Source organism: Haliotis cracherodii, unplaced genomic scaffold (genome assembly GCF_022045235.1).
Source record: "Haliotis cracherodii isolate W230 unplaced genomic scaffold, xgHalCrac1.p SCAF_1, whole genome shotgun sequence".
NCBI lineage: Eukaryota > Metazoa > Mollusca > Gastropoda > Lepetellida > Haliotidae > Haliotis > Haliotis cracherodii.
In genome coordinates, this window is record NW_027266264.1 from 33,761,553 (window position 1) to 33,833,641 (window position 72,089).

General features: G+C 40.9%; 4 protein-coding genes across 7 annotated transcripts in view; 2 read left to right on the forward strand and 2 right to left on the reverse strand.

The window, feature by feature from the left end:
• Nucleotides 1-2,779: 2,779 nt before the first annotated feature.
• Nucleotides 2,780-15,995, forward strand: LOC139476433 (YTH domain-containing family protein 1-like). Of its 2 annotated transcripts, none has more exons than XM_071259407.1 (6): nucleotides 2,780-3,004; nucleotides 3,172-3,196; nucleotides 4,329-4,402; nucleotides 5,592-6,971; nucleotides 14,041-14,083; nucleotides 14,313-15,995. In XM_071259407.1, exons 1-5 carry the CDS (start codon nucleotides 2,984-2,986, stop codon nucleotides 14,041-14,043), a joined length of 1,503 nt encoding a protein of 500 aa, XP_071115508.1. In that variant the 5' UTR covers nucleotides 2,780-2,983; the 3' UTR covers nucleotides 14,044-14,083; nucleotides 14,313-15,995. The 2 variants fall into 2 exon arrangements, with proteins under 2 accessions (XP_071115508.1, XP_071115507.1); XM_071259406.1 differs by having other exon boundaries at nucleotides 2,781-3,004; nucleotides 5,589-6,971.
• Nucleotides 15,996-19,887: 3,892 nt separating this feature from the next.
• Nucleotides 19,888-43,029, forward strand: LOC139463735 (epidermal retinol dehydrogenase 2-like). Of its 2 annotated transcripts, none has more exons than XM_071244990.1 (7): nucleotides 19,888-19,968; nucleotides 31,838-32,153; nucleotides 33,481-33,665; nucleotides 34,247-34,378; nucleotides 36,152-36,396; nucleotides 37,560-37,685; nucleotides 40,503-43,029. In XM_071244990.1, exons 2-7 carry the CDS (start codon nucleotides 31,994-31,996, stop codon nucleotides 40,594-40,596), a joined length of 942 nt encoding a protein of 313 aa, XP_071101091.1. In that variant the 5' UTR covers nucleotides 19,888-19,968; nucleotides 31,838-31,993; the 3' UTR covers nucleotides 40,597-43,029. The 2 variants fall into 2 exon arrangements, with proteins under 2 accessions (XP_071101091.1, XP_071101100.1); XM_071244999.1 differs by lacking the exon at nucleotides 19,888-19,968 and adding an exon at nucleotides 31,614-31,703.
• Nucleotides 43,030-56,755: 13,726 nt separating this feature from the next.
• On the reverse strand, nucleotides 56,756-68,629 carry LOC139476460 (epidermal retinol dehydrogenase 2-like). The gene is made up of 6 exons (XM_071259408.1): nucleotides 68,441-68,629; nucleotides 67,309-67,493; nucleotides 64,730-64,861; nucleotides 64,153-64,397; nucleotides 61,973-62,098; nucleotides 56,756-61,445 (listed from the first exon to the last, which is right to left on the reverse strand). The coding sequence occupies exons 1-6, from the start codon at nucleotides 68,577-68,579 to the stop codon at nucleotides 61,352-61,354; spliced, it is 921 nt and encodes a 306-aa protein (XP_071115509.1). The 5' UTR covers nucleotides 68,580-68,629; the 3' UTR covers nucleotides 56,756-61,351.
• Nucleotides 68,630-71,974: 3,345 nt separating this feature from the next.
• Nucleotides 71,975-72,089, reverse strand: part of LOC139476476 (uncharacterized) — a 19,287-nt gene continuing 19,172 nt past the window's right edge. For both annotated transcript variants that reach the window (XM_071259409.1, XM_071259410.1), the window contains exon 6: nucleotides 71,975-72,089. This exon is cut by the window's right edge and continues 7,235 nt beyond it. The gene's annotated coding sequence lies outside the window, so the exon portion shown is untranslated.

Consider the following 72,089-nt stretch of genomic DNA (forward strand, 5'->3'; position numbering starts at 1 on the left):
CACACAATGGGACAGGTTTTCTCAGAAGCCACTGACCGCCACCATGGTTTAGTGGTAGAGCGTTCACCCGAAGTGCGGAAGATCCTTGTTTTGATCCCCGGCCGCGTCAAAAAAAAGGTTAAAAGATAGTACTTGTTGATAGATACTCTGTCTAGCGCTCGGCATAAAGGGGCTAAAACTAGGACTGGTCGGCTCGGAGTCAGTATACTGTGTCTGAGTGGGGTATTCATGTTAAAGTGTGGTTCAGTATCTCAGTGGGCTATAAAATTGGCATTAATCCGGACTAGTACAAGTAGCCCCACACCCAGACACGCGTGCATGCACGTCGCGATATAAGTGCAATAATCTTGGACGCGACCTTAAGCCCCATTTCACCTCACCTCAGAAGCCACAGTGGATATAGAAAGATGAAAATAAATTCATTTCTCCTCCATAAAACTTTGCAAATGGGAGAGCCTATCGTTTTAACAGAAATTTAAAATTATATATTTACAATAGCAAGCTTGCAGCATGGTGGGGTAGAAGATTCTGAAGTCTTTGTTCCATGTCAAAGCTAGCTGTTGAAAGGATAAAAAAGGAAATTGAAACTTAGTAAGTGATGACATTAGCATATAACAAATATTGTTTTCGCACGGAATTGCAGAGTCTCTAATGAAATAAATACTGCAATGTATCAACTTGTATTACTCAATCGAAAATGGGGATGCTGAATATCCTTACATTTACCTTTTTTTGTGTCCTCAATAAAAATATAATAACGAAACAACAAAAATACAAACTGCACAAAATATATATATGACGCTGCAAATACCGACTTCCCCAGGAGGTAGAAACGAACTTGCGTTCTAACTGTGCCTTACCCATCTTGAAAATTATACTTGCAAATGAGTTGTCTTTAGTATGTATAGACCTGTTCGTTCTTTATCCAGGACAAAATAAAATCTAAAATGAATGAGCACTTTTCATATCAATGAGGGAACACTAGCAAACATTATTTTCAAACATATTCCATGGGTGAGTTCACAATTTTTGACCACCCAGTGTAAACCTCCCGTATAACAAAAAAACCAAACAGCATTGCACATCAAGGACATTTTACCGAATACCCAAAGGACTACTTCGTGGGAAGGCTCCAATATCATTGGTGTGATACCCAGGCAAATTATTCATCAATGCCCAGATTCTACTGAATTATCATGTACATGTTATGCACGTATACCGGCGTTCTCTTTCATGTTCCCGGCGCATAGACAGTCAATTGAAGCGTTAAATATAGTACAGTTGTGTCAGAACAAACTTGACAGATGTCTGACGTCGGAACCATTTATTGTTTAAGACGCGCTTCTCTTTGATGTCTAAACGGTAGCCGTCAACAATACGCCGATAACTCGCAGGATTAACAAAGTTAATTACACAGACTTCGATCCGACGTTGATCGAAGAATAGCTTGACAACTCCGACGCTAAGGACTTGCCACATAAGTGCTAATTAACCTGTAGAGAGACTTGAGTGACAGATGAAATAACCGACTGTTTGGGTGCATTGACTGCGCTTCCCCACGTGTATTCAGAAATTACGCCATCAATTAGTAGGATTGTATTCAGCATGAGCTCGCGCATAGACTGATACCCCGCCCTTGTTTATTGGTTTCGTTGGTTTTGGAAAGACGATCGAAGGATTGATAAGACACTTACAGCATTCCGTGAGATCACTTTTCACCTTCGTTCGACAGCCTGGGCTACCTGGAGTTCATGAGAAGCTCGCACCTGTTGATTGAATTACCTTCGATCACGGAGAGCCGTTGCCACTGGCCTATATTATCGCTCGTATGGCTGCTGTTTTGTCCAGTTTTGTTGATATTTGGAACGACAAGAGGTGGGATGACGTGTGTCGGGTAAGTATCCTTGTGCTCTAGCGTAATCTATACAGAGAGTACTGATCATTAAACCAAATTTCGTACACATAGTCACTTCTTTGAAAATAAGACATGTTTCCCATCATCTCGATGTCTTATTCAGATATCATTCTTTGGATTCATTTGAGGCCACGTCCACCGAAATACGTGTTTATATGAGGACGAAATTTAATATTACGAACTTCTTTATTATGAGGAACACAAAGTTTCGGAGCATATGCTTACTCCTTCATCAAGTGTCATTCGGCTGAGTAAGCATGTACTCCGAAACGTTGTGCTCCTCATAATAAAGAAGTTGACATCCATAAATTCTCTTCCTTATGTGTATCATTTCTAAACGCCTTTCAAACACGAACTATCCATATATTGAGACTTGGTCACAGTGTAATATCTAATCTATCTATCTAATATCAGTTAGTGATTTTGTACTCACCGATTAATATATATTTTAGTAAAAAGACAATTATAATATTAGTTAGCATATAAGTTTATTGAAGTGATATTAATATAACATGTATGTTTTTATACTATTTTGAGAAGAAATATATAAATGTACTAAACAGAGAAAAATAAGAAATGTTTATATAGCTGGCCTATAAGACAGGTGCTAGTATAGGTAAATTACGAGTCATCTGTCTTTATTTTTGTGGTGTGGGGAATAAAATATATAACAAACACACTTTTTGCAAGGTTTTGAAGTTAACATTTAATGTTACTACAATAATAGATCTTGTATTACTGGATATTATTCTCACAAAATGTTGTTGATGTTGAAATTCCCGGGTTGGGCACCTGGGGCGTTCACCTGCCGTCGATACAGGATATAGGTGAAATATGACGTCACTTTGTCACGTGAGTCCACGCGGGATCGAGGCACATGCGCAGCCGCCGCCATTGTTCTTGGATCAGTGGAAGGGGATATTAGTGTCATTTTTCTGGACATTTTTTCGTTGGAAAGGACCTATTTTAAACCAAAAAGTGTGCCGATTGCTTCTTTAACAACATTTTGTGTGATCAGACTGTGAAAAGACATTTGTTATCCCTTCAAGGACTCAAAATCTTAGTGTGATGTCTGCAAGTGTAGATCAGGTATGGAGTTCCCGTCCATGCGATCGGCCATCTTACACCAAGTGCTAAGAATGTCGGTCGCGCTTGTTCGATAGTGGTAGTTTTCTGTCGCAATATGGTTTGTATAGTGTTTGAATAAACTAATGACATGTTTTTGTTTAATTTCATATCCACCGATTCCCGTATAGAGGACAAAAGGACAGCCAAATCAAGGTATATATTGGTTACTATCCCGAGTCCTAATCAAAGGGGCAGAATTTAGGCGACGTGACACGCCATCTCTTCCGATTATATATAGGCCACGTTTGATAACACCAGAGTCCATTTTCTCCATATGGAAGACTCGACAGTTAGCTTATATATATGATGTGTGGGTCCAGTTAAGCAGTTGCTTTGACATTTATTTGATATATAAGGAGTCTCGTTCGATTTGAACTGGACTATGCGGAAGGTTTTACAGAAACCACTTTACCGCCATTATTTGGAGTTGGGCGAGGCATGTTCGGTTTGCAGGTCTCCGATATTATATGTGACGCAATTCTGTGCAAAGAAAAGTGTCCGATGAACATGTGTACTGTTTGTGATAGAGCAGTTCGTTTTGAAATGAGATTATATCAGTTAGTTTGAAGGTCGAGTTGAAGAAATAACTACACGAACTCGGTATACTTCCTGGATTGAGACATGCCCCAGGAGTTTTCTTGCTGTAACAATTTTCTTGCTGGTTGCCACGATTGTTTATAATTTTAGTCTCAAAATCGTAGATATAATTAAGGAAATGAGATTGTTTTGATAGTTATAATACGCCTGTCATGCTAGGTTAACGTTGCTTATGTAACACCTCCAAGTACACATCAAGGGTGTGATTGTAATTTGGGAAAAACCTGGTACATGCTGAATAATCACTTATGTATGTTGAAAGTTAAGATTCTCATTCATGTAGGCCTGCGCACTGAATGAAGATTTGATGTGAAATTGTTTGAAAGTGTATGTAAGTTGTAACCATGGTTATTCAAGTCAGGTTGGGGTAACCACAGGTCAGCGTATGCATTTGCTACAATACAAAGTAATGTCCCCAATATAGTATTATTGATAACACGATCAGCTTATAATGTAAATGAACATTATGATATTTTGCATAGTACTTATTTATCGAAACAATGGTTAAATCAATGTGACATGTCATGGGATTTATGGGCTGTAAAGATGTGCACAACCCTCACATCACTCTTTAAGAGCATCTTTTATATTTCTCTTTTGAAGTCATTTGCAACCTATCTAGAATACAACACAGTAAAATTTACAAATGTGTAATGATAATGCCACAAACAACTTGTTTTGTTTCAAGTGTCCAATGGTCCCAATAAAGATTCCGGCGTGAAAGACGAAGAGTTCGACCAATACCTTCAACCACCCCACCAGGTACGTCCCAGTGATTAGTGAAGGAATTTCATTGGTGACCAATAGGTCATATTTGGTTTGTCACAGTTGATGGATCATTACTTTAACTGGTCACATTTTGGTCTTTCACTATAACTAGATGACCTTTTTTTTCATGCCATGAAATACTGTCCTTTTCAAAACTTGATTGTATAATTCATTAATCAGTATTTATAGATTCAGTTAAGTGTTTTTGTAATTTTTCAGTCATCAATATTATAAGTTTTTAGTTTCTAGATTTGTCAGCACCATACCCATGCCTGTGGGTTTCACCGGAGTGGTAAGACCTGCATCACTTTGGGCTTTCCTCCCACATTAAGCTGAGACGCCACTATGTAACTGGAATACTGTTGAAATCGGCGTTAAGCCCAACTCACCCACCCTTTAAGTGTTTAACAGGTTATAGCTAAAACGAACCCACACCATACTCGTACTTTTGCAAGGCGAAAACAGCACCTCATATTTTTTCACTTAAGTTTTGAACAAGCAAGAAATGAAATTAAAATTACATGTTCACATACAAACACATCTTATTGTGAAATGTTAATCACCATAAAACAAAAAAATAGCCTATGTGACAATTGTTCGGTGTTTAACGCTGCCTTCAGCAATATTCCAGCTATATGACGGCGGTCTGTAAATAGAATCTGGGCCAGACAATCCAGTGATTGATATCATGTGCATCGTAGTCTGTTGAGATGCGATGGCATGCATCAACCAAGTCGGCAAGTCTAACCACCCGATCCTGTTAGTCGCCTCTTGCGACAATCATAGTCACCTTTCATGGCAAGCATGGGTTGCTGAAGACCCATTCTACCACGGATCTTCATGGGTACTATGTGACAATGATACATAACAATGATGTTAGTTCCATGTTGAAATAAAACACAAATACAATCAAAGTTACCAATAAATAAAGCATAAATACTACCACATAAAATGTGTTTTCTTAATTGTTAAATATAAGGTGCAGTTATTCCTTGTCCTCCACTATCTGTTTATACGAAAATGGTGAAGTTTTGCAGAGGTGCAATTTTGCAACAGCCATTAAGTATGACAAGTTCAATGAATTGATATATTTGAGGGCTTAAAGCATCCCAGTGTACTTACATTGTTTTTCGTGGAAAGTGTCCTGAAGACTTGTTGAGTTTCAATGTTTTTGTTTCAGCAGGCTGGCTACAGTACCGCACCAATGTCAAGCCCTGGAGTTTCCGACCCCTTCCTGCCCAGTTACTACACTCCGTCGATGTCGTTTCCGTACATGGACCAAGGACTTGGTGCTGGACCCTGGTCAAATGGCGGGGATCCACCCATGTTTTCAATGACCAGTTATGACTACAATGGAATTTTCAATAGTTTTGGTTACCCACCTTTTGGGTGGGATTACTCACCGGACTATTGGGGAAATGCAGGCCAGGGACAGAAAAATAACCGACAATACACTGAGGAATATTACAGGCCTGATCAAATGATGCCAGCTGAGGCTTATACTGGTATGAATGGTGAACTTGATCGTGATGGCGTTAATAGTGTGGAACAGGGATTGAAAGGAATGAACTTGGGAGATGGAAAGAAAATGGAGAGTGTTGGAAATGATATGGGAGTTGAACAGAATGGTAATGTGGGTGGTCCTCAGGGGCCTCCCATGGTGACTGGGGGTGGGTCCCAAGCTCCAAAGAAAGCATCTTGGGCTGCCATTGCAAGTCAGCCAGCACGTCCTCAGCCTCAGATGAAACCTAGGACAATTCCAAGAGCGCCTGTGAATCCCAACAAGCATAACATGGACATAGGCACTTGGGACAATCGAGGAAACTCTGGTAATCGCCAGCAACAACAGCCAAGACAGGGATTTAGTGCTCCTCGACGACAAATGACACCTTACAATTCTGGGAACTCAACTTCTAACAACCAAAACAACTCTGGTGGCAATGCAGGAGGCAGTTCGTCAACCTCTGCATCTGCATCTGCTTCGGCAAGTGCTGCTGCTGCAGTATCGCACCCTGTGTTGGACAGGCTGAAATCGGTCAATCAGTATAATCCCAAAGAGTATAATTTGAACCCCAAAGGAGCCCGCTTCTTTGTTATCAAGAGCTATTCGGAGGATGATATTCACCGATCGATTAAGTACAGCATCTGGTGTAGTACAGAACATGGAAACAAACGACTAGATGCTGCCATCCGTGAGCGAGAAGGAAAGGGGCCTGTCTATCTTCTGTATAGCGTGAACGGTAGTGGCCATTTCTGTGGATTGGCTCAAATGATGTCGCCTGTGGATTATTTGAAAAATTGTGGCGTATGGGCTCAGGATAAGTGGAAGGGTTCCTTTGAAGTGAAGTGGATCTATGTCAAGGATGTCCCCAACAGCCAGCTGCGACACATACGCCTGGAGAACAATGAGAATAAACCCGTGACAAACTCTCGGGACACTCAGGAGGTTCCACCAGAGAAAGGCAAACAAGTGTTGAAAATCTTCCACAATTATAAGCACACAACGTCTATCTTTGATGACTTTATTCACTATGAGAAGCGCCAAGAAGAAGATGTCAAGAAGGTATGTATTGGGGTTTGATAGGTTTGGTACAGGTAAGTATGAAGCACAGACAATAAAAAAAGTTGCAACAACTTCCATGAGCCATAACACACTGGCAAATCCGACATTGATTACTGATAGCGTCAAATTCAAATAGAGACAGTAATGCTTAAAACTCTGCAAGCACTGAACATCATTTGTGATGACTTTTTGATACACACAGAAGTAGATTTAACGACAAATTTGTATGTAGCCAGCAGGGCTTCCTTGTATAAGTTACTGGCCTTTCTCCAGACAGGTCTATAACTAAATGGTGGTAGCTGCAAAATAGGAGTACCTGAGGTCACGTTGCCAGCGAGCAGGTTCCTGAAAAGTTTAGAACTCTTTCTCTGCACTCAGATTAATTTTAGCTTCCATTTGCCTCATTTCATGGTGATATATGAGCAAATAAAGAAGTTGCGGTACACATTACAAAAGGACGTCCAGTTGTCATTCTACTTTTTAATTTTGACCAGCCAGACAGGCCTTCTAATTTGTTTCAGCAAACCCTTTGTGATTTAAAGTGACCACAGGCCAATGGTCCAGCACTTAAATCGACTCATGTGCATATGGGGACTAGGTGTGACTGTAAGGGATATTATCACAATTGCAGTAGTATTAAAGCCAACTGGATAATTATATTAATCATTGTAATAGAAATTAATAAAGTATTGCTGACATCTCATTTTTATCTCCCTACTACACAACTGAAACCAAGGGAAAGTAACTCTAGTCTTAGTTGTCATATTTCTTGTGGACCAACAACAAAGACAGGTTTGAAATTAACATAAAACATGTATGATTTATAACTAATTGCAACTATTGAAACTATCAAATGTGCATACTATCAACGAGACACGTGAAGATCTTCGATAGAATAAGTTCTTCAGCAACCCATTCTTGCCATAAAAGCCAACTATGTTTGTCGTAAGAGGCAAGTTACGAGATCGGTAGGTCAAGCTCGCTGACATGTGATGCATGTCGTCGTATTCCAATTGCATGGATTGATGCTCATGTCAATCACTGGATTGTCTGGTCCAGACTAGATTATTTACAGACTGCAATCATAAAGTTGGAATATTGCTGTGTGCTGAAACAAAACAAACTGTCAACGATATTGGCATTTTAAGATATACTACTCAAAAGAAGTTAAGGATCACCCTATTTCATTTTGGTAATGTTAATCTGTCATGGCATGAGAGATTAACTAATGTAATATGAAAGAATCAGGTGATCCTTAACTTCTTTTGAGTAGCATACATTAATTTTGTACTTACTATTGGGCAAACAATTTTGATAGTTGTACAACCATTACACTCCTAATGGGGACACACGCACTCAGCATTTGCAACATTGATGATCCAGCTATTCTATTAGTATTACATGTATACCTGGGAACCGATCGCTGCGATAGCTTTGTTTAGGAAGTGAAAACAACTATCTCAGTACTAATTTGGCACAGTTTCTCTGATCATGAGCTTTGATTGGACGTTTATTTTTTCAATCGAATTGGGCTCAAACAAAAGCTATGGTAGTAGGTTTGTCGATGGTTATTTATCATAATAGAATGGAGATATACACTGATGAAAACAGCTTATGACAGATTTATCCTTCTTAACATTATTTATCATTAGGCAGACCCATGTAGTCAATCACTGGATTGTCTCTTCCGGGCTTGATATAATTTACAGACATTACACGCATACAACATGCCCTCTCATTTGTCTCTGCACAGAGATAAGTAGCCTGTATTGTCTCAGGAATGATATCTCTGCTTTCGCATTATGACATAGTAGATTTTTAATAGTTATTTAATCTCATTTGAATCCGCTCTTTTACTCTGGTATGATACCTCATGTTGATCTGAGGACATCCCCATAAAAGGTCACTTCAGGTGAAGCGATCGAAATGAAAGATGTGTGGGTTCTTGAGTCAGTTGTGTTTCAGCTTTCTAAAAGTTTCAGGTGATATTGCTGGAACATTGCTTAAAGTGGCGTAAAACCATACTCACTCGTCAACAAGAGTGACTGTCAGGTGATAAAAAATGGCATCTTTCTGTCTTCAAAGACATTTAAGACGGAACACTTATATTGGGAAATGTATTAATGCAATTGGCTCTTAAGGATGTTTGCTGGTCTTCAGGTTTTTTTGTGGGGACATGTATTTATAAGTGGTCACCAGCACAACTTGTGAAAGAGTCAACTGTCTAACAGAAAACATGGTTGCTGAGCAACATCACAGGTTCTCACTCACGCATTGTTGACACGTCTAGTTATTTTTGGATGAAAAAACATTGATGTTAATGTCACATCTTGAAACAAATGCAGTTGCCTGAAAACTGAAGTATTTGAAAAGTCAGACAGATGTTAGTAGTTATTAATTTTTGTATATCTTCATATTGGAGATTGGTAGATCCCCACCATGATATTGCTGGAATATTGCTTAAAGTGGCGTAAAACCATACTCACTCGTCAACAAGAGTGACTGTCACTAGTGTCAGGTGATAAGAAATGGCATCTTTCTGTCTCCAAAAGACATTCAAGACGGAACACTTATTTTGGGAAATGTATTAATGAAATTGGCTCCTAAGGATGTTTGCTGGTCTTAAGGTGTTTTTATGAGGACATGTATTTATATGTGGTCACCAGCACAACTTGTGAAACAGATATTATTAGTTATTTATTTTTATATATCTTCATATTGGGGATTGGTAGTTCCCCACCGTGATAAGTCTGCAAATAATTGGTCACAATTTGATGTGCTGAGATGTAATAAATCTATAATCATGGGTTTGAATGCCCCTGATTATGATCCTTGGATCATCAGCACCATAACAATTTGCGATGATTGTCCAGGACCTGCTTCCCTATTAATTTTTATCCTACATTAGGCTGATGGTGTAACTATAATATTGTTCAAAGTGACATTAAGCTCATCCCAACTCACTCAGGCCATCAGGAAACTTAGACTGATAACCTGACCAGCTAGCCAAAAATAGCTTTCTTGAATTTGATCAATAATGGAATTTTGACCAGACCGGACAAGCTAACACTAAGTTTACAAGGCTAACACATTATTTGCAAACTGGCTTCAGGCAAATTGTTTACAGTACAATGTTTCTGAAATTCTCCCATGACGACTCCTCACCCATCAATATGTATTCTTATGGTTTGCATTGTAAATACGAGCAATGGTACAGATGCCTACACAGATAAAATTCTCATTATTTCAAACTTTCATTATAATGACAGCTGTCAACATGTTTAGTCCACTTGTCCTTATGATACAACATACAGCAAAACCCTTAAAAATGGCAAATGTCTACTAGTCTTTTATCATGTTAATGCTACCTCAACTATTGGACAGTTTGGCAAGGACTGTAGGACTCATGCCAATTTCTGTTGCTGAGTTGTCACCTTGCTTTTATAGCAACAAAAAGTAGTATGGAGGTTTTGATCAATATCAAACACAAATAACCATGTAAAAATGTTTAAGTTCCTATAGAACTTTCCCTGCTGTTTTTTTTAGATAATATGTTATGCATGCCAAGAAACCACTTGGGTTGAGTTAACTGCTTCCATATCAAGACAAAAATCAATGAATATTATGACACAATCAATATGAGGTAAATGGGTGCTTTCTCTGACTGGATACATCTATTGAGTATTGTTTCGCTGAACTAGAGTTTCCACTTGTTTGAGGCCATCTTCCCACGTCAGTCAAGTTGCTTTGACGGGACAAACGTTTTGACAACAGCAGTATATAAAACATGCTCACAAACATCATTGATAGGTCAGGGAGGGCAGTACTGTTAGTGTTGGGGCTGTTATTTCATGAGTGAGTACCATTCTTGCTTCATGAATTGACCATCTGGAGTAACCCTGAAATGTAGTTTATGTTGGTATGCCTTGCTCTATGGGTCAGAAATATAGTTTGTGAATCCAAAAGAATAACCAGTAGAGATTATCCGCCAAAACAAATTCCATTTGACGTAAAGAGCCAAAAAGCTGTTAAATTTATATGAATGGACAACTGAATCAAATGTAGCAAAGAATCCCTTTTATGGTTTATTGATATGACCATGATGACAGAAATAATGAACACATAAAAGAATGGGCACTGAAAAAGTGCTGTTACCAAGGGATGATTGCTTCTGTACAATTATGAAGCATATTTACCTTTCATATTTTCCCATACTTTCAACAACACAATGTTAATATAACTACAGACAGACAAAATAAGAAAAAGCCCATGTCTTTGCTTACTATGTTAACTGCTGTAAGTTGGTATTAATGATCATAATGGTAAAATCTCCTTAGATCCACATCACAGCTTTTATCTCTACAAATAATTGACCAATTTCAAAAGAAAAAATATGATTCTGTACAGTGTAAATGCAAAGTGCATTCAGTGTAGCTTATGAATGAATGTCTTGTAACAGTGTTTTGCTAAATTAGGCTATATATATTTTTGACCGACAAAAAGAACTTTCCTGAAATAAGAAAAAAGACCAATGACCAAATATTTTTAGGGCCTACCTGGGTTTTACTTTGACTTGACCTTGAAATAGGCACTAGTCCTGTAGTCCTTGCTAAACTGCCCAATGGTTAAGGTATCATAACGACTAGTAGAAAATTCATTTTTTAAGGGTTTTGCTTTGTTATCATTATAAGGACTAGTGGCCTAAAAATGTTAGTTTCTACTGCTGAGTCCAGGGGATCCTCAAAAATTAAATTTAAGGGTCCTTGCAGTCAATTTTAGGGGTTCTGTGAAGTAATGAAATGGCATAGTTAACTGCATACAGTTTGATAATTACTTAAGATCCTGGATTGAATCAGTGATCATGTGGACAGTAGTAATGTCTGATGGATGACATAACAGACACCCATAATTCATCTTGCTGTGTTTTAAAAACAATAAATATCATAGTACGTCCTAAAGGATGCAGCATATTTATTCTCTGCGTCCATTCAGCACATTTGTCCGTACTAGACACACATTTGTGAGTCGTGTAAAACAATTGTGGTAAAAAGTGAAATTAAAAAAACATGTTTTATCACTGTTATTTTTGGTAAGAAATTGTGAATAGTACATATGTGTATAAAAATCTTTATTCTAACAAAATTGTAGTTCTGTGAGGTGTGACCTAAGTGTTTGTTCTTTATTCACTAGTTGCAGTACTAATCTCAAAAGTTGCGTTGAATTATTTGGGGGGTCCCTAGACACTATAGCAGCATTTCAAACATTAAAATTATGTTGTTTGTTTAAAAATCACACTGAGAACACACGGTGTGTGGGTGTGCTTAATACTGTTTATTGAAACATGGCGCTTAATATGGTGAATACAGAAATATGTATTTTATATTCATGGATTTACAATCCTTGGATGATATGCTATTCATCTCTGGTGGTACCTATACACTAACACACATTAATTAGCCAGCTGATTAATGTTACCACAAATGTCTCCAGGGGTTGTACACCTTGCCACTAGTCTTGTGTAATGGAGGCAGCAAGGCAGGCAGCAGGTGCTTCGTATGGCTATCCCTATATCATTGTGTTTGTGTTATGTGATCAATATTTGTGAGCTTGGTGCTGGGCTGCTTGCTGAGATCATGAGTCATGCTGGGCCTGGAAATACATATCTGAGATAACAATGCTAGGTATCTATGAATTCTTTGCAATAGTGAATAGGAAAGGGAAGTAAGTGAATGAAGTGAATTCTTTTTTGTTTTAGAATAGTGTACTTTTGGAGAAGAAATATATCACTAATATCCTTTATTAATTATTCATGGTTAACATATGGCTTATGACAAGGAGTCATTGACTTTCATGCTTAATTTGAATACTGTTGAGGCTTCTTTTTTGTGTGCAGTTTATGTGTTGACCAAAAGGACTTCTGTCAAATTACTAAATAACATTTTTGTCAACTCTGATTGATGTTGATATTGTTTTGATATTGCCTCTGTAGACATTGAAGAGCAATGACCATTCTATTTTATGGATCACTTCACAAATAATTTATTAACAAAGGGGGCCCATGAAGATCCAGGTTATAAAAGGTATTCAGCTTGTCGTAAGAGACTGGCGTTCTTGTCAAAGAGACAACAAATAGGATTGGGTGGTCAGGCTCGCTGACTTATTTGATGCATGTCATCATATCCCAATTGCGTGGATTCAATCATTAGATTGTCCACTCCAGACTTGCTTATTGCCATCATATAACTGGAATATTGCTGAGTGTGGTGTTACCTTAAGCAACAAACAAATAAATATTAAAAAAAGGACATAGTATATTCAAATACCTAGATGTCATACAGAAAAAAGTGCCTCAATGCTTAACATAAATTAATCCTGGTACTTTTGATCAGGTTGTGCCTCATGGTTTTTGTCAATGTTAACAAATATGCATGTCCACTTGACATGTTCCAGTGAACATTCATCAAAGAATTTAATTTTTTAAATTTAGTCTTCAGCTGATAATAGTTACTGTTAAATTGTTTTCAAAATAATGATCGATCTCAATCAAAAAGGAACGTTAAATATGAACTTTTGATGATTTACCCATTTCTGTTTCATCAGCCTTACCCATTTGTGCCATCATCATATTGTGCAAATATTGTAATTGACAACAGTAATTCAGACATAGCAGGTTCAACACCAATCACTTCACAGTGGAAATCTGCTGTTTTCATTTTATGTTGTCAACATTATGGTTTTATTTTAGGCATGCTTCAGGTACATGGTAGATACTGTTTCCAGATAAACAATAGCCACCACCATATTTAGCAATATCCACTGTCACCAGGTGTTAAGAGGTTTTTATTTTTCCCGCAAAATTACATCATACGACTATACACATTATGATTTGTGTTACATGTTTGCCTGCCATTAACTGGGGTTGTTGAAAATATCATGCTAGATATGTCAAATCTATGGATACTTTATGTGCCTTTATTCCTTTGTTTGTCTTGTTTCATTTCTACATTGGCCTGGTAATTTTGTATATGGCATTTACTGTTTGAGACTTACACCTGTTTTCTGTTTGCAGTAAATGGCGGCGTGCTGTGTCGTTCTTGGCAAATTATGTAAAGGTTGGTTTAATTTTAATTCTTTTAACATAACAAGTGTGTTTATATTAACACTTATGTTAGAAAACGTAAGCTTATTTCTTTTTCTGGGTCAGATAGATTAAATCATTTCTAATGCTGTGAGGAATTGTATTTATAGATCATATTAGATGATACAACCTTTTGTTAAAAGAGGCTAATTGATCATATATTGCATCATTTGTAGTTTGCAAATATTTCTTTTCTTTTTCAGGAAGTAAAGTAACTCCCAATGAGGATTTTAATGCCAAGCAACGAGAACTGATGATTTTGCCATTGTGACACAATTTATCTATTTCTGGTTATGGAATGGACATTTTTCAAGGATTTAGACAACCTAGTAAGACATCGTCTTAGAAGACATAAAATTCACCTAATACTTTACCAATCAATTTTATTGTGGATGTGTACCACAGATAATCCATGATGGAAACTGACGTCAACAGACCAATGTAGCTTGTTGTACTGATGCCTAGATGGGTAATCTCCCTTGGTAAAGGGAGGCAACCCGTCTAAGACTTGTCTTCAGATGCTCTCTACCTGATCGAAGGTTTTAACACTCAGCTGCCACTCTGGGTCAAGACTCAAAGCCTCATGGTTTTACATTAGGCTACACAAGTGGACAAGATTGTGCCGTGATAATTCTTTTAAATGTGAAAAACTTGAAAAACTCATGAAAGACTTCAAATCGTGATAAAAACACTTTTCCAGTGATACAAACTCAGAACTTCAGTGAAAAACTAAGTTGTTTTTAAAACATTCGTGTACTGATTGCAGCAAAACAAGTTTGGAGCAGATGATTTTGTGGCCAATATGGCATCGTGTCTCTTCAAGCATGGAGCAAGCGAGCGCCACTGTTGTTGCTACTGGACTTGCAGCTTGTGCCCGTGGGATTGGTAGCATTTTGTTTCAGTTATCCCAATAAAGTGTATACTAAGCATGTGTATGTAGAGCTTCGTTGATTCTTTACACAGTATTTCCTCTCATTTAGTGCTCTATATAAGTTGCTCACCTTTTTGTCAGGTTCAACTAAAACCTGTGACTTGATGCTCAACACTGAAATAGCAGGGGCACTTTTGAGATGGATGTATAGAAATATTTTCTGATGAATATGAACATTTTCGATGTTGCAAGACTAATTTGTCGCTCATTGTGAAACACTGGATCCAGTTTTAAGTATTGTTTTTATTATGAATATTTTATGTACCCTTATGTTGTTTAGCATATTGCCAGAGGAAGAATTGTTATATCTTGCGACTTATTATTGTAATCTGGGATGCATTTTGAAATATTTGTAATAAACAGCACGAGAGACATCACAAAGAATACCCCTAATTCCTGAGAGGTTAAAGTGGGAGATGCTTTTGAGAAAGGAAAAAGATTTATCCTTAATTACATAAAGTAAAACACAAAGCATTGATCCAGTATCCTGTCCAGCACAAGATCATGCACTTGTTATATAACATGAATTGATTTTGGAACCAGAAATTTATTCATGTAATTGTACCTTACAATACACTTGGCATCCCTAGATTTCAGTTGTTTGACAAATTGGTGATACTTAGCTGGAGCACAACAGATAATGATTGCTCTGATTCGAGGTGTCATTTCTATTTTGTTACTGGAAGTGATCATGAATCTGAGGAAACTATTGTCTAAATGAGAGGAAATAGTCATTCAATCGTATCATTATTTTCAAATTCACTTAATCTGAAAGGATAGGATTCTATTTGATTTTGCTGATCTAGTAGTAGTGCTGACAGTTCTCATCAAGTTTTGATTTTTCCTTCATTCGTATCCAGGCTCAAAGATTTCCATATTACAACTATACAATGTTTGAATGTTTATCATAGTTGTCAAGAAGATATGTAATGGAATAAAATGTTGACAAGATAAAGTGTGCATATGAGATTATCAATTATTTCAAGCTAGGGTAAATAAAATGTTAAGTTTGCTGAAAGAATGTTACATTATTCAGCTGATATTAAATTTGTGTATTGTAATTGTTTTCTCATCAGTCAAAAGTGGACTTAGTTAAACATTTTTTGTTGATGAATTGTCTCAATGGCTTTCAGGGCTCCACAATGAACTCACAACACACATGGTATATAATTTTAACATAGGGCCTCGAAAATGATAAGTACATGTTGTGGGATTTATCTTCACATTCAAAATTTAAGAAATATTCTTTCAATGTAGTGTCTGCAATGTTTGATTAAACATGAGGCAATTTCAGTTATTAAGAAATTTTCAAATTATGCTTTCTGGATTAGGACTTTAATGTGTTTCATTACATGAACCAGTTCATTTCGGAGTACCAAGAATTTATTGTGAATTTGTTAAATTGTCATGTCAATCATGAAAGAGACAAGTGTTTAGCTGTATAGAATAGATAAGAAAAGGTGTTAGTTTTGTCGTTTTATGGTATATGCTGATTCATTGACTTGTCACAGAGAAAGTGATTCATGCTTGCTGTTGAATGGAAAGTTATCTCTTCCTCATCTGAGATGCGACACAACAGGATGTGAAGTCATTACTGCTGTGATGATTTATCTTGGGTGAACTTGGTCAATCACAAGCAACAATGAGTAGTATTGGAACACCAACAAATATACATGCATTAAATAGTTAAAATAACAATTTAAATAACCAATGTTCCAAATATGTAGAGCCAAATACCTCAAGTATTTGAATGCCCTCATGTAAACATACACTACAACAAATAAGGTTTGGAAATAACATTATTCTAACACTATCAGATATACATATATTTAATGAAAATTACCAATGTTGGTGTTGTGGTATTTGAATACAGTCAGGTCAAATTGAAACATTTGTGGAAAATAACCACTGGTATTTCTATTTGAATACAATTGTGGAAATATCTGTTCATATAGTATTTCAACATCACATGTACATTTTATAAAAATAACAAAAACATTGTGGAAATAACCATTTCAAAATACTTATATGATATGTGACTGCTATCTGATCGACATGCATTCTAGGTTTTGAAAATTTTCGACAGTATTCAAACACCAGCAGATAAACGTGTTTAATGAAAATATTTGTTAAGACTTTAATGCTACGCTTTGTGAATACAATCAGAAATACACATTAAACGAAAACGAAGTTATTTCAAATACACGCACTTAATAAAAATATTATTTGTTGAAATAATCTAGTGTAATCGAATATTACAGGGGCACGGGTGGCCCAGTCGTCTGAGGCGCCGCGATTCGCTGTGCAGAGTTGCGTCCCTTGGGCACAACAGATTGAGGGTTCGAATCCCGGTTTGCCCCGATTATGTTTCTAGGTTTGTCAGCACCATACCCGTGCTCGTGGGTTTCACCGAAGTGGTAAACGTCCGAGACCTGCATCACTTCGGGCTTTCCTACCGACATTATGCTGACACGCCAGGATATAACTGGAATACTGTTGAAAACGGTGTTATACCCAACTCACTCACTCTAACATTACACCAAAACTTATGGAAATGGCCGATTTCAAATATTCAATTTAAGCATTCGATCAAGATACCAGTAAATTACGTGAACATATACACGCATTTATAATAATAAACATTGTTGCAAATAGCCATTGTTTAAAATACCTGAAGGACTCTTTGCATGTTATTAAATTTATATAACGTTTGTAGAAGTTATCAGTTTCAAATATCTTTAGTATGTATCATCAGTCTCACTTCAGGAAGGTGCAACAACAATGAGGTATTGCATTTATGATCTCATCTGTTTTAAGGGTCGGACGACCTTGTGTAGAGTTGTGTGTTGGGCGTGCCAGAAACATTTGATCGTATGTTCTAAGTTTCCACCAGATTGTTTAAGTTGGTATTTCAACATCGGCACCATGAGTTTTACTTCGGGCTAGCCACCAACAAGCTGACTTGCCGTGATATAACTGTTCAAAACGGCGTTATACTCGCTTACTCAAATAACAGCGTTGTGAAACGCATGTTGCCACAATCACAATAGTAATAGTTGAAAGGTTAATTATCTACCCCTCACGCCTCGTGTCAAATATATTGCAAATAAAAACTAGGCTGGAATTCAGGAGTTACATATTGGCTGGACTTACGAGTCCTTGCACAGTCCTATCCAAATCGCTTGACGAGCTACACATCCGTTCGCAAACATGAAACAACATGGATTTCAAAGTGCAGATATCGGTGGACTGCAGGATTTGCAAAGCATATGCACCGCTAAATGGGTGTCGACAGATATTTTGCAAATCTTCTCATGTTTTTAATGAAGGTACTCAGTGATTTGATGCACTTCGCGAGGTAAGACCCGTTTTATTACATTATAGATCATGATTATCGATCAGATCGTCTTGACAGCGCCGCCATTTTGTTTGAAGCAAGTGCAAGTGATACGAAAAGCGGAATCGGATTGGTCAGTTGGGTGGGACATAGAAGGGACATAACCTGTAATAGCCACTGGTGGCGTTTCGATCGATCCCAGAAAATTCCATCCTAGTTCGGCAAGAGCTGAAACTGGACTTTTAACGCCCTTACCTCGGGAATATTCGTACATGCTGACCACACGATCCATTTAGTCGCCTCGTTAGACACGTATGGTTACTGGAGACATACTGACCCAGAATCCCATGGGGGTTCGGAGTATGAAATGATAACAATTGAAGCATGGATTGAAATCATTTTCCGCGTGAAAATATATAAAAAACACTCCGAAAATATAATCGAAAACCGGACAACCGTCGAGGATTGTCCTGTTTTCGATCAGAGCTTTCAGCAACATAGGTTTTCGGACATCATATGTTATCTATCACGAGTACTTGCACTTTGCGGTGGGGTATGGCACCACACAGAAATTGTAAATACTAAGATGATGGCTTGTTTTCATAATACAGCTGTCTTTTAGCCTATACGTTAATGAGATGTTTTACAGTTGTTAATGTGATTAGCGAGAAAACAATGAATGTTTCTTCAGCGTCCGAATACCTATAACACGGGAATATATGTTGTATTAATGTCTTATGTTTGCAATGGAGTTTTGATTTTTTTCAAAAAAAGGTAAGTAAGTACAAGGTGATATTTTTTTCAATTTGCTTCAACATGGGGAAAGGGTCAGACATTGCACGCTTGTGACAGTTGTCCGTGTCTGGGGGATGGGGGTGAAATTTATGGCTGTATTGCCCCCTGACCCGGCGAGAAGCCTGGTGCGCGGAAGCTATGCCCGATTTTTAAAAAGTACTGATTTGACTTTGAAATTTTACTGCATCCGTGATTTTTGTCTATTTAACTTACTGACTTTTGCCATTGACTTATTACATTTCTTGGTGTAAATGTTGGCCAAACTGCACGAAATCCCTGATATTACAATTTGTTTTATTATAATTAAAGGCAAAGAAGCACTCCACCATACAAATTGCCACAGACGTAGTTATCTCCCTTTAGTTTACTCGGTCCGTTTCCGTTTCCGCGGTTTAGCATTTTGAAAAACAGCAAATCATATAACTCAGAATTTGCTTCTTATTTGTGATATATATTGATTGCTGTGCCTGCGTCAAGTCCCGTTTCTTACGACTGAGAAGTCCCGATTGTGTGGTATGGGAAAAAAGGACAGTCCGGACCTGATTCACCGGTGTATGAGTAATTGAATGTACAATCAGCAACAATGCACCCACGACAGATTTGTGTAGCCCTGTCACACCAATGGTTGATACCATGAGCAAATATAAAACCGGTCTGATAACCATCTAATCCCGAATCTAGTTGGGATCATACTCAACATACATGTGTATAGTACCGTCGACCGTAATGAGAAGAGAGCGCGTCCCCAGATTGATCTTTGACCATCCCCGCCTTAACTCTGCAACATACGCCCAACGTGAGTATGACCTATACAATATCATTTTTTCTGCTGTTTGGAAACCCTCGTCTGGTACTGGGAGAGATTGCACCACTAGCGATGACTCTGTAAACATTATGGCAGGTTACACAAGTGCCAGTGTAATAAAACCCGGACGATATGCACTATAAATACCGTATGCGTAATATATGTCTCTCTCACTATATATACCGTATATATAATATGAGACTCTCGCACTTTAATTACTGTATACGTAAAATAAGGATCTCTCACCATGATTACAGTATACGTATATACGGCGGCGTAAGCGCGTTCAATCCAACGCACTCGCGATATATGTACCGTATACAAAATATAAGGCTCTCACACTGTATATACCGTATATGTACACACTATATTGCTCTCTCACTGTATATACAATAGTTAAACACTCTTCAAAAAAGGAAAAGCATAGGTGTTTTAAGAATTCCAATTAGATTTTTTTCCAGCAATCGTCATAAAGACAATTCTTATGTTTGATTCCCGTTTATCATGTCATGTTTGTTGTGCATCTCAAAATGGTTTTTTTGTACGTTTATCAGCAAAAATGCGAAGGATGCACGGACATTGCTTTCAAAAAGAGTTTCAGCTCAATGCACGCGCTAAATGTTGGAAACAAGAGTAGAGGCACTGACTATAAAAGACCGTACAAAATTTATCAGTTCATTACGAATTTTCTGACGTGAACGGAGATCGAAAAATGCCAAGATTAACTGCAGCTGACCGAAATATCGCCATTGGACGTTTGGAAGCAGGGGAGTCCCAGTCTGCTGTTGCAAGACACTTCAACGTTCACCAAAGCACCATATCTCGACTATGGGATCGATATACCTGCACTAATTCGACTAATTCGACAGGTGGATCGATTTGGTGGAGGGAGTGTCATGGTGTGGGGAGCCATACCTAACACGAGTAGATCACAGTTAGTGGTTGTCCAGGGCAATCTTACAGCAAACTTACAGCAAACTGATACATAGACCAAATTTTGCGTCCTCACCTCCTCCCGACTTTGGACCGCCAGATGGAGCTGTTCCAACATGACAACGCTCGGCCCCACACAGCACGTGCAACAGTTAATTTCCTTGTTAATGAGAACATCAATGTCCTTCCACGGCCGTCCAAATCGCCTAATCTCGATTGAACGTTTGGGGGCGAACTTGATCCTTACAGGAGGAATGTCGAAGAATTCCCCACGAAAAAATCCGACGACTTGTGCAATCTGTGCCAAGGAGGTGTCGAGCAGTGACAGCTGCAAGAGGTGATGTGACCAGGTACTGACCATGACGTGCCCTTGTGGCTAAACATGTGCAATGACTGAACTGAATTAATGCTGACAATGACGACAATGCTTTTGTCGATCAGTGTGTCATGCATACTATATGGCTCTCTAACTATATATACCGTATATACATACTATAATGCTCTGTATATACGGTATACATAAGGCTCTCTAACTATATGTACAATATACAGAAGGCCCTCTCACTACATAGGCAGTATACATAAAGCTCTGTAACAATATGCAGAAGAAAAGGCAATCTCGCTATATATACTATGTAAAGAAGGCTCTCTCAATATATGTTATTAACACAAGGCCGGGCCATAACTTAACCGGGAAGACATGGCATGATTCACTTTCACTGCAATGTTAATAACGAAAGTCCGCTCTAACACGTTTTTAGTTCATATGATATAAATAAAACCAAAACATTCTCATGACAGCTGACGTAAAAAAAGCCAAAGACAATTCAACTCTTTTTGTAAGATGAAATGACAGAGGGAAGTAAGACTTGCACACACATCATTAATAACCATGACAATGACAGTTAGTATCAATGGCCAATCCCGCTGGCAAAGTTCTATTGGGTCCATGTTGGGTTGTGTGTCCCTCGACTGAAATACTTATATTCATTTCTTGATTCAGTTATTTTGGAAAAAAATGCAGTGGGTGATAGGAACAGATTTGATTGTGCTTCACCGTATCCAGACGGCGTGGGACGGTAGACACTGGTCTGTATGTCACCAGACGGCGTGGGACGGTAGGCACTGGTCTTTGTGTCACCGTATCCAGACGGCGTGGGACGGTAGACACTGGTCTGTGTGTCACCAGACGGCGTGGGACGGTAGGCACTGGTCTTTGTGTCACCGTATCCAGACGGCGTGGGACGGTAGACACTGGTCTGTGTGTCACCAGACGGCGTGGGACGGTAGACACTGGTCTGATTGTGTGTCACCGTATCTAGACGACATGTGACGTTGCAGTTGGTCATTGGTTTGGCTGGACCAGAATCGATTATTTACTGGACGCCATGATATCGTTGGAAACAGCTGACAGTCGCAGTTTGTACTCCAAGCTAGCAACACCTCTCCAGCCTACCAAGCCACCCAAGCCAACCAGCCACCAAGCCAACCTTACCCAGCAAAGCCTCCCAAGCCAGCACAGTTTCACTGATAGCCAGCAGAGGAGGTTATTATCAAAACACACACCCACATTCTCTCTTAAATCTACTCACACCCAAGCCCGCAAATCCACAAAAACACTAAAAATCCTCATAGGTAAACAATAGGATAATCCACAACCCCTAAATAACAATCTCAAAAACCTAAACACATCTCAACAAACCTGCTCAACCAGTACCCACCACCTACTCCCTAAAAACACACTCTCACTACCAACTCACTCCACACAAACCCACTCACCACATCCACTCACCTCACCCCACTAGCCGCAAAACATGTCCGACTCCCGCAACACTACCCAGGCAGACATCCACCAAACAGAATCACCCACACCTTCGGAAGCCCACAACACTTCCGGGAGGACATCCATCCCACTCATACCTGACGGTTTCGGCTCCAAATCACCAGTAGCTTCACCCACCAAAACAGCCGTATCGCCGATCCCCACAACAAACACCAAAAAAAGGAAGCTGGACAGTTCCAACACACAACCACCACCAAACATGTCGCCCGCATCCATCATCACCACATTCGCCCTTTACTTTTGCGCTACAGGCCCCATAAACGTCCTTTCTAAAAGTCTCACAGCCAATAAAGTAGGAATCTGGTTCAAACAGCACAAAATTCACTTCGACAAAATTAAAGAGGCTAACAAAGGTTTCCAAATAATTTTCCCAGACCAGGACTCCCTAAACGCAGCCAAAAAAATCACCCAAATCTTCCAATACACAGTAACCCATCAAACCCCAAACTGGCAGCTATTCACTAGGGGCGTAATCAGAGTAAATCCTAAAGAAAACAACGAAGACTTAGACATGTACGCACAAGACGCTAACGATAACCAAGATATGTACCCCCAACCTAAAATAACTAGCACCCGAAGAATAACTTCAAATAGAAACGGTAAAATCTCAAACACACCAATAGTCATAATCAATTTCCAAAAATCAGCTAAATATCCAGAAGCACCTAAATTTATCTCCTTCGGAGCAACCACTAAATTAGAAGTCAAACCATACATAAAACAAGTTAAACAATGCTCTAACTGTCTCCAATACAACCACACAGCCAATGAATGTAAATTCCAAAAAACTAAATGCAGGAAATGCGCCCAAACTGACTGCCCAGGGACATGCACACCCTGGTGCATACACTGTAAAAGCATACAACATTCCTCACTATCCAACAACTGCCCTCATAGACACACCCTCACACAACAGGCCAACAAACACATCAATATCGACACGGCCAAACTCCAAACAAAAAGACAAGCACAGCATACAAAACAACCTCTGCTACCCACACCACAACCAAACAACACCCCACACTTAAACTCGGCATGGGATGGCATCCTGCAAAGAGTACATCCAGCACCCAAAACACACATCCACCACACGTCCATCCCACAACCCTCCACTAGCACATTCACAACATCCACACCTGCACGCAAAACAAGCAACAATACGCCCGCCACAACCCAACCCGGCACCATACAAACCACAGCCGCTATGGCAACAACAACCGATCCCAAGCAATCACAACCCGAAAACCTAGACAGTAAGGAAACCACATCCAGACCACAAACACAAGCACGCACGCAAACCACCCCCATGGAATGTGAGGAAACTAAACTTAACAACACAGAAGAATATGAATGCACAACCGAGGAAGACATAAACGAAATAACTCTCTCAACCCCCCAAAAAACCAAAACCTTTAAACACAGGCCTCAGCAAATGTCAAACAACAAACTAAACAACTTAACCATCCTTCTCGCATACATGCTAAAGGAAATAAACCCAAACGCTAGCACTAAAGCTTTCTATACCGTAGCAAATAAGCTTAAACTGACAACCCTTACCTTCGAATTCTTCAGCATAGGCCTCGAATTAGTTAGCCCTACCTCAACCAAGTAAAAACCCAACCTCCAAACACTAAAAGCCCAAATAATGGAAGGCCTAAACATATTTCAGTGGAATGCCAATGGACTAAATTCCCACGGCCACGAACTAAAAGCAAAATTTAAACAAGATAAGGGTCCGCACATTGCCTGTATCCAAGAAACCAAATTCTCAAAAAAATCTAAATTTACTCTACCAAACTACAACTCAGTTAGAACAGACCGAGCCAAACCTAAAACCGCTAGAGCCGCAGGAGGATTAATAATACTAATCAGAGAAGACATTAACTATGAAGAAATCAAAATAAACACACCAAACCTAGAAGCAAACGGCATCCAAATAACTCTCAAAAACCAAAAAATAAACATCATTAACGTATACCACTGGGCAGAACAAAAAATTCAAGCTGAGGACCTAAACAAATTACTGCAAATAAGCAATAAATCAACTATATTCCTAGGAGACTTTAACGCTCACCACCCCACCTGGAGCATAGATGAAAAAATAGATAATCATGGCAAACTAATCTCTGAATGGATAGAAACAAATAACCTTGTACTCCTAAACAATAACCAACCAACTAGATACGATAAGAAAAACCATAAAATGTCGGCTATCGACCTAACCATATGCACCCCAGATCTGGCCCAAAGTACTCAATGGGAAGTTCACGACGCCCCACTAGGTAGTGACCACTTCCCTATAAACATTACCATAGGCAATACAAACGTTCCTACCCAAACAGAAAACCTAGAACCAAAATTCAACTATAACCAAGCTAACTGGGACAAATTTCAGGATATCTGCAACCAAGCCAACCTAACCAAACTAGAAAATAAGGACCCAGAAATCTACTGAAAAAACCTAACAGACTACATAATTAACGCAGCCAAAGCATCAATACCTTATAAAACAAATAACGTAGGCAAACCCTCGGTACCATGGTGGAACGAGGAAATAGAACAAACTAGACGCAAACGTAAAACAGCCTTCAATAGAGCCAAACGCGACCATAACCATATAACGGTAGCTCACGAACTAAACCACAAGGTCCAAAAACTAGTCAAAATAGCTAAAACCAAAGATTGGAAATTATTTTGTGAAGGAGTAAATAATCGTACAGATGCCAGAACAGTCTGGCGAAAAATCCACGCCATTAGAGGCTTAAAACGTCACAAAAAAACACCCAACATAAACAATTCAACCAACCCTACCGAAAAGGCAAATAACCTAGCAAACCACTTCTCGGCCATAAGCAGCAACAATAACTTCAGCGAAAAATTCCAACAAAAACTTAAAGCAGAAGCCAAACCTACTAAAGAACCAAATAATGATAACCTCGAAATAAACCAACCTTACTCAATGGAAGAACTCCAGTACGTACTCCAAAATAGGAAAAAGGGAACTGCCCCAGGACTAGACCTAACATCCTACCAAATAATCAAAAAACTCCCCCCCAACCTACTCCAGGCACTACTTAAACTATATAACCTAATCTATCAAAACGGACAGGTACCAACTCCCTGGAAACAGGCACTAGTCATCCCTATCCCTAAACCCGATAAACCAACTAACCAGGCAAATTCTTATAGACCAATATCCCTAACCTCAAACCTATGTAAAGTAATGGAATCTATGGCCAAAAATAGACTACAACACTACTTAACTCAAAATAACATCATAAACACAGATCAAAGCGGTTTCACTCCTGGCCGCTCAACCTTAGATAATCTCGCCCGACTAGAACAGGACATAAAGACGGGACAACTCAACAAACAATACACAACAGGCATCTTTCTGGATTTCTCCAAAGCATTCGACATGGTTTGGCACAACGGGCTAATACAAAAACTTAAAAAAATAGGACTAAAAGGACAAATAATAAACTACATTCAGGACTTTCTAAACGAACGTAAAATAACAGTGGGGATAGACCATACTCTATCGGACCAGTGTCCCCTAGAAAATGGCACTCCCCAGGGCAGTATCCTCAGCCCCACACTCTTTAATATAATGATAAACGATCTCTTCGAGGGCCTATCACCTAAAGTAAACACATCCAAATTCGCGGATGATGGAGCCCTCTGGATCCGCACAAAAAGTATTAATATGGCCCAAAATTTACTCCAAAAATCTCTTAATAAAATACAACAATGGGCTGACAAATGGGGCTTCTCCCTTAACTCAGAAAAAACAACAGGAATAGTATTCAAACATAAAAACATGAAACCCGCCTCCCCAATTCTCCAGCTAAACAACCAAACAATCAAATTTCAAAAACAAACCAAATTCTTAGGACTTATCTTCGATCAACATCTCACCTGGGATGCTCACATCCAAAACCTAACAACTAAATGCAGTAAAGACCTAAACACCCTAAGATGCCTCACTGGCTCAAACTGGGGAGCCTCCAAAGATACCCTCCTCTCACTCTACATATCACTAATTAGATCAAAACTAGACTACGGCTGCGCCATATACAACACCCTAAACAACTCTCTATCTAAAAAACTTGACTCAATACAATATCAGGCTCTCAAACTAATTACACGCACCCAACATGGCACCTCCTACACTTCACTCCAGGCCTTAACAGGAGAAATGCCACTAAGTCTACGCAGGGAACAGCTAAGCTTAAATTTCTGGGCCGCATCCCAATCAAACCCTCTCATCCAAAACCTAATAAACCAAAATATCAGCCCCAAAAACCAAGCTCTAGCTCGTAAACACCCCTTACTTACCCCAATATCTCAAAGAATAACAAACTACCTAAATGAACACCAAATTAAAAATCTTAAACAAAACTGCAAACAATCAAATATCTTCACCCCTAAACTTAAAATACCCAAAATAGACACAACACTAGCTAGCCAAATAAATAAACAAACCGACCCAAACATAGCTAAAACCACCACACTAGCATACATACACGAAAATTGGCCAAATTGGTGTCACATTTACACGGACGGATCTTCAGATCCGACCTCCAAACACACAGGTTTCGGAGTCCATACCACACAACCAACTAAAACTACACAATCCTTCCGACTCCCAAACAACCAATCAATATTCACGGCAGAACTAATGGGCATGGCCTCAGCCCTCCATAGTCAAGAATCCAAAAACCACAATAAAATCCTAATACTTACCGACTCCCTAAGTGGACTGCAAGCCCTCAAAAACAAAAATACCAAAAACCGACCTAAATTAATAAATCTAATACTTAAAAGCTCCAACGACCTAACTAACGCAGGCAAACAAATAACTTTCTTGTGGATACCCGCCCACGTAGGAATATACGGTAATGAAAACGCCGATAAGGCAGCTAAACTATCCCTCAAAATCCCAGAAATAAGCTTAAACTTACCCATCTCAAAATCAGAAATTAAAAGTGTAAATAAGCAAAAAATCACCAAAAAATGGCATAACCTATATCTAAACTCAAATAGCCAAATCAAAAAAGTACTCAGCAAACCACTAACCAAACCAAAAATTCACCATCCATCAAAAAAAATCGACAGAGTAATCACTAAACTCCAAACAGGACACACCAACCTAAATAACCACCTAAAAAAAATAAAAAAACATACTACAGGTAACTGCCCACACTGCAAACAACTAGAAACCCCAGAACACGCACTCATCTACTGCACACACTACCTAACACATCGAACCGCATTACAAACCACCCTCAATCTAAACCAGGCTCTCACTCTAGAAGCAATACTAAACCCACAAAATAAACTAGAAAACTTCAAGGCCTTAGGCGTATTCTTAATCAAAACGGAACTAATAAAACGCATCTAAAAACACTATAATCCACCAAATCAAAATTACATAAACACACAAAAATCCACCATACCCAGCTCCCTTAGTTCTCCTCCCTTACCCCATCGGCATCTATTCCAAATCTCAAAATTCCCAAATTCTATATAAGCAACCCCTAAAGCCCCCTCTTGGGTTGCACACACCACTTTCGCCCCTTTCGGAAACACATTAAATGGCCTGGCCGGGCCCGTGTGCGAAATACGCATCAGTCGGAAAGCGCACGTTAAATCTACAAAGTAAGTAAGTAAGTAAGACAGTGGCGAATAGGCTCACTCCGTGCACTCATACTTTCTTCAATGCGGTAGTCCTGTGGTAATTACATCTGGTTGTTTCGCCTACGCCCGGTTTGAGTCTCATTGAAGGTAAACCCTGCTGCGTGCCCACTTTGCTATATTATTAATTGACGTACTCACTCACTGGAAGACATGTACCAGTCCCCAAATGTTTCGCAACTGGCTGCGTGAAGTTGCGTCCCTTAGGCCTACCATAATCCTGAGATAGTGGGTTCGAATCCCTGAGTTTTCTTTTTATGACATCATAACCTTGCTCGTTGGTTTCACCAAAGTGGTAAACGTCGAAGACCTGCATCACTTCGGTATTTCCTCCATTATGAATTAGATTTCAAGCCAGCTGAAACTATATAACTAAACTACTTTTCCGGCGTTAAACCAAACTCACTAACTCCATGGTGCTTCTAACATAGCATGCAGAAAGTCGGACCCGGGGCAAACACGTGACAAATGAACAGCCTTTGCTACAGACAGGATTGTGTCCACTCACATTGTGTTTTGGTCATCTTTCAGTGGCATTGGGGCGGTCGGGTCGCCTAGTGGTTAAAGCGTTCGCTCGTCTTGCCGAAGACCTGGGTTCGATTCCCGACATGGGTAGAATGTGTGAAGCCCATTTCTGGTGTCCCCCGCCGTGAAATTGCTGGAATAAAAGCGGCGTAAAACCATACTCACTTACTTCAGTGGCGTGGTTTGGTCGGTGTTTTTTCATTCATGATAATGCTTCAAAATCCATTTATTGTGGCCCTCTCCGTTTTTATATCAGACATTATCAATAGTGTAACGTGAAATAAATGTCCACTTGTTTCCTGTCTAGGTACATAGGTCACTGCATTTCTCTCACAAATGCACTCATTCATTCATTGGTTTGCAAACACATTTCTTCCCTGAAAAATAACATTTAAAAAACTGTCACGGAACTGCTACATTTCTTCAGTGGGCAGTATATATTCCAGTCACGTGTATTCACACGCCAGTCAGTGAATATGAATCACACGAGTATAGATTTATACCGCTGATTATAACCAGCATATGTGATAACAGGACCTGCACGACCACCCCTCGCTGTAGAATCTCGTGGTGTCTCAGCGTCGGACATCATAGTGTATGTCGGACCCATAGCACGGTAATCACCCTTAATTTGACTCTTACAACCTCTCAGTAGGTACAGCTTGTTTGTTGAAACAAACTATACACCAAGTAGATTTAAACAAAATGTCATCATCACAATGAACAGGTTCGTGTTGTATATATAAAGAATCGCGTGTTCTTTGTCTTTGTCTTATTTTGAGTAGTATACAAAGAAATATTACTCTGTATGTCCATTATTTGTACTGATCGGAAACACGGACTTTCAAAATGTCAACTTAGTGTTTGTACGATTTTCCAATTGATATGCATGACTGCATATGAACTTTTTTGGAGTTAATTAATTGATTATTGATGTATCCTAGTTTAAAAAGATGCTGTTTTAGGTCCTGATCCGATTTACGTTTCTCTGTCTTGAATATACTTTTTTTTAAAAGAAGAAGAATAAGACGATTCATGTCACGTGTTTAAAATATTTCCGTGCTCAACATTCGGAAAAGAACGTTTGCTTTGCTGTAATCATTGATGCTATTTTCGCGTTTACATTTATTACAAAAAATGAAGAACCACCATATTGCTGAAACCTTCCACTACGTGGGTACCTTCTTGCCCCTCTGTCATGTAGTGCTCAGCATCACTCAGACAAGAATCCCGACTATAAGACTGATCTACTCATTTATTTTGTATGTTACATATCCAGTGCCATATAAGGGGCCGTCCAGCAGAGTTACCAGCTAAAAATAGATTATTTGATCAGTCGTCAGGAAAATCCGTCTCTTTAAGTAAAATAGATGCCGTATACAACAAATAACCTGCGTAATGTCCTCCTTGCAGCTCCTGACATTTGGGGTAGGCCGTGGATACGCCCTGGATAGGCCTAGGCCTAGGATCAGAATACGCCGTGAATAGTGAACGAGATATTTGTGTAGATGTCACCCTCAGACGTCACATTTTGCGAATGCGGTCGACATTCTTATTGTCAACATCACATAGTTATATAGCTGTGCCTGTTTACAAAATAGAACCTGGCTACCATACAACCAGGTAGACTATGCAAAGACCATATAGTCCATATAGACCCCCTGATACAACATTTCAATTCCAGGGAAATATGATATTGTACCTTTAAATATAATTTGAACAATGAATCTGGATTCTACTTGATTTAAACACTTTTTATTCACAAAAAGTGAATGGGATTGGATACAGGTTTTCAAGTTAGGGCCCCTTCTTCCTTCTTTGATTCTACCTCATGCCTACTATAGTATTACCAACGTCCACACAATTTTGAGACCTAAATGGTGAAATATTAATGGGGAAATGAGCGCCCTTCGATTGCCCAACCCTCTTTTGGGGTACCCAGTCAGTCCACTAGATATAGAAATCTTTCCCTCAGCGAGCACGTAAATGCTTTATATGTTTGACTTCTACTCAATCTGATAAGGGGCCCATGTCTGTGTCACCTCCCAAGTGTCACCCCTTCCTGCCGAGCTATAGTAACCGTAGTTGTTTATGGGCCGACGACTGGGTTCGGGTGCTTTGCCGGGTTGGTGGATGTAGTCTCCTCCTGTTTTAACACCAAAACCCGTTATCTTCACAAGCTGATGTTCTAAAAAAGTGTGTTGTGAGTCAGTTGTTTGGCTACTCCTGACGCAGAGAAGAAAAATGTTTGTCTGAAGTGTTGACAGAAAAAATATTCTGTCTCAAACATTAACTCAAGACCCCTGTTCAATGTGAGCAAACGTGTACCAAGTCTCCACAACGTGACCGCATTCCATACACTCGACCGGGGCTCCACGTATTAAGCATTTTAATTTGCTACAGTATATATATATATTTTGTTATCTCTGTTTCGACATCGACGCAAGCAGGTAATCGCACCACGGGTCGAAGTCCAGTCTGTGTATACAGGTGTACTGCGGTCAGATGGCCAGCGTGCTGTTTTTAACTAATGATTGTCATTTGTTGACTATGATTTGGAGGGTTGGTAGGAAAACACGTCCCATGATTGTAAGAAGAAATGCATTTCTTATAAATCCCATGTTTCAAGTAAGGACAACGTGCATTAACATATAGTACTGACGCTGAGATAGAACGTTCTGCTGTCTGTTGACCGTGACACGGATGTGAACGTGCCTTGACAAGGGAGGTAACCACTGTTTTAATGTTACATGGCAGTAATCTCATGTTTTACATTGGTAATTAAGTTTTATATTGTGATCAGCTGCTGCACGAATTACAGGCGCTGGCATAGATCTAACGGACACACTTCTCCATCTCCAGATAATACTACATCAACGACAACCACTACTTCCACTACTGCATCCCTGAACAAATCCGCTTCACAAGTGGCTCAATCAACGACTAGGAAGGGGTTGACACATTTGACATTTACAACTTGAGGCATAGTTATACGAGCGAACCGGGAAGTAAGACAAGATGGTGGACGTGGCGGCCATGTTGTCCTTAGTATTGGAGGTGATAGTGCTCACGGGGAAGTTGCTGTACTTTTGGCTGGAGGCGATGGTGCTGGCCGTCCTCCCTGTCAGCATTCAGGGGAAAGACATTTCGGGGGAAACTGTCCTTATAACCGGCTCAGGTGGGTTATGTAACATTGATACGTCTATGGTCATATCATACTTTACGAAATGGCTTAGTCGTTTAAAGCTGTGCAGGGTTGCGTGAAGGGTTACGTTCCTGAGCCGTGTCAGATTTTCCCTTGGATCCCCGTGGGGGTGAGGTGAAAAGGGGTTTAATGTCGCGTCCAAGATTATTGCACTTATATATAGCGGTGTGTGTGTGCGTGTGTGTGTGGCTGCTTGTACTAGTCCGGACTGATGCCGATTTATAGTGCTAGCCCGCTGAGATAACATGCCACAGTTTAACATGAATACCCCACTCAGACACAGTATACTGACTCCGAGCCGACCATTCCTTGTTTTAGCCCCTTAATGCCGAGCGCCAGACAGGGTAACAACAAGTACCATCTTTTAACGTCTTTTGGTATGACGCAGCGGGGATCGAGCCACGGACTTTCCGCTCTCCGGGCGCCGCTCTACCACTAGACTACGGAGGCGGCCCTGGATCCCCGTGCATTAGCGGATACAGCTTTTTTGAAAAGGGGGGTTGCACAATTAAGATCTATTTATTGACTTTGGTGGTAATTTATACAGAAATAAAGATTTGTTTCGAAATAAAGGGGGCGGGGGTGGGGGTCGGGGGGTGCGCACTCCCCCCCTTCTGTATCCGCCCATGCCGTGGGAGTCTGGATCTCTGAAACGCTGATGAGATATTGCATGCCCTTACATAGGTTGTCGAAATGTACGACGTGAGTGATGTTGTGATGTTTGTTGTTAAACGCCGCACTCAGCAATATTCCAGCTATATGACGGCGGACTGTAAATAATCGAGTCTGGACCAGACAATCCATGTGACTGACATCATGCATCGATCTACACGATTGGAATACGATGACCTCCAGATCCCGACAAACATAACCGGCTCTAATGACAAGCATTGGTTGCTGAAGACCTATTCTACCCCGGGTCTTCACGGGTATATTCGTAATGGTAATCGCACAATGCCAGATCGGTGAACTTGCTGACCCGTGCATGGTCAGCGTGATATTACATATTAGTTGTTATAGTTGTTAATACATTCGACATATTATTTTTCTATGTAAATGTAAATTGTAAAAAAGGATTAATGAAAAAGATGACCCCCAACACACCCACACCCCCTCAATCATCCGATGTATTATATCGCCATTCTATACTAGTTTATCCATTCGACGCCGATGCAGTTCTTACAATGTTTGGTGGTTGAATGGTGCTTACGTAAACAACATTTAGTGGTACGTCATTAAATATTGACAATCTTAATTAAACGTTTTCGGCATGCATTCTGTTTTCACCGTGTTTCCGCAGGAAGTGGTATCGGTCGTCTGCTCGCCAAGCGTTTTGCCGACCGTAGTTGTCGTCTGGTGCTGTGGGATATCAACAAAGAAGCCAACGAGGAAACAGCGGCAGAAGTTCAGCGATTCGGAATCACCGTAAAAACATACACAGTGGATCTGTCGGATGCGAAACAGATATACCAGGCAGCCGAGAAGGTTGGATTTACTGTTTTATGGATTCATTGATCATGGAGAAATACATTATAAATACTTTCACTGAACAAAAAGACACTGAACTTCTTTTTGACTTCCTCGATGACGAAAAGTAAGTGAAAATTTTGCTTTCCGTGCGCAATAACATCGAAATCTGATATCAGGAGCTGATTAAGCGCATTTTCAGTCGGGAAAGATAGCTCACTGGTGAGATAGCGCCCAGATAAACTTGTTATTTCACAAGATGAACCAGTTACCCATATTTGATTGTCAACCTTGAACTGGGACAAGGGTTGCTTTAGGCGCTGTGATTCGCTGTGCAGAATTGTGTCCCTTTGGCGTGCCAGAAGCCGATGATCGCGGATTCGAATAGAAGAATCGGATTGATTGTGTTTCTAGAAATGGCAGCTCTATAATTTCAGAAAAGTAGTAAACGTCTAAGATTTGCAATCTTGCAAGGCTGACAATATGAATACATATTTTTCGAAATACATAGATTTGACTATGTACAGGACCTGTTATCTTATTTATTGAAACAGACCGGGATGTTCTAGATCTAACTGTTTTGGCCTGTTTGTCTGCAGGTGAAGCGTGAGATGGGGGATATTGACATCCTGGTGAACAATGCTGGGATAGTGACTGGCCGGAAGTTCATGCAGTGTCCAGACGAGATGGTTCAGAAGACAATGCAGGTCAACGTTCAGGCGCACTTCTGGGTCAGTTCCGGAAACTCTGGACACACTGCAAGGGGCGTTAGGGAACAGTTCAACAGTTCCATGTCGGATTAAATCTTAATAACTTAGGTTTAGAAGTGGTGGGTTAACAGGTGTGAGAATGTTCAATCCTACAAAAACAATTTTTCAGTGGATTTACAGTTTAAAAAAATAAAACACCGAAATCGTCATATTTAATCCAGAAAATATAAGACATCTCCAACGTAGGTATTAAAACCATTTGAATAAAACAAACCAGTTAACATGATGTGCTCGAAAGTTCTGCCACACCACCCGCTTTATTGATAATTGCGAAGTAGGATTCGCTTGAAGATAGAATCTCTTTAAGGGTGTCAACCATGTTACAAATAACCTTTTTAGGAGTGTGGGTATGTCTCAAGACTGATGTTTTATTTTTTTAATCCCCAATTACATTTTGAATTGCTTCCTAAGCGGCCCCTGCGTTACACAGAGTTTAAGTATTTCTCAAGGTTCATCTGCACCCAGTGTTTGCAATATTTATAGCATATATAAACGTTTATTATCTACTTGCAAGTTTGACATTTTAAAGTCGATTTTCTCATATTGACCCATGTAGAACCCGATAACGTGTTATGCTCAAGGCTGATATAGTCTCGCTTGAGTATGACATGTCATACCTTTGCTATCATAGCGTTCGTGACACGCATTCCGAGCAAATACGTCACAATCCAAGGGAGTTAAGCCAATAACACTTTTTGATTAAAATCAATTTCTTGTAAAATAAATAAATCAACAATTTATGTATCCTGAAACTTTCTATCACTTTTTTTATTTCATTTTGCAAATTCGTAGGTAAGAACTTGCCAGAAAAAATCAAAGCCGTTGGGTATATGGATATCGGCGTGATGTGTGTATGTATTTGTATTAAGAATAGGTCCGCGGCAGCTTCCACAATAAAAAGTAAATGCCTTTCTATATTACTGGATTCCATTGCAATTATATCTGTTAATGTTTAATGCAGGGACGCTTCCCCTGCATTAAGCCTAAACCCAGTATACTGTGTAATTGAGAGCTCCCACGACTGGCATTCATTAAGTTAGACAAGGGAGAGATGGTTCTGGAGATATCAGTGGGCCACCCACATCAGCTGTAAACACCAGTGGACAGAACTTAATCAACTGATAAAAACAGAATCTCGCCTGTTAGCCCTGTAGATTTGGACAGACCCTAGAGCTGAGGCAATCATGACTTGCCAAACCATTCTAGACATGTGTGTAGCATGTATTTTTGTATTTATTCTCTAGGGACTAGTTGCGATATCTTATAGGTATACTTATCAGCTTTTACGTGTACTGCCCCACTTTACGTATGTCTTAGAAACCAGTCGTTTTCGATAGGAAAACTGGAGGAGTAGCTGGCTGCGATATCGCAGCTACGAATAGTCCACTGATCGCTGACTTGGTTGATTGCATATCGTCGTACCTCGACGGTGCGGCACGTGACTGGTTTGTCTGGCCGAGACCCGGTTAATTACACGCTACCATGATATACAGTAAACTACGTTTATAACGAACACGCTTATTACGAACTGACCTATACAACGAACTTAATTTTAGTCCCTGCCATATGTTGTATATATGCTGTATATATGCTTATAACGAACTGCGGTTATTACGAACTAAAATTAGCGGTCCCTTTGTGTTCGTTATAACCGTACTTTACTGTACTTGGAAATATTGCTGAATGTGGCATTAAACTGTAAATAAACATGTTATGTCGGAACTATTTTTTCAGACGGCGAAAGCGTTCCTACCTTCCATGATGGACAGGAACCACGGCCACATCGTAAACATCGCAAGCTCCGCGGGACTACTTGGTGTGTCCGGTTTGGCAGATTATTGCGCAAGTAAATTTGCGGCAGTAGGGTTTGACGATTCTCTTAAATACGAACTGGAGTCGTCAGGATTGACGGGTGTTCATACCACAGCAGTCTGCCCCTACCTCATAGATACCGGCATGTTTGATGGCTGCAAGTCAAGGTGAGCTACTTGGATTGTCGTCACCATGACCTGGTTAAAATCAGGTAACTAGAACCAAGATTTTATTTGAATGAGACGACTTTAGCGTAGGTGCGCAGTGAGTGAGTTAATATTTATGTTTTATGAGCAATATTCCGGCAATAACAGCCGGAGGCACCGGAAATGTGCTTCACTCATTGTACTCATGTGGGGAATCCAACCCGAGTCTTCGGCCTGACGAGCAAACGCTTTAACCGCTTGGCTACCCTACCGCCACGTCAAATGCTCCGCTGATGGTATGGGGGACTATCAATGGACAGTTAAACATAAACTTTGCGATCCTGAATATGTTAAACATTAATCTATGACTACAGTTAGTGGACGTGTTATGTTAACCGCCGCATGGAAAGGTATTTCAGCTATATCAGGGTGTGTCAGCTAGCTTAAGGCGGGAGGGAAGCCCGAAGTAATGCATGTCTTAGACGTTAACCGTGTTGTTAAAATCCACGGTATGGTGATCATACACTGTGATTTGACCCCACGATCGTGGGATCATTGCATCTCAAAGAGACTTAATTCTGCTCAACTCAGGCATTTATGTATTTGCTCATTGAGAATATGTGGTAAATCTATAGATCGGGAGGAAACTCCGTCTTTACGCATTATCGAAGCGGTGCAAGTCCAATACAAAAAGGAAGCAGTCTGTGTGAAGAGGGGGTGGTGGGGTAGCCTAGTGGTTAAAGCGTTCGCTCGTCTCGCCGGAGACCCGCCCCACGTTGGTACAATGTGCGAAGCCCAATTCTGGTGTCCCCCGCCGTGATATTGCTGGACAATGGCGTAAAACCATACTCACTCACTAAAGAGGGCTTCAGACAGATATGTCTGTACACAGAAATGATTCGTGGTGTGCGGTTGTTTGCGTTAAGTATTGAATAAACCTACTTTTCAGTCGTAAAACCATTGATATATACCACTTGAAACAAGTTAAAGAACACCCGGTTCTTTCCTATTACTATAGGTTATAATATTCCATGGAATGCCAGATTCCGCATTTCAAAGTCGTCACAGTATTCAGGAATTGGTTTGATCCGCTTTTATCAGGACTTCCTCTATATTTATGTTTCGTGCACAGTTCTGTATATTGGCATTTGACGACTGAGTGGAGATGGTCCTACCTGTTGCAGGTTCAGCTTCCTCCTGCCCAAACTGAACCCCGACGATGTTGTGGACGGCATCATGGACGCCATGTTGTGTAACTCCGCCATCGTCATCCTCCCCAAGATTCTTTACGCCTTCATAGCGCTCAAAGGGTATGTATTGCATGGCTCAAGGGGTATGTATTGCATGACTCAAAGGGTATGTATAGCATGACTCAAAGGGTATGTATAGCATGGCTCAAGGGGTATGTATAGCATGGCTCAAGGGGTATGTATTGCATGGCTCAAAGGGTATGTAAAGCATGGCTCAAGGGGTATGTATTGCATGGCTCAAGGGGTATGTATTGCATGACTCAAAGGGTATGTATTGCATGACTCAAAGGGTATGTATTGCATGGCTCAAAGGGTATGTATTGCATGGCTCAAAGGGTATGTATTGCATGGCTCAAGGGGTATGTATAGCATGGCTCAAGGGGTATGTATAACATGGCTCAAGGGGTATGTATAGCTTGGCTCAAAGGGTATGTATTGCATGCTCAAGGGGTATGTATTGCATGGCTCAAAGGGTATGTATAGCATGGCTCAAGGGGTATGTATTGCATGGCTCAAAGGGTATGTATAGCATGGCTCAAGGGGTATGTATTGCATGGCTCAAAGGGTATGTATAGCATGGCTCAAGGGGTATGTATTGCATGGCTCAAGGGGTATGTATAGCATGGCCCAAAGGGTATGTATAGCATGGCTCAAAGGGTATGTATAGCATGGCTCTAGGGGTATGTATTGCATGGCTTAAGGGTTATCTATAGCATGGCTCAAGGGGTATGTATAGCATGGCTCAAGGGGTATCTATAGCATGGCTCAAAGGGTATGTATAGCATGGCTCAAGGGGTATGTATTGCATGGCTCAAAGGGTATGTATAGCATGGCTCAAGGGGTATGTATAGCATGGCTCAAGGGGTATGTATTGCATGGCTCAAGGGGTATGTATAGCATGGCTCAAGGGGTATGTATAGCTTGGCTCAAAGGGTATGTATTGCATGGCTCAAGGGGTATGTATTGCATGGCTCAAAGGGTATGTATTGCATGGCTAAAAAGAGTATGTATTGCATGGCTCAAAGGGTATGTATTGCATGGCTAAAAAGGGTATGTATTGCATGGCTCAAGGGGTATGTATTGCATGGCTAAAAAGGGTATGTATTGCATGGCTCAAGGGGTATGTATTGCATGGCTAAAAAGGGTATGTATTGCATGGCTCAAGGGGTATGTATTGCATGGCTCAAGGGGTATGTATTGGATGGCTAAAAAGGGTATGTATTGTATGGCTCAAGGGGTATGTATTGCATGGCTAAAAAAGGTATGTATTGCATGGCTCAAGGGGTATGTATTGCTTGGCTAAAAAGGGTATGTATTGCATGGCTCAAAGGGTATGTATAGCATGGCTCAAGGGGTATGTATAGCTTGGCTCAAAGGGTATGTACAGCATGGCTCAAGGGGTATGTATGTCATGGCTCAAGGGGTAAGTATAGGAAGGCTCAAAGGGTATGTATTGCATGGCTCAAAGGGTATGTAGAGCATGGCTCAAGGGGTATGTATAGTATGGCTCAAAGGGTATGTATTGCATGGCTCAAGGGGTATGTATAGCATGGCTCCAAGGGTATGTATTGCATGGCTCAAGGGGTATGTATAGCATGGCTCAAGGGGTATGTATAGCATGGCTCAAGGGGTATGTATTGCATGGCTCAAAGGGTATGTAAAGCATGGCTCAAGGGTTATATAGCATGGCTCAAAGGGTATGTATTGCATGGCTCAAAGGGTATGTGTTGCATGGCTCAAGGGGTATGTATTGGATGGCTAAAAAGAGTATGTATTGCATGGCTCAAAGGGTATGTATTGCATGGCTAAAAAGGGTATGTATTGCATGGCTCAAGGGGTATGTATTGCATGGCTAAAAAGGGTATGTATTGCATGGCTCAAGGGGTATGTATTGCATGGCTAAAAAGGGTATGTATTGCATGGCTCAAGGGGTATGTATTGGATGGCTAAAAAGGGTATGTATTGCATGGCTCAAGGGGTATGTATTGGATGGCTAAAAAGGGTATGTATAGCATGGCTCAATGGGTAATTTGGTATGTATGTCATATGGCTCAAAGGGCATGTATATGACATGGCTCAAAGGGTATGTATATCATATGGCTCAAAGGGTATGTATAGCATGGCTCAAAGGGTATGTATAGCAGGGCTCAAAGGGTATGTATATCACATGGCTCAAGGGGTATGTATAGCATGGCTCAAAAGGTATGTATATTGTATTGCTCAAAGGGTATGTATATCACATGACTAAAAGGGTATGTATAGCATGGCTCAAAGGGTATGTATATCATATGGCTCAAAGGGCATGTATAGCTTGGATCAAAGGGTATGTATAGCATGACTCAAAGGGTATGTATATCACATGGCTCAAAGGGTATGTAGAGCATGGCTCAAAGGGTATGTATATACGTATATCACAACTTACCAATATTACATGTTTTTCTTAGCAACTACCCCGAACATTGGACCAGTGTAGATCCGGGGTAGAATAGGTCTTCAGCAACCAATGCTTGTCGTAAAAGGCCTTCATGGAACGGTTGGTCGGGCTCTTCGAATGGGTTGCTTGCATGTCATCGCACACTGACTGGGCGGGCTTTACTCATAATATCAATCACTGAGCTAGATTCGATTATTGACAACTCGCCGTCATAAAGCTTGAGCGGCGTTAAGCAACAACAGACAAACCTTTGTGATAATAGCTTTCATTGTAGACTTGTAAACAGTTAGGTGTCGGCGTAGACCGTCAGTCAGTGTCACATGATCAAAGTCTCATTGTACATGTTATACGTTGGGGCAACTCTGTTTCATCTGTTGGCCCCGATCGAGAAACCGCTATGAATTGTATTGCTCACTCAAACGGAATTTTCTTTTCTCTTGCAGCATTCTTCCAATTAAAGTAGTGTTCCTATTGTGTGACTTTATGGGTGTAAACTCTATGATGAATACCTTCAAAGGACGAGGAAAGGAACAATAACATTACTAGCCTCCAGACGCCCAGTCATCAAAGTCGGAACCGACGAATCTGTTCACTTGACCTCGACAGGGGCCACGCTTCTACCAGTACCAGCCCACACTGAACCAAAGCATTAGCAATCATTGTCTCGTGTATTCATGAGTGAGCCAGACGTTCTAAATGTGTTGAAGTATCTTGAAGAGATTGTGATAGCCGGTGTCTTTGTGTAGATCATGTACATATATTTAAAGGGACTCTTCGAGCAAACGTTTGAGTCTTTCCGAACCTTGGCCTGTTTAGACAACCTACTCCACACAATCTTTTCGTATTTACTGTTTTAGGAGTCGCTGAAACTATAATTAATTGAATATTTTATTAAGGCATTATTAATCACAAAACGGGAGAATAAGCACAGGATGCATATCTCACCCTGACGTTTTAGCTCACCTGACACATCATAAACTGATGGAATACGTAATGGAGAAATCATGAGAATCTGTTGATATCGGAAGTAGAATGAACAAAGGAACACTGGAGTGATATCTCCGACTGAAACCATGTTATGGATGCTGTATAACTTTTCCATAATTTTTCATAATGACTCATAGTTGCGTCAGTGTTACCTGACCAGAACGAATGGCCAGTGAAATCCTGGCTCAGAATCAACTGCAACAACAATAGCATGACGGGATCATAATGGTTTAAACATGATTAGAAATTATGGATCTTACATTTTCTAAATACCTCGACACAGCAGCCTTACATTGAGCAGAAGAACAAACAGCTGACGTATATTGAAATGTTGTGTGGGCTAAATGTAACAAATGTTTGTGTTATTTATACACTATCTGCCGAGTTAACATAGTGGTGGGAGTGTCTGATAGGTCTGGCCATAAAAGATAACGTTAGATCAGAAAATGTGAGTTAGCAGGCTAACACGTGGGTTTTGCATGCCTTGAATCAAACCTGCCAGGGTTGCCAGTCTCTTCCATCTTTATGTATGAAGGGTCAGTTAATTTTGTGATTTATCAGCTTTCATCGTGTAAATCCTGATACGACACCCGGTATCACCCAACCCCTTCTACACATTTAGAAGAAGCCATTCCACAAAGATCGTTTTGTTAAACAAGGACCAAAACAGTAAATAAAGAAACTACGGGGATTTAAAAAAATTATAAACCATAGTATTCTATGAATTGTCAAATACATGAAGGAGATTTACCATGACATTAACACACCGGTATGAAAGCGTATAACTTAATCTTAAAAAAAACCCCGTTCTTATGCTTGTCAACAGGATATATATGATTATGATTTCATATTAAGCCAACAGCCGAAACTATTATTCTTTCCAGAACACATCTAAGACCTGCATTACTTCAGGCTTCCCCCCCACGTTAAGCCGAGACGCCGTGATATAATTGGAATAAAGTTAAAATCGGCGTTAAACACAACTCACTCACTCACTTTCCAGAACGCCCAGCTGGAGTGACTCTATAGTGACAAACGCGTTTAGAGATAAAACATTATTGTGTATACATGACCTGCTGTGAGAGCGAACGTGTGGACAAGAGGTCTCCGGCAACTCATTTCGCAGTACAGAGTTTCTAAGACGTACGAGGGCGCTCGGGAGGCCTTGTGGTTAAAGCGTTGGCTCGTCACGCCGAAGACCCGGGTTCGATTCCGACATAGGTACATTGTGTGAAGCCCATTTCTGGTGTCCCCCGCCGTGATATTGCTAAAAGCGGCGTAAAAACTCACTCACTCACTCTAAGACATACGAGGACCCAAGGTTCAGTCTTAGTATGATCCCTAGTCCCCCCCACCCCCCCACCTACATTACGCCGACACGCCACTGTAACTAAAAAACTGTTCCAAGATGCGTCAACGCACTCAATCACCCACTGAATAGCCATACATATTAATTTATATTTTTGATATATTCATCGACTACTGTTTTTCTTCTGGAAAGTGAATATTTATGTCTTAAAAAATCTTTGTAACGAGCCAAGTTTGTTTTTTATTTCCCTTGACGAGAAATAAACCATGAAGTCTCACACGTAGGAAGATGGCGTAGCTTGGTCACTTATTATTACCTGCTGAAAGACGTCAGCTTGTCTATTAACGCCTCCAGCAGCGCTGCGTCAATCGGCCTAGGTGTCGTCTTCTGTTACATTAGTGGACTGGTTTCGCTGACAAGTTCATGTCGGCTTCTTGTCACTATATTAGCAGAATATTAAGACCATTAGCATTTTTAAGTTCAACGTCGCGTTGACGTCATCGATTGTTTTAATACGGTCGAGCCTGTTGGAGGTAATAACTAGGAACAGGTGTACGTGAATGCATGGCAACTAGACAATACAAAACCCGATAAATCAATAATTACAAGCAATTTCTTCGACAATGTGTGATAAATATGTTTGAATAATAATCTGCCATAGTACCACTTTCTGGGTATATAACGTATATATATATATATATATATATATATATATATATATATATATATATATATATATATATATATATATATATATATATATATAAGTATGGCATGATCTTTTCTTTTCCAGATGCATACATAATAAAGACCTTCTTTTGTCTCGGAGATTTTCGTTTATAATTCATTAGTCTCCTTACTATCTACAAACGACTCTCTTATTAATATCAGCCTTATAATGATGACTCTCCTACAAGAACTTCCATGGTATTCTCGTCAGTATGTATTGTGGGGACCCTGACCACAACTGTTCAACTCTACCCCCGTCAGGATTACTGTTCCCCTATATCCCACCAGTATCATTGTGAGGTCCTTTCCAGAACTGTTCCCCGGTACCCCCGCCAGTATCATTGTGAGGTCCTTTCCAGAACTGTTCCCCGGTACCCCGCCAGTATCATTGTGAGGTCCTTTCCAGAACTGTTCCCCTATATCCCACCAGTATCATTGTGAGGTCCTTTCCAGAACTGTTCCCCTGTATCCCGCCAGTATCATTGTGAGGTCCTTTCCAGAACTGTTCCCCTGTATCCCGTCAGTATCATTGTGAGGTCCTTTCCAGAACTGTTCCCCGGTACCCCGCCAATATCACTGTGAGGTTCTTTCCAGAACTGTTCCCCTGTATCCCGTCAGTATCATTGTGAGGTCCTTTCCAGAACTGTTCCCCTATATCCCACCAGTATCATTGTGAGGTCCTTTCCAGAACTGTTCCCCGGTACCCCGCCAGTATCATTGTGAGGTCCTTTCCAGAACTGTTCCCCGGTACCCCGCCAATATCACTGTGAGGTTCTTTCCAGAACTGTTCACCTGTATCCCGCCAGTATCATTGTGAGGTCCTTTCCAGAACTGTTCCCCTGTATCCCGCCAGTATTATTGTGAGGTCCTTTCCAGAACTGTTCCCCTGTATCCCGCCAGTATCATTGTGAGGTCCTTTCCAGAACTGTTCCCCTGTATCCCGCCAGTATCATTGTGAGGTCCTTTCCAGAACTGTTCCCCTATATCCCACCAGTATCATTGTGAGGTCCTTTCCAGAACTGTTCCCCTGTATCCCGCCAGTATCATTGTGAGGTCCTTTCCAGAACTGTTCCCCTGTATCCCGTCAGTATCATTGTGAGGTCCTTTCCAGAACTGTTCCCCGGTACCCCGCCAGTATCATTGTGAGGTCCTTTCCAGAACTGTTCCCCGGTACCCCGCCAGTATCATTGTGAGGTCCTTTCCAGAACTGTTCCCCTATATCCCACCAGTATCATTGTGAGGTCCTTTCCAGAACTGTTCCCCTGTATCCCGCCAGTATCATTGTGAGGTCCTTTCCAGAACTGTTCCCCTGTATCCCGTCAGTATCATTGTGAGGTCCTTTCCAGAACTGTTCCCCGGTACCCCGCCAATATCACTGTGAGGTTCTTTCCAGAACTGTTCCCCTGTATCCCGTCAGTATCATTGTGAGGTCCTTTCCAGAACTGTTCCCCTATATCCCACCAGTATCATTGTGAGGTCCTTTCCAGAACTGTTCCCCGGTACCCCCGCCAGTATCATTGTGAGGTCCTTTCCAGAACTGTTCCCCGGTACCCCCGCCAATATCACTGTGAGGTTCTTTCCAGAACTGTTCACCTGTATCCCGCCAGTATCATTGTGAGGTCCTTTCCAGAACTGTTCCCCTGTATCCCGCCAGTATTATTGTGAGGTCCTTTCCAGAACTGTTCCCCTGTATCCCGCCAGTATCATTGTGAGGTCCTTTCCAGAACTGTTCCCCTGTATCCCGCCAGTATTATTGTGAGGTCCTTTCCAGAACTGTTCCCCTGTATCCCGCCAGTATCATTGTGAGGTCCTTTCCAGAACTGTTCCCCTGTATCCCGCCAGTGTCATTGTGAGGTCCTTTCCAGAACTGTTCCCCTGTATCCCGCCAGTATCATTGTGAGGTCCTTTCCAGAACTGTTCCCCGGTACCCCGCCAGTATCATTGTGAGGTCCTTTCCAGAACTGTTCCCCGGTACCCCGCCAGTATCACTGTGAGGTCCTTTCCAGAACTGTTCCCCGGTACCCCGCCAGTATCATTGTGAGGTCCTTTCCAGAACTGTTCCCCGGTACCCCCGCCAGTATCATTGTGAGGTCCTTTCCAGAACTGTTCCCCGGTACCCCCGCCAGTATCATTGTGAGGTCCTTTCCAGAACTGTTCCCCGGTACCCCCGCCAGTATCATTGTGAGGTCCTTTCCAGAACTGTTCCCCTGTATCCCGCCAGTATCATTGTGAGGTCCTTTCCAGAACTGTTCCCCGGTACCCCGCCAATATCACTGTGAGGTTCTTTCCAGAACTGTTCACCTGTATCCCGCCAGTATCATTGTGAGGTCCTTTCCAGAACTGTTCCCCTGTATCCCGCCAGTATTATTGTGAGGTCCTTTCCAGAACTGTTCCCCTGTATCCCGCCAGTATCATTGTGAGGTCCTTTCCAGAACTGTTCCCCTGTATCCCGCCAGTATCATTGTGAGGTCCTTTCCAGAACTGTTCCCCTGTATCCCGCCAGTATCATTGTGAGGTCCTTTCCAGAACTGTTCACCTGTATCCCGCCAGTATCATTGTGAGGTCCTTTCCAGAACTGTTCCCCGGTACCCCGCCAATATCACTGTGAGGTTCTTTCCAGAACTGTTCACCTGTATCCCGCCAGTATCATTGTGAGGTCCTTTCCAGAACTGTTCCCCTGTATCCCGCCAGTATTATTGTGAGGTCCTTTCCAGAACTGTTCCCCTGTATCCCGCCAGTATCATTGTGAGGTCCTTTCCAGAACTGTTCCCCTGTATCCCGCCAGTATCATTGTGAGGTCCTTTCCAGAACTGTTCCCCTGTATCCCGCCAGTATCATTGTGAGGTCCTTTCCAGAACTGTTCACCTGTATCCCGCCAGTATCATTGTGAGGTCCTTTCCAGAACTGTTCCCCTGTATCCCGCCAGTATCATTGTGAGGTCCTTTCCAGAACTGTTCCCCTGTATCCCGCCAGTATCATTGTGAGGTCCTTTCCAGAACTGTTCCCCGGTACCCCCGCCAGTATCATTGTGAGGTCCTTTCCAGAACTGTTCCCCTGTATCCCGCCAGTATCATTGTGAGGTCCTTTCCAGAACTGTTCCCCGGTACCCCGCCAGTATCATTGTGAGGTCCTTTCCAGAACTGTTCCCCTGTATCCCGCCAGTATCATTGTGAGGTCCTTTCCAGAACTGTTCCCCTGTATCCCGCCAGTATCATTGTGAGGTCCTTTCCAGAACTGTTCCCCTGTATCCCGCCAGTATCATTGTGAGGTCCTTTCCAGAACTGTTCCCCGGTACCCCGCCAGTATCATTGTGAGGTCCTTTCCAGAACTGTTCCCCTGTATCCCGCCAGTATCATTGTGAGGTCCTTTCCAGAACTGTTCCCCTGTATCCCGCCAGTATCATTGTGAGGTCCTTTCCAGAACTGTTCCCCTGTATCCCGCCAGTATCATTGTGAGGTCCTTTCCAGAACTGTTCCCCTGTATCCCGCCAGTATCATTGTGAGGTCCTTTCCAGAACTGTTCCCCTGTATCCCGCCAGTATCATTGTGAGGTCCTTTCCAGAACTGTTCACCTGTATCCCGCCAGTATCATTGTGAGGTCCTTTCCAGAACTGTTCCCCTGTATCCCGCCAGTATCATTGTGAGGTCCTTTCCAGAACTGTTCACCTGTATCCCGCCAGTATCATTGTGAGGTCCTTTCCAGAACTGTTCCCCTGTATCCCGCCAGTATCATTGTGAGGTCCTTTCCAGAACTGTTCACCTGTATCCCGCCAGTATCATTGTGAGGTCCTTTCCAGAACTGTTTTCCGGTATCCCGCCAGTATCATTGTGAGGTCCTTTCCAGAACTGTTCCCCGGTATCCCGCCAGTATCATTGTGAGGTCCTTTCCAGAACTGTTCCCCTGTATCCCGCCAGTATCATTGTGAGGTCCTTTCCAGAACTGTTCACCTGTATCCCGCCAGTATCATTGTGAGGTCCTTTCCAGAACTGTTCCCCTGTATCCCGCCAGTATCATTGTGAGGTCCTTTCCAGAACTGTTCACCTGTATCCCGCCAGTATCATTGTGAGGTCCTTTCCAGAACTGTTCCCCTGTATCCCGCCAGTATCATTGTGAGGTCCTTTCCAGAACTGTTCACCTGTATCCCGCCAGTATCATTGTGAGGTCCTTTCCAGAACTGTTTTCCGGTACCCCCGCCAGTATCATTGTGAGGTTCTTTCCAGAACTGTTCCCCGGTATCCCGCCAGTATCATTGTGAGGTCCTTTCCAGAACTGTTCCCCGGTATCCCGCCAGTATCATTGTGAGGTCCTTTCCAGAACTGTTCCCCTGTATCCCGCCAGTATCATTGTGAGGTCCTTTCCAGAACTGTTCCCCTGTATCCCGCCAGTATCATTGTGAGGTCCTTTCCAGAACTGTTCCCCGGTACCCCCGCCAATATCACTGTGAGGTCCTTTCCAGAACTGTTCCCCGGTACCCCGCCAGTATTATAATGGGGACCCTGACCACAACTGTTCATCGATACGCCGTCTGTATTTATTGTGTGGACGTTCCAGAATTGTTTCCATCAACCCCGTCAGTATTATTGTGGGGACGCTGACCACAGCTGTTCCCCGGTACCCTCGTCAGTATTTATAGTGGGGATCCTGACCACAGCTGTTCCCCGGTACCTTCGTCAGTATTATTGTGAGGACCCTGACCACAGCTGTTCCCTGGTACCCTCGTCAGTACCAATTGCGGGGACCCTGACCACAACTGTTCCGCCGTACCCTAGTCAGTATTTATTGTGGGGACCCTGACCACACCTGTTCCCCAATACCCTCGTCAGTATCATTGTGGGGACCCTGACCACAACTGTTTCTCGGTACCCTCGTCAGTATTTATTGTGGGGACCCTGACCACAACCGTTCCCCAATACCCTCGTCAGTATTTTTTTGTGGGGACGCTGACCACAACTGTTCCTTAATACCCTCGTCAGTATTTATTGTGGGGACCCTGACCACAACTGTTCCCCAATACCCTCGTCAGTATTTATTGTGGGAAACCTGACCACAACTGTTCCCCTGTACCCTCGTCAGTATTTATTGCGGGGACCCTGACCACAACTGTTCCCCGATACCCTTGTCAGTTTTTATTATGGGAACCCTGCCCACAACTATTCATTGGTACCCTCGCCAGTATTTATTGTGGGAACCCTGACCACAACTGTTCCCAGATACCCTCGTCAGTATTTATTGTGGGAACCCCGACTACAACTGTTCCCCGATACTCTCACCAGTATTTATTGTGGGGACCCTGACCAGAACTGTTCCCCGATACTCTCATCAGTATTTATTGCGGGGACCCTGACCACAACTGTTCCCCGATACTCTAATCAGTATTTATTGTGGGGACCCTGACCAGAACTGTTCCCCGATACTCTCATCAGTATTTATTGCGGGGACCCTGACCACAACTGTTCCCCGGTACCCTCGTCAGTTTTTATTGCGGAAACCCTGACCACAACTGTTCCCCGATACTCTCATCAGTTTTTATTGTGGGGACCCTGACCAGAACTGTTCCCCGATACTCTGATCAGTAGTTATTGCGGGGACCCTGACCACAACTGTTCCCCAATACCCTCGTCAGTTTTTATTGTGGGGACCGACCACAACTGTTCCGCGGTACCCTAGTCAGTATTTATTGTGTGGACCCTGACCACAACTGTTCCCCAATACCCTCGTCAGTATCATTGTGGGGACCCTGACCACAACTGTTTCTCGGTACCCTCGTCAGTATTTATTGTGGGGACCCTGAACACAACCGTTCCCCAATACCCTCGTCAGTATTTTTTGTTGGGGACGCTGACCACAACTGTTCCCCGATACTCTCGTCAGTATTTATTGTGGGAACCCTGACCACAACTGTTCCCCAATACCCTCGTCAGTATCATTGTGGGGACCCTGACCACAACTGTTTATCGGTACCCTCGTCAGTATTTTTTGTTGGGGACCCTGACCACAACTATTCATTGGTACCCCATCTGCATTTATTGTGGGAACCCTGACCACAGCTATTCCCAGATACCCTCGTCAGTATTTATTGTGGGAACCCAGACCACAACTACTCATCGGTACCCTCGTAAGTATTAATCGAGGGAACCATGACCACAGCTGTTCACCAATACCCCCGTCAGTATCTTGTTCTAGGGACCCTGGCAAGGACTATTTCCTGTTATAATCACGCATCTGCCACCAATTGGGCGTCAATTATGTGTCCATGACCATTGGAGTTTTGTTTTGAATCATTGACATGTGGATATGGTTTCAGATAAGATGCAAAATGCTACCTCACACCATAGTATTGATTATAAATAATTCCATGACTTGGTTTCGTATTTACAGCTATGAATTATTCTCAGAAATATATTCTGCTGTCATTTACATGGCTGATGTTTGTGGTGTTAAATGTCAAGTCTTGTCTGTGAATTTAATCCAGTTAAAAGGTTCAACATGTTCGCGTGTTCGTCGTCACGTTGATACCCTCTCCATGTGTACTTATCGATGTGAAAGAGAGTATGACCCTTCCAACAGTTTATATTTCAGAAGGTATTTCATTTGTCATATAAATAACTAGATAGTTCTAGATAAAGTCGGATCTACATGCGTACAGAGAACTTGATGCCATCCGGCAATTTTATGTCATGTTATACGCGATTTATTTGATCAAAGGAAGTTTCTGACAATAGTTTATCAGACAGACTTTTGAAACCAGTAATAAAGATGTATATTTCTGTGCTTGTGTTATTGTACTAAGTTCATGTCAGTGTAAATAAGTTAGAGCGCGAGTTTGGTGTAACGCCAGTTGTATGGCGGCATGTCAGCTTCATGTGGGAGGAAATCCCGAAGTCTTGCATAATTGAGAGAGTGAGTATGAATTTTTACGCAACCTTTAGCTATCTCACGGCGGGGAACACCTGAAAATGGGCTTCACACATTGTATTCAGTTGGGGAATCAAACCTGGGTCTTCGGCGTGACGAGCCAACGCTTTAACCACTAGGCTACCCCCCCCCCCCCCCCCCCCCCCCTCTGTATAACCTGTTGAGGTCCGGTTTAGTCTTCAGCAATACATGCTTGTCGTAACAGGCGACTAACGGGATCGGGTGGTCAGGCTCGCTGACTTACCACAGTTGCGTAGATCGATAAGAAACATACTCAGGATTAGAACCCACGATCAAAGGGTTCTCCACGATCTCCTCAGGGAGTTTTTTTTAATTGTCCATTATTCTCATTCTTCACATATGAAATATACATAAATCTTACTACACTGATACTTAAATTTCGCATTCAATGATGGCTTTTTGTAAATGATGAGAATGTGTGTCGTTATCTCTCTTGAAAAACGGATACACGTCTTTAAAATGATATAAATAATTCTTGTTACGTCACTTTTGTTCTAAACGAGAGTTAATTTCTACGAACAATTTCAGCCAAATAGCAGAATCACCCCTATCCTATTACATACATGAACTAGTCCATTGTCATTGCGCATCTCCGAGTGATTCGTCGCCACATGCATCAACTATTGTACCCACGAAATCTCGACTGCACGTGTAACCGCCTGTTTCATTTCGACACAGTTGTAGTTGGTTGTGTTTCTGTGTTAATCATTTATGTCAAAGGAAGACCTCAAAGCGTGGATTCCACGTCATCGCGTATAATGCATTATTTTGTCATGACAGGGTGACCCTTAGAAATCTTGTATTTTTGCACATCTAAATCCATTACGACAAACACATCAATTATTTTCTAAGCATAATCATTCGCAAACACCATATAGGGCAACCGCAGTAGTGTGCGAGTTTAGTAGTGTTTAATGCCACTTTGAGCTACATTTTCAAATGTTCAAGCAACAAATTTTGAGTAAGAATCAGATGACCCTGTTTGAGTTCTTTGCAGAAAGATTGTGAAATGTGGAGACCAATGGCTGGAACTTGCTGGGGGAAGTTGACTATTGGAGAGTCATCCCTATTGTCATAAGCTTTGTGGAGAGTTGTTTGTCATTCAGAATCTTTATGCATAGGTCTTAATATGAAACATATGAGGCGGTTTCACTTGTCACGCTTTGTTTACTGTTAGAGACTATCAGCTGGTTGTTACGTCATTGCTGCTTTTACGGTTAGATCAGTTTGACTGAGATGAGCGGTGAATGAAGGAGTCGCTTGATATTGTGAGTATGTCAGAAGCTTCACACGCTGCCACAAACTTATCTTTGGCGCTGTTTTATCTTCTATATTTTATATTTATTAAGTAATATAATGTATATATTTATTAATATATCTACTTGCTAATTTGAGTGTTTGACTCGTGTAAATAAATTGGTAGTGTTATTGTTGAACAAAGATATCCTGTGGTTATTTGGAAAATGCGAACTGTGACACCTTGTCCAGATAAGTGAATCCCCCAGATCCGTCACATCTAGCTCAGGTGGGTAAGTCAGTGGAAGGCATTTGACAATTATTGAACGACATCAGACCATTTATACACCTGAAGCTTTAATTAAATGTCTTGGCCAAATTCACTTGTTTTTTTAACAATCCGAGCAGAAATTCTCACACGTATGGACAAAGAAACAGGTAAGCAAGGAGGGGGACACAACTGCTGCCCAATTGGCATGCTTACTTCTTAATAACAAAATGTCTCGCCCCCAAATTTCACATGGATGGTACCTATCAGGAAGTCCAACATTCCTCATAATACTTTCTCATTAAACTTCACATGACGTTTGCTTTATAGTTGAACAAACTTTCTAGAACCTTGGAAGACAGATGCAATTATATATACATTGAAAGGCAAAAGAAACGTCATATGGATGTATCATATAAATATCTTTATTTTCAAATGCTTATATATGTAAGTAAAGACATCGGAGAAAATCAGTGTTTGACCCACATGAAATTAACAGTCTGGGGATGTTTTTGCGAGTTGTGAATTTGGGGAGGCACCAGAAGACATCACAGCTGGGGGGTTCAAAATCAGTACATGGTGTGACCACCAAGGGCGTTGACTACAGCCACACATCTCCTGTACATGGAGTGGACTAGCAGTTGATGAAGGCCATTGGGATATGGGTCTATATCCTCAGGAACGCTACACGCAGTTCTGCTGCAGTTGTCGGCCTTGGGCGTACGTCGTTGAGTCGGCGTTGGATCTCATCCCACAAGTGTTCAATGGGATTCAAGTTCGGACTGAGGACAGGCCAAGGCATGATTTGGATGTTGTGCTGCTGGAGGAAGTCCCTGGTGACTCTGGCAGTGTGGGGACGGGTGTTGTCTTTCTGAAAGGTGTGGTTTTGATAACGGGCAAAAAAAAGGCACGATATGGGGTCTGAGAACTTGGTCAATGTAGCGGAGAGCTGTGATGCCATTACCCCTGCCTGGACCAATATTCTGAAAGACCACAGGTCCCACTCTCTAATTCAGTCCGATTCCACCCCAATCCATGATGCTTGGGTCGCCCCACGGGCCTCATTCCATAACACAAGCATCAGCATAACGTTCGCCCCTCTTTCGCCAGACCCACCGTTGAAACACAGTAGCGACTTTCATCAGTGAAGATGATTCTTCTCCATTGACGTTGACGCCAATTTTGATGCTGCCTGGCCCACTGCAGTGGGGACTGTCGGTGACGATCTCTAAGGATGGGTACACGAGCAGGACGGTGGCACGAGATGTTGTTGGCAGTTAGGCGACGTAGGATTGTACGATCACTGATGGCACGCTGGTGGTTGCCAATGGTTTGCCGAGCTGTTTCAGTGGCCATCCGGAATCGGTTCTGCAGATGTTGGCGTATCATGAACCGATCTTGTCTGGGAGTAGTGATTCTAGGACGACCATTACGCGGTCGGTCGTCGGTGGTGTTGGTGGTGTTGTGGCGATGTTGCAAACGATATATCGTTCTGACGTTGACATTGAATGCATTTGCAACGACCTGTGCACTCTGGCCTGCTTGCAGTCTTCCGATGACTTGTTGTCACTCAGTTCCTGATAATCTTGGCATTGCTGATGAATCGAAATAACGAAAGCCAGCTTAACAGTTTTGGGTGTCTTTTATACCCATACCATCCACGATATGCACGTGCATCATGTTTTTGACAAGACCTTTCCGCAACTGAGTCCCATTGCACTTTTGTAGGCCGCGTTTGGGCAAAGCACTCCGTTTTTAACTCAGTTGTTAAATGGACTTTAAGGCAACAAAAAGAAGCAGTAGAACGATAAATGAGTTTATTGACCACAGAACATGTACCTGCCAGTGTCTGTTAAGTTTTATCAGTATTTTCAGAAGTGACGTTTCTTCTGCCTTTCAGTGTATATATATATATATATATATATATAGTCCCCACTGTTATTGAGTGTAAAGCATGGATCAAGGAATGCAGTGTTTTCTTAAGTTTGTCGTTGGGGATAGTGGTCGAAAGTAAATAAATCCAATGTTTTGACATAATTGAAGATAGTTCTTTTCTGAGATTGCTAAACTTAAGCGATGCCTTTGGGTTTTTAAGAATACATATGATCCGACTTGTCTCAAATATTTTCTGTAAATATAAAGAAAATCCTTCTTCGACTGTATTAAGGATTATGGTTAGTCTTTGAGACAGGGATTTGGTGGTACATTTGCTGGACCCAGCAATATATCTCTATCTGTACGGATTTTTATGGAGCTTTGGAATCCAGTACAAAAGAGCGATGGCCATGTCTTCAGGTTTCAGATTCAAGCCGCGATATAACTGGAATACTGTTAAAAGCGGCGTTAAACCCAACTCACTCACTCACTCATTCAGATTCAAGTCAAAACCTGATAGTACTGATGCGTAGTTCAGAGGAGTTCTTACTTAGTTAACATACTGGGCCCACTTGCACAAAGCGGTCTTAGCGCTACGACTATTGTAAGCCTGTGTTAAAGCATGGGAGTTACGATCATCTTAGCACTAAGATCGCTTTGTGCAAGTGGGCCTAGGTCTTATGTGTGGCATTATTTGATATGTCGCTTACACGAAGTCCGTTGATCAACAATTAACGTAGTGGTGCTTACACACAATGGTTATGCTAGATAATTTGAGGCCTTGCCAGTCGGAACCACACACTTTTCAGGTAAGGAAGCCAGACTTTGGAGGGCAGCTGGCTGGCACAGAATGGGTTTATTCCAACTGTTTCATCATTTTCTACCAATGACATCACGCACTTAACCCACTATTCAAAACATTCAACTGGTTCATCTTGCGCGCTGATCTATTTTTTGACGAACGGTTTGACAGCATCTATAACAAATTTATAGTTGCGTTTGTCTGTTTGTTTGTTGTTTAACGTCGCACTCGGCAATATCCCAGCCATATGGCACCGGGCTGTAGATAATAGAGTCTGAAACAGACAATCCAGTGATTGACATCATGAGGATCGATTGGGGTACGACGACATGGATCAGCAAAGTCAGCGAGCATGACCACCTGATCCCGTTGGTTTCGCGACAAGCATTAGTTGCTGAAGATGTATTCCTACCCGTATCTTCACGGGTATTCTAAAGTTGTGATTCCAGTCAGTAGCAGGTTGTCCACTATATGTTGACCCATGTTTGAATAATGACGAAGATTGTTACTGTCAACAACAGAGAATTCACCTGTGATTGTATGACCAACAGGTTGGTGGCACTAAGATGAGCCTTGGCAGCCGCAAGTAATAGAATTTTACATCATGTGTGTTCGTACAGGAAACTGAAACTGTTGCTGGTTCCGGAAATGTGAAGTATTGTTGGTCTTGTACATGTAGGGGGAGTGTTTTTTGTCTAAAACTTTACTTTGTTATGTTTACGTATTTCGAATTTAGGAACATGCGGTATTTCCTGAAAGAGTGAAGTCTGTTTCAGGTTTGACCAAACCTTCAAAAGCAATGTCAAGAACTATACTGTGGGTTCAATACTGTGGGCTCTTTCTGTTTGTTGACACACCCATCAGCAAAGACTGCTGGAGTCGTTTGATTTTATTTAAACGACACAGAGTATATAGTCTTACTTGCAGTCCCAATGGGTCCAGAAGGAGAAACTAATCTTCAAAATCAATGGCATATTTTGGCCTTCGTCCTTTCATGTGACCATGGCTGCCCCGTTACCTTTGGAGTGGCTTCTAGTTGGTTACAAAGGCATTGCTTTACATAACAGTGTTGAACTCATTGATTTTCTCTGGAAAATATAAGGTCGAACGCATTTGAGGCTATTAGATGCGTGGTAAATAAAATACGCTTGCTTTCATGAAAAGGATGGGAGTGATTTTCAGAATTGAAAGAAGTAGTAATTGGAAACATTTCTGTTGATGTCCGATCTATGCGGGCTGATTGGTGTCGATACTTTCCGTGGCACCCGACACAAACACATGCAAAGACAAGTCAATTGTTTACATGAATAAAAAAGTACACGGGAACATACAGTCTTGTAAATCCGACATGGTTGGTTGCATATGATATGCGGAATGTCAAAATAGGGAATTGCATCGGACATCATGCTGATTTGCTTCATCACCTGAGAGATTCTATCAAAGAAAAGTGTCGAGGAATGCTCATTGCTAGAGTTCTACTCATCATGACAATGCCTCTTCTCACACCTCTCGACTTACAAAGGCAGCTGTGCGACAATGTCGGGTCCAAGAGCTTCCTCACCCTTCATACTCGCCGGACGTGGGACCACCTGTTTCCCAAAGTGAAAGAACACCTTCGTGGAGTGAGTGAGTGAGTGAGTTGGGTTTTACGCCGCTTTTAACAGTATTCCAGTTATATCGCGGCGTGTCAGCTTAATGTGGGAGGAAAGCCCCAAGTGATGCAGGTCTCAGGCGTTTACCACTTGGGTGAAACCCACGAGCACGGGTATGGTGCTGACAAACCTAGAAACATAATCGGGCGAACCGGGATTCGAACCCACAATCATAGGTTTCTGGCGTGTCCAAGGGACGCAATTCTGCACAGCGAATCGCGGCGCCTCAGACGACTGGGCCACCCGTGCCCCCACACCTTCGTGGAAAGCTCTATGACGACAACGATGACCTCAAAGCTGCCGATAATTGTTTATTTTAGGGTGGCTTCAGAAAACTGGAATTGAAAAGCTTTACTATCGATATGAGAAGTGTATTTAAAAGTATGGAGATTATATTGGAAAACAAAATTAAAAACACTTTCACAAATGTTGGTTTAGTTTGTTAGGCTTAGAACTGTTTGACCAGCCCTCGTATCTAGCTCTGTGTGTGCGTGCGTGCGTATGATCCCAACTACTGCCACTTCTATAGTGTTAGTCCACCTAATGCCGTAGTTTAACATGAATACCCCACTCAGACACAGTATGCTGACCAGTCCTTGTTCTACCCCCTTAATGCCAAGTATTTCACGGTATTTTGATATGACGTAGCCAGGTGATGGAACCACCGACCTGTTCTCCGGACAGACCCTGGTACCACTATACCATGAAGGCGATTGACATTACATGGATCAAAATCAGGCTATGATTCAACATCCTGGCAACTAAGGAATACAGCTTGGCACTGTTAATTGTATATGCTTAAAACACTCTGCTACTTCACTTAATTGAGTCTAAAAATGTTTGAATTAGCCTATCAGTGATATATTTGAGTCCACTTGTCCACCACAATGTCACATTAATGGTCCTTTCACATCAAATTTATTCAATTTTGATAGACATATAAATTTAACAAATTTGCAGAATCATAACAAAAACAAAACAGCACTTACTCATAAAAAACATATGACAGGACCCCTAGTAACAGGACCCTTATTAACATACATCAACAACTGTTGACAGGGCCCTTATTAACAGGACCACTATTAACAGGATCACTATTATCAGGACCAATATTAACAGGACCACTATTTACATACATCAACAACTGTTGACAGGTCCCTTATTAACATGCATCAACAACTGTTGACAGGGCCCCTATTAACAGGATCACTATTTTCAGGACCAATATTAACAGGACCTGTATTAATATACATCAACAGCTGTTGACAGGGCCCCGATTAGAAAACATGAACATATACTTTCAGGGATCCCTGCTTACAGACAGACACCAACAGCTGTTGACAGGGCCCCTATTAACAGACACGAACATATGTCTTAATGACCGGAGTACTTTCAGGGATCCCTGCTTACAGACAGACACCAACAGCTGTTTATAGACATGTTTGAGGTTATGCAAGTGAACCTGCACAGTGAGACTGGACCTGCCTGGACGCATAGCATCAGAAACCTTGCATTATGGGTGATCATTATCATTACCTGATACATTTACCACAAAGAACTGCTTCTAAGTAATCAGTGACCAAATAGCAAAATATATATTAACCTGCTTAACATAAAAATCCTTTACAAAGTCTTCCATGGCTCGATTTCAGAAATTTGATCTAACTTGCACCAGGTGCATGTTGACATGAAAACCAAGTTGCACCAGGCAAACTCAGGTTGCATCCTGCTCCCATAAATGTATCAAGGGTGAAACATAGGCCGGCCTGCTGCCAGTGTCACATAAATTAATGACGCCTTGTTGTAAAATGTAATGGGTACATAATCTCGAAGTACCCACAGTTCGATGAAGTCAAGACTAAGAAAGCCTAACACAGGGATTAGTGTTGCACTATGTTAAAAATAAACTACTGAGTATTGAGTGTGTTCAAAGCTCGATTTGGTGTGGACAAGTAAGGGCTAGTCAGAACCAAATTGTATTTTTATTTACATCCATTTGGTGCATGTAGCCATAAATATTACTATATAAAGTTTCAAGTTTCAATAATTGGTTGCACATGGGCATGTTTTATCCAGCTAAATCGAGCCATGTCTTCTTCAGGTAAGATCATATGAACCAAATATTCTGAACTTCATACAGGGTAGAAATAGTGTTGATATTTGTCCACAAGTGAGGTTAACTTAAAAAACAATCTTAACCATTGCAGTAAATTGTTCACTCTTGTAAAAATCACATATCCAGATAATCACATGCAATATAAACAGTGAGTTAGTGGTTTTTACATCGCTTTCAGGAACAATCCAGCCATATTATGACACCACAAACGGGCTTGACCATTGTACCAAAGTGGGGAGTTGAACGCATCATAAGCCAAAGCTTTAACCACTGGGCTATCAACAATCCTTACATAACAGAGGTGTGCAGGATTTCCACTGTACACATATCACATACATGTCCACAATATTTCAGTTTTAGAAACAGTCATTCTGTCCATTATAACTTTGTTGAAACGAATGTCCTTTAAGGTGAGTTACAGTCTGTACTGCACAGGCACACTTATATGATCAAAATGCTGAAATGAGTGTCATGTTTTAAAATAACTTCAACCAAAATATTCATCCTACTCTGAAACCATACCATAAATATTCAAAATCAAAGCAGCGTAAACATAATCCACTTGCAAACTAGTTCAAGTACTCCATCTGCTGAATGTACCTTCATTGTACCTTTGTTCATACAGCTATTAGAAATAAATAATCTGCAGTGGCAAGATTTTGAGAAATGGCAAACTTTGTGGTAACATAGCTGCAAACAGTCCTCCATGAAACCATTCACATGTAAGGCACTGATACAAAACTGTTTCTAAACATCACAAGATGCAAGCAACAGTTTCAAAGGTTGTTCCTTTCTTATCAAACTGTTTGTTGCCATGGAAACAAGTGATGTTAGTTGGTTGGTTGGTTGTTTGTTGTTTTACACAGCACTCAGCAATATTCCAGCTATAAGACGGTGGTCTGTAAATAATCGAGTCTGGACCAGACAATCCAGTGATTGACATTAATCAAGGATCGAGCATTGATCCACGCAATTGGGATACGATGACATGCATCAAGCAAGCCAGTGAGCCTGACCACCTGATACTGTTAGTCGCCTCTTACGACAAGCATAGTTGCCTTTAAAACAAGTGATGTTAATTGAGATTAAAAGCCAAGAGCTGTTGCAGCTGTTCTGCAAATTAAAGCTAGGTTACCTGAAGATTTAACCATGTTAAATATAACATTTGAAACCTCACGCTGTGCATTCGGATCCACATTCAATTTAGCATGGTTAAACCTTCAGGTAACCTAGCTCTACACTGAAAACACAATACTGGTGTGTATGTCTCTATTATACCATGGCTAAATAAAACATGAACTCTTTGGTCTTAGCAAATACATTGAGTGAAGAGGCATGGGTTGAGTCTATTGTTTTGAGTGGGTTGTCAATCAGAATTTACAAAATCACCCACAACAGCCTTTAAACAAAATATGGCACTCTATATACTCAATCAGTTTGTTAACACTGTAATACTTTACTCAAACGTATGACAGGCACTGAGAAACGTATGACAGGCACTGAAACATGTAGCATGGCAACTTCGTAAGCTAACCTGAGGTTACCCTAAAGAAAACTAAGCAGACCTTGCAAAGTTTTCATTCTTCACCGCATGTCACTATTTGACATCATATCACTCATTGTGATGCAAAAGATATGACATCACAGTTGTATATAGAAAAGCAGCCAATAGCAAACTCTCTGTGCATTTCTATCGTGTTTTGTGCATGGATTGTATTGCCACACATTGTTTAGATATTGTGGTAACTGCAACACTGCATTTTGTAGCCTATAATTGAAGATATAATTATTTCAATATGCCAACCGACAATAGCTGTGAATGAAGTACTACTCTAAAAACATTAGCTTCCCAGTGATGTGGCCGTCAAAACGGCTGTTTCAATCAGAGGGTGTTTATTGTGATTTGATACCTCTGATTGACCAATCAAAATCGAGTATTTTCCAAATTCATGGTAGAATTTCCATTTAGAAGGCTAGTTTTCATAAATGCCCAATCATACTTACTGAGTTAGTTTTACTTAGACGACTCTCTAAACATTCTTCTAGTAATGTCAAAGCCATCCTTGATTATCCAGTCCATTATAGTTCCTTTCTATTATCATAACTAACCTGATCCATAGTTTCTTTTTGGAATTTATGTAACCACCTTTGTTGTTTAGTGCTGCACTCAGCAATATTCCAGCTGAATAAAAGAGTGCCTGTAAATGATCAAGTCTGGACTAGACAATTGTGTGATTGATATTGTGAGCAACGATTCATGCTGTCCAGGTCAACATCTGTTAATGTGTGTTAATGACCCAAGGCATCAAGCCAGACCTCCCGATCCATTTGGTCGCCTCTTACAACCAGCAAAGGTAGCTGGGGACCTATTCTTACCGTGAATCCCCACAGGGTGTAACCATCCACATCTCATATCTTATCATGAACTGAGAACACTGAACTTCACATTTCTCTCATGCATGATCTAGCAATCAACAAACAAACAGCCTCATCTCAACAAGAGTTTGACAACAATCTACTGTAAAAGTAAAGGCCCTACAGGAGGCAGCCCTATGTTAAACAAATCAGAAGGCTGTCATAAACAAACAGCAAGGATGACAAAAAATATTTTCCTGAGAACTAAGACAGTGGAAAGTCCTTATGCAACAATATGAGTTGCATAGTAGTGAATACCCATGAAGATCCGGGTTAAAATAAAGGGATCAGTTGACTAAAGGGATCAGTTGGTAAGACTCGTGGATTTGGTTGATCATCGTATCCCAACTGTGTCTGTGTAGATCGATGCTCATGATGTCAATCACTGGATTGTCTGGTCCAGACTGGATTACTTACGGACCGCCATCATAGAGCTGGAATATTGCCGAGTGTGGTGTGAAACAACAAACAAACATAGTAGTGAAATCGCTTTTCAATGGTGAAAGAAAATTGGCTGGCTGGATGTTTGTATCATTGCGCCATTTGAACCAGACTCAAAACGAAGCTGTGGATGTAAAGCGGTTCATGGTTTTTAAGATTGGGAATACAATACACTGGATAATCAAAAAAGTGTCTTGGATTGGTGGCGTAATGTAGGTGACGAGTCCTCTTATTGATATTAAGTGTTCTTTCTAACAGTGCTAAAAATAGAAATTGGAATCATGGTAATGCTCTATGTATTGCTTTGATTTCTCTTGGGGATCATAATGATTCAAACATGATGCTCAACTTTACCCATAAACACCAGGACTGAACAAAATCTACTAATGACTTAGTCCCGACCACTTCATGTTTTACAGATGAGACTAGAGGTATCCATGGCCTAGAAAATCTGCTAAAATAAATATGAAATTGGTCTTGACCAGGCTTTCTGAATGTCCCTGAAATAACAAAGTGTGCCCTCTGTTCAGTCCCTCTTCTGTCGGCCCTTGAAGTTATCCATGGTGTGGTTGACACCGAAGAAGTTGCTCAGGAGCATCCCACATTTGACTGGTATGATTCTGAAACAAGCATGATCTATTCACCCACCAACACAAACAGATATTGCTGAAAGGTGTCACTGGGCTCTAAGCGCCATGAGGCTGTGTAGGTTATCAGAATGTTTGGGCATATCACATATTACAACAAGCAAGGGTCATATAACAATTTGACCTGACCCGAATATTAGAAAGCTGTTGGATTTCTTAACATTTAATACCTCTGTAAAATTGTATGGTAACCTTTTTATTACTTCCTGTCCGAAATGAGTCAACTTTTTGTTTCAATATCCAACAATGCTTTTTTCTATTGGAAACACAAAAATATATGATATATGACATTAGAGAATAACTATTTTGAGTAATTAAAAATATGGCACCAAATCAAACTCTGGCACTCACATTAAGACAGTTCTACATTGTCAACTTACTGTCAAGCAATTTCCAAAACAATTTCATTATTATTCCAAGCTCCTCACTGCTTACCAGTTAAATTTTTACAGCAGACCCTAAAATGCATGGCGATACTGATATAACAGACTGCCTCTTACCCTTTCAAAGCTGCCACAAAAGCAATAGCAGGAGGTAGCATGACAATATGAGTGTTGGTCAACACGCCATTGATGATGGAGTCGGCTACGTAGTCTGGGTCAAGAATGGGCAGCAGCAGCGGAAATCTGAAACAAGCAATTTCCTTTATTGAATATTCATTACAGACAGGGTAGGCTTATGGACGTCAACTTAATTGTTCACAGATGCTAGTTCCTTTATCTGACAAGTGGATGTGGGTAGCGGTACTACCAAAGATGTTTAAAAAAGTACAGTGGAATCTGTCCCATTCAGACTCTGTTGGGATCGGTAAAAAAAGTATGGTTTACGACAAGGTCTGGATTACACTACAAAAGTTGGGACAGAAGACAAAACGAAAAGCAATGATATATATATCTGACACAGTCTGCTCACTGATGCCAATCTTCTCACTCATGACACTGAGTTAAACTAATTAATGAGTTTTTCATTAACAGTTAACTAAGCAGACAAAATGTTGAGATGAATAGGATTACATGCAGGATTAGCATTGTTGTTTGAGCTGATAGTGACTGAGCTTACTTCAAAGCGAGAAAACATCAGGGCCCCGTTCCACAAAGCGATCTTAGCGCTACCATTGTAGTAAGTCAGTGTTAAAGAATGGGAGTTACGATCGACTTAACGCTAAGATCACTTTGTGGAACGGGGCCCAGGTCTGGCCCGGCCCAGCCCGGTCCTGTCCAATCTGACTTACAACAGCTTTTTTTCAATAGTAAATTGGTTGTTGCGACCATAATGTTAGTCCAAAGTGTAGATAGTCCGAATTAGAGAGTTGTAGGTCACTTTGAGTAATGCTTAATTATTAAGGAACTGAGGGGACGGGAGAAAAAGTCAAGTTTTCACCTAAATCCTAATTTGACAAGAGTCCGATTTGTGCATATACATCTTTGGTCCTACTGAGTTAATTTAGGGCTTTCTGGATATGTCCGTAAAGATAGAGGAGGATTGACCTTGCATTGCCAGGTTGAAGCTAGGTTGGAGCTGTTAAGTTAGTTAGCCAACACTTTACTGTGGGACCTCGGGCACTCCCTCCAATCATTAGTGCTTGCTCACACAGTCATCAACTCCAGATTGTACATTTGTGAGCATGTGCTAAGTAGGGCTAAGACGAGTCCAAATTTACCACCTGGGTACCCACCACCCTATTACCCGACCCTACCCGGGTACCCACTGTAGGTTTCAGGAGATGTCTCAAAATGTCCGATTGGGAACATGTTTAGCATAGCCCTGGCAAAAAGCATTAAGATATTATATTAAACAATCTGGTCATTCATAAAAACTGAAGTTGAATTGAGTTATATCTTTATTCAACCATATGAAAAATCAGAAGGAATGGGTGCGTAGTCAGAAAGAAATGCGAACGTTAGTGACTTATAGTGTAACCATAGAGTTCTATATAATTTTGTCATTAAACAATATATCACGTGACTAACCACGGGTCGAGGTTGTCCTATGCAATTTTTTATGAAATTTCGAGGTTCTCAGAAAAAGGTGTACTTAGCACAAGGGCTGCGTTAACTAGGGTTCCCGGGTCGGGTTGGTACTGAGTTGGACCCGGCTACCCGAATTTCTCGTCCCAGCCCTAATGCTAAGAGCACCTTTTTCTGAGAAACTCGAAATTTGATGAAAAATTGCACATATTTACCTAGGATAACATTGGATTAAATAGTTAAAAGAGATTGCTAACCAAAACTATAAATCACAACTAATCCTAACGATCATAAAGTGATGTTTGATTAGCAAAGATACCCAACCCTATAGCTCATGAAGGGATGTTTGATTAGCGAGGATGCCCAACCCTATTGATAGCGAACGGGTGTTTCATCGGAAAGAGGTGCCTAACACAAGCGACTGTAAAAGGGTGCATGATCAGAAATGGCCAAAGATAGAGCTGAAGGTAATCCACCTTAACCCTAACACAACTAACCCTAAGGATCAAAGAGACGTGGAAGATCAGTCTAGCAAGAGCCTGAGCCAATTAGTGCTGTATAGTTTTGCCCACCTTCCCGAGGCAAGGGCATTATCTGACTATATAAGTCCTGTATACTCAGTGAGCTCCCTTGCCTTGGGAAGATGAGCTTGGCCTAGTTGACTGCAGTCCTTCACGAGTCTTCCTTAACATTTGACGAAGCTAACACTGTACCTTGTCTGCACTCCTTCAAACATGCCTGTGTTGATGTAGAAGGGGCAGATAACTGTGGTGTGGACCCCAGTCTTTTCCATTGACAAGAATTCCATACGTAGTGATTCATCAAAGCCGACTGCTGCAAACTTGCTGGCACAGTAATCTGCCAGACCGTTCACCCCTGAAATACCAGCAGCGCTGGCAATGTTGACAATATGGCCATGGTTCCTCTCCAGCATCCCGGGAACGAAACACTTGACAGTCTGAAACAATATCAAGACACATTGCCTTCAGAAGTGACCCCTTGCAGTTATTGTTGTCCTGTAATCCTGCTGGAGTAGGAGGAGATGAAACAGGACTTATCTAACCTGGGGTATTGAGAACGACTTGAAAGTTTTCGAAGAAATGTATTTTTTTAAAATAAAATACTTGTCTTAGACTATTTTAGATTCATCTCAAGATATCTCCTCTCCTAACACAAAAATGTCTATTTGCCATTGTGTACTACCATCATGTATTTTTCCTATTGGCCACTGAGGATTAAGTTGACTCAGCCGTAACTGGAACAAAAGACTCAGTCTCTGATCTGGCTTACCCAGAAGTGGGCCATGATGTTGACATCCATCGTCTTCTGAATCAACTCATCTTTACATTCAAGAAACTTCTTCCCAGTTACGATTCCAGCATTGTTCACAAGAATGTCAACTTCACCAACATCTCTCTTGACCTACAGAAACAAAAACATCTTATAGTTGCTGCATCATTAATATCATCAATCCACCCTACCCACATACATCATCCAAGATTGACATTAATTGCCTTCTGTGAAATAAGCATGTGAAATTTGTTGTTGTTATTGTTTTGTAGAGGTCAACCAGTGGGTGATAGCATGAGTGTTCACCCATGCGGGAAACAACAGTGAAGTAGATAAAAGCAGTAAGTCGCTGTGAGAGATTAACTGTATTAATTTGAAAAAATCAAGTGTTCTTTAACTCTTTTTGAATAGTATATATTACTGGGTATTCCCAAAACATTCAGAGGCACGAGTGGCCCAGTCATCTAAGATGCACAATTTGCTGTGTTGCGTCCCTTGAGCACATCGGAAACCTATGTTTGTGGGTTTGAATCCTGTTTCGCCCTGATCATGTTTACATACCCATACTCTCACATTAAGCTAATACACAGTGATATAACTGGAATACTGTTCAAAGCAGCGTTAATCCAAACTCTCCCACTGAATCCTGGATCATTTCCGTCTAGTCGGCCGTAAAACAGAGATGTGGCTCTGTAGCTCACGTGAGTCTGGCTGGAATATTTGCAACATTATTACATGAAGGTTTTAAAGGCTACTATTCAGGGCTATTGTCATTATTTCATCTAAACAAGAATTGTAAATTTTGATTTTTAATGTCATGTCAGTAAGACTTTGATGCAGCTTCAGACTCTCCCCTTCATGGAGTTTGGAGAAGTTGCAGACAGATGACACAAAGCTCACCATCATAAGGTTGGTTATATGAGAGCTGAAAATGTAAGCTTTACCAACAGACAGAAGTTTGTATTGTTGACAAACACAATAACATCAGCTCACTTTCTTTCAATAGATTGTGGCATACATGCAATGAGACTTTGTATATTCAGCGCCATCAAATTTTATCTACAATTACTATATAAATACAATTCTTTCATTATCAACAATATCACCAACAGGAATAGATTGATATCATTGTTCAGTCCTGATAAGGCATTACAAGCATGATCGCCAAATTCTCTAATTTCCAAAGCTGTTAAAAATTCAATTCATGTGCTTTCATAAAAGATTTGCTGATATCAACACCTGCCAGATTCCAATAGGTTCGAATGAAATGTTTAAGCCTGATTAGATTTTCATTTATACCTTCAAAAAACACCAATACAAAACTGACACATCACAACAAAGTAAACATATATTTCATAACTAGATACCAGATATATTATCATATTAAAATTTACCAATGTTTTTTTGTCTGTTTGTTGCTTAACGCCGCAATATTCGAGTCTGTAAATAATTGAATCTGGACCAGTGATTGACATCAAGAGCATCAATTCAGGCAATTGGGATACAATGAGATGCATCTACCAAGTCAACGAGCCGGACCACCCAATCCTGTTAGTCGCCTCTTGCGACAAGTATAGTTGCCATTTCCAGCAAGCATGGGTTGCTGAAGACCTATTCTACCCACGATCGTCATGGGTCCTTTACCGATGTGAAATTGGTTATAACATAATCGGAAGGTTACCTTACTACTTAGGAATCAATTTTCTGAGATGTCAGCAGTTTTTAAATCATGATAGAGTGAAAATAAATAAATGAATTCACAATTTAATTTTGTAGGACAAATAACTTTAATCTAACATGATAAATATGCATTAATAATCCTATGAACAAAATGTGCATCTGTAAAACTGTATATACAATTAAGGCATTATCAGATGACTCGAGTGTCATATTGTTAGACTGTGTTATCATGGGACTCAACTTTTCAACAATTGACCTTTAGATCAAACAGTACTTCTAATTAACTGAATATCTATAACACACTGATATTTGGAACTCTTCCATGACTGTGCTACCATACATTTATTTACAAAAACGTGATAGCAATGTAGCTCACCTGTTAACATTTTTAACAGACTTAAAATTTCACTTTATGAAGCCATTTAGGACACTTAGATTTGATTGTGTGCTATCACTCTATTACATAAGTAAATCTATCATTGTGCATGAAAAGGAAAAGGATCACGATTTTCACATGTCTGTCTTTAACAAAGGATACACTTCTCATTAATGGACCCTCTACAACATGTGCAAACTCGAATACTCTGATCTGTTTTCAAGGCCTGCTTTTTTCCTTGTATGACACAGCAAAACATGGATACCATCTTCACGCCATTGATGGTTAGGATCCACTCTCACAAAGTGATCTTAGCTCTACACCGATCCCAACTCCCATGCTCTGACATTGACTTACGATATCTGTAGCGCTAAGATCATTTGGTACAAGGGGGTCCAGATCATTCCACTTCACATAGTGAAAGCTAGCTAGCTGTTTTGGGATTGTCAATGACGTAATTAATTTATGCACACATTACAACATAACATTCTGAATGATTGGAAATAAATTGCAAAATTCACACCTGTTCTGCTGTATCGTAAATTTGCTCTTTTTTCGACAAATCAACTGTGTATGCAATTGGTACGGAGCCTAGTTTGCGTAACATTTCAGCTGTCTCTGCCATCCCCTGGGTGTTGACATCCCATAATATCAGCCGGCACCCTCGGCGTGCAAATCGAATAGACAGCAGTCTGCCTAAACCACTTCCTGAAAATTACATAGATCATGAATGAGACTAGGCTACACATTGTAAAGTGAGTAAATGAGCATTGGTTATTGCCAAATTAGTAATCTTGCAGTGATTCATGACAAGATATTGTAAAGGTGACACAATTAAACCCTAAGAAACACTATAGGGAAATAAATGGCATCATATTTTTACACTTAAATAAACTTTTTCATTCACTACAAAGGGAAGACCAATATAATTTCTTATTTTGAAAACGTTAAATAAATACCGTATTCGACGTAATAAGCGCCCAGGGCGCTCTCAAAATTTTGTGGTTTATACTGGCAGCCTGAAATGTTTATGTACGACAAATATATTTTTCAAGAATTAAATTCCCCATAATTGAGGGTGCATATCACACATGAGTGTGTATTATACGCGAATAAATAAGTCTTGTATACATTGATCAATTGGAAAGGGTGCTAATTGGGATTGTTCACTAGCCAATATATTAGCAAATATTCCCGTGGGTGCTTATTAGAGCGGGGCGCTTATCACGTCGAATACGGTAAAGAGAATAAAAAAGAATGTTGAAAAAGATAATCTGTTAAACAGGAAATTAAATTGGTGCAGTTAATGGAACACATATTCATAACAACATGAAAAACAACTGATAATAGTAAATTCTCATTAATTTGAAACATGTGCAAACATTTACCCAAATAACTTGTTTTGTGAGGAAGCATGCACATGAAATCTCAATCTCATTAAAATCAGGTCCTAGTTCTCGCTATCGCTAAACAAAGCTCGGTAGCGAAAACTAAGATCTGATTTTAATGAGATTGATGAAATCTCAATACGGAAAACGCATCGAAACCCGAACATAATTTAGACATATAGGCATATGACATGTATAATAAGTTGCACAGAAGGCTGCAATGAACTACATTGTTTAAGCCTGGTGTCTCGGCAAATGAAAAGTCACCTGCTCCTGTGACGAGCACCGTCTCGCCAGCCACATCCTTGCTTCTGTAGCTTGATGGTATGAAAGCCAGCACTATAGCTTGGAGCCAGAAGTAGGCCACCTGAAAGAGGACGACAACTGTCTCAACAATTACGTTCATCTTGCTTGCAGTCACCCACTCTGTCAACCACTGACACTTGAAATCGGTGATTGGACTTTGATATCGTTCTCGTTAGGGGCAGATAACTCTGCTCGACTGAAGTAATTGCAAGGAAATCTGAGCCGTAGACATTGTGCGTTGACACAATACAAGTATTGTTATGCTAATTTTATATCAAAACATTTTGTGAGAAATTAATTTCTCTGTTGGACTGAAAACTTTGCCATGTTTGCGGGGACAACCATGGGGGTGGGTGGGGTCTATTATAGTGTTATTTGTTTCTAAATACAGATTAAAAGGATTATTTTCTCTTTTAGATTGCATTCAATAGAAAATCGCAGTTCTTATTAAATTTGACTACCATTTTCATGTTTATTGTATCTAAATACACAAATATGAAAATAGGAGCAATGCCGGTGGTCCCCGTGCGTTTGTCCCAATAATGATACTCGGTTTGTGGGTTCGAATCCCATGGCTTGTCAGATTCTTACCCGTCCTCATAGATTTCACCAGACTGGTGTACATCTACAACCTGCACAGCATTTGGAATTTTCTCTCACATTAAGCTGGATTTAATATATACACCGATATATTTGTAATACTGTTCAAAGAAGCCTTGAGCTAAACCCATTCATTTCCGCTTTAAATGTTGGTTGTTCATTTATTTGTCATATACTCATCAATGATATGAGACATTTTGCATGTACCGCGGAGCCACCACAGAGACGGCCATATCACAGGGGTTGTATTAACCAGACTCGTATTACAACCTCGCCTTCAGGCGCTCGTCAATGCATGGTGGTAAGAAATTGGAGTTACGTCCCTTAGAGCGTCGTCTGCTCGGCCAGCTTTCCCACGACAGCGTCTTTGAAACAAGGTGCAAATGTATCACATGCATTTGCAAATAGATACATTTTACAACATTATGTTATGGTATATAATAAACAGGTTATTATACGGCCGTTTTTTATATCATACCCCATACCAGCCCGAAACCCTCATTTCAGCCTGATGACGGAAAGTCAGAGCCTCAGAGGGCTGATATGTGGGTCTCGGGTTCAAGTGGGAATGATATGAAAACGACGATACCTCTAAATAGCGTTATAGTCCATTTTGAATTACTATTATTTTGATTAGGGTCTGGTCATATATTACAGGGGAGGAGCACGTAAGATTTGGAGGGGAGTGTGTGTGTGTGTGTGATGAGGGGAGTAAGGAGAGCATGACAAAATGAAAGTTCTATTTTTCAAATATAAAATTTATTAATTTGAACAGTATTTAGGGACTGGTCATTTCTTTCAGGGATGGGATGGGGGATGGGGTCATGAAATAAATGTTACATATATATATAATGTGGTGGTGGTGGTGGTGGGCTAGTTAAAATATGATAGTGACTTACTGACCTAAGACAATCTCATCTCTGCCTGGATGAGGGCAACTGGTCTAACTGAAGCTGGATGGAGCATGTCATGAGTTGCCAGACTCATAGGTGTCTATCATTCCACAAATTATAGACTTCAGGAAGGTCCTCAGACATGGGTTCTTGTAAGTAGGGCTGGGACGAGTCCAATTTTACAACCCGGGTACCCACACCCCTATTACCCGACCCTACCCAGGTACTCGCTGTTGGTGTCAAAGAGATAGGTACAAAATGTCCGATTGGGAATAGTTTGACAGATACACGTATAAAATGATGTGGTCATGCATGCACTGAAGTTGACTGACGTTTCAGCTTTGTTCAAACATATATAAGTCAGAAGGAACGCTTCATAGTCATGAAGAAATGCGAACATAAGAGACTTAAAATTGTCGTGTCACCATGTAGTTATATTGTGAATTTTTGTCATGAAACAATATATCACGTGACTAACCACGGGTCCGGGTAGTCCTGTGGGTACCCGGGTCCTACTCAGTACCTACCCGACCCGAGTACCCGAGTTATCCGTCTCTGCCCTACTTGTAAGGTTGTTGGTTTATGGCTTGTATTCATTCTGCTACCTTGGTTTAGGAGACAATTTTATAATTAATGATTCATCTTTTCATATTGATAATTTGAGTTGTGAGCATTATGTGATTTCCTATATATTTGCTGGATATTGAATTTGACCTATCTTCAGTTTGTTTGTTTGTTTATTTGTTGTTTGCACTCAGCAATATTCCAGCTATATGACGTTGGTCTGTAAGTGATTGACATGCCTATTTCCAGTAGTGTATGTGACCTGTCATCACTATTCATCCAAGTAATGCAGTACAGAATCCCATTTAGGAATTATTGTCAGTGTTGAGAATTTAAGTTTGATCGTTTGTTTGAAAAAGCAATCAACAATCGATCAATGATCGCAGTCGTAAATTAACATACAAATTTTTACATTTAACTTAAAGCATTCGTTGTTGGTATATACAAAATACTCAAACGCATAAATAGTGTTTGATTATACTCTTCAGGGTCAGTCATGGAGTATTGGTGTTCCCATGAACCCAATTAAGCGACGGTCATGGAGTATTGGTGTTCCCATGAACCCAATTCAGCGACGGTCATGGAGTATTAGTGTTCCCATGAACCCAATTCCGGGATGGTCATGGAGTATTGATGTTCCTGTGAACCCAATTCAGGGACGGTCATGGGGTATTGGTGTTCCCATGAACCCAATTCAGCGACGGTCATGGAGTATTGGTGTTCCCATGAACCCAATTCAGGGATGGTTATGGAGTATTGGTGTTCCCATGAACCCAATTCAGCGACGGTCATGGAGTATTGGTGTTCCCATGAACCCAATTCAGGGATGGTCATGGAGTATTGGTTTTCCCATGAACCCAATTCAGCGACGGTCATGGAGTATTGGTGTTCCCATGAACCCAATTCAGGGATGGTCATGGAGTATTGGTGTTCCCATGAACCCAATTCAGGGATGGTCATGGAGTATTGGTGTTCCCATGAACCCAATTCAGCGACGGTCATGGAGTATTGGTGTTCCCATGAACCCAATTCAGGGATGGTCATGGAGTATTGGTTTTCCCGTGAACCCAATTCAGCGACGGTCATGGAGTATTGGTGTTCCCATGAACCCAATTCAGGGATGGTCATGGAGTATTGGTGTTCCCATGAACCCAATTCAGCGACGGTCATGGAGTATTGGTGTTCCCATGAACCCAATTCAGGGATGGTCATGGAGTATTGGTGTTCCCATGAACCCAATTTAGGGTCAGTCATGGGGTGTTAGTGTCCCCATGAACCCCCCATTCAGTGTTATGCATTTCAGGTATTCATGTCCTACATGTAAGGTTCATTTTGGGGGCAAAGGTGTCCCCTATACCCCAAAAGGAATAGCTTGGGTAATGTTGCCCTACTGTGTACATGGATTCATTGAAAAACAACAAAACACTGATTGGTCAGCAATGGTTTAAGTGAGACTTCCTTCATTTTCATGCATCCAAATACAAAGTAACAGGAACAAACAACTGAGGATTATATATATACATCAATGCAGACAATAGGTGTAAATCTCACAG

Excerpts from the sequence above, each read along its gene's own strand:
- LOC139476433 (XM_071259406.1), top strand. The coding sequence starts at position 2,984 with ATGTCTGCAAGTGTAGATCAG. Across the intron at positions 3,005-3,171 it reads TGTCTGCAAGTGTAGATCAG|AGGACAAAAGGACAGCCAAA; the intron begins GTATGGAGTTCC and ends ATTCCCGTATAG. Across the intron at positions 4,403-5,588 it reads ACCTTCAACCACCCCACCAG|CAGGCTGGCTACAGTACCGC; the intron begins GTACGTCCCAGT and ends TTTTTGTTTCAG.
- LOC139463735 (XM_071244990.1), top strand. The coding sequence starts at position 31,994 with ATGGTGGACGTGGCGGCCATGTTGTCCTTAGTATTGGAGGTGATAGTG. Across the intron at positions 32,154-33,480 it reads TGTCCTTATAACCGGCTCAG|GAAGTGGTATCGGTCGTCTG; the intron begins GTGGGTTATGTA and ends GTGTTTCCGCAG. Across the intron at positions 36,397-37,559 it reads TTTGATGGCTGCAAGTCAAG|GTTCAGCTTCCTCCTGCCCA; the intron begins GTGAGCTACTTG and ends TACCTGTTGCAG.
- LOC139476460 (XM_071259408.1), bottom strand. The coding sequence starts at position 68,579 with ATGAACGTAATTGTTGAGACAGTTGTCGTCCTCTTTCAGGTGGCCTAC. Across the intron at positions 64,862-67,308 it reads TTTACGATACAGCAGAACAG|GTCAAGAGAGATGTTGGTGA; the intron begins GTGTGAATTTTG and ends TTGTTTCTGTAG. Across the intron at positions 64,398-64,729 it reads ACATCATGGCCCACTTCTGG|ACTGTCAAGTGTTTCGTTCC; the intron begins GTAAGCCAGATC and ends ATATTGTTTCAG.